Source organism: Chelon labrosus, assembly GCF_963514085.1.
Source record: "Chelon labrosus genome assembly, chromosome: 1".
In the NCBI taxonomy this organism is placed as follows: Eukaryota; Metazoa; Chordata; class Actinopteri; order Mugiliformes; family Mugilidae; genus Chelon; species Chelon labrosus.
In genome coordinates, this window is record NC_140337.1 from 12,092,246 (window position 1) to 12,164,334 (window position 72,089).

General features: G+C 42.0%; 2 protein-coding genes across 2 annotated transcripts; both read right to left on the bottom strand.

The window, feature by feature from the left end:
- Window positions 1-7,071: 7,071 nt before the first annotated feature.
- On the bottom strand, window positions 7,072-44,672 carry LOC311490093 (protein Dok-7-like; the record flags this gene model as incomplete). The annotated part of the gene is made up of 13 exons (XM_084547451.1): window positions 7,072-8,630; window positions 12,294-12,473; window positions 20,415-20,484; window positions 22,819-22,907; window positions 24,637-25,215; window positions 25,399-25,447; window positions 27,462-28,258; window positions 28,600-28,698; window positions 33,043-33,162; window positions 40,795-40,995; window positions 43,079-43,309; window positions 44,476-44,521; window positions 44,619-44,672. 13 exons carry the CDS (start codon window positions 44,670-44,672, stop codon window positions 8,494-8,496), a joined length of 2,652 nt encoding a protein of 883 aa, XP_084403577.1. The 3' UTR covers window positions 7,072-8,493.
- A 585-nt stretch (window positions 44,673-45,257) lies between these two features.
- hgfac (HGF activator) lies at window positions 45,258-58,088 on the bottom strand. The gene is made up of 14 exons (XM_084546864.1): window positions 57,894-58,088; window positions 57,747-57,810; window positions 57,320-57,413; window positions 55,544-55,617; window positions 55,308-55,427; window positions 53,969-54,100; window positions 52,423-52,533; window positions 51,769-51,943; window positions 50,826-50,923; window positions 49,600-49,864; window positions 48,425-48,564; window positions 47,955-48,095; window positions 47,204-47,346; window positions 45,258-46,406 (listed from the first exon to the last, which is right to left on the bottom strand). The coding sequence occupies exons 1-14, from the start codon at window positions 57,957-57,959 to the stop codon at window positions 46,233-46,235; spliced, it is 1,797 nt and encodes a 598-aa protein (XP_084402990.1). The 5' UTR covers window positions 57,960-58,088; the 3' UTR covers window positions 45,258-46,232.
- Between the last annotated feature and the right edge of the window lie 14,001 nt (window positions 58,089-72,089).

Here is a 72,089-nt window from a genome sequence, read left to right on the forward strand (position 1 = left end):
TAAAGAACAGTCCCCTGTTTTGGTGCATTATGTAACCCACACCCAAACACAGCTTTCCTATAGCTGTACAGCTCACTGAATGTGCCACGGCGAGGTCAGAACAGAATAAGCTAGAATAACCCCTAAAATATTCCCTAATATTTTAGGGGCTGGTCAATTTCACACGACTCTTTTCTGATATATCATGAAGATTAATCGGTCAGACATGTTGAGCACACAGTGTTTGGCACAGAGATCTTGTCCTGAAGCTATAAGAGAGTAAATCAGCACCACAAATGAGAAGCCCACAGCAGCTGAAGTGATGATGTGCAATTCAGAAGTGAGAGATCAAATTTGCTGGCTGGAGTGATTACATTCAAATGTGCTTTATGTCGCAGCGTTATCAGGCACAGTGCAGAACATTTAGCCCCCAGAAAATCCTCCCTCACTCTGCTACTTACTTCGTCTATTCAATCTTTACCACATTTGTACATTTTTATATGAGAGCAAAGTTATTTGTCTTTCAGCTAAAGTTGAAATTAGCTTGTTCATTTTAGGCATTCATGTGGGAGAATTTTTTGAACACCCAGTGCTCAGCTAGAAGGAAAAACTCTCACCAGGGCGTGTGGATGAACACAATAACAGAGCTACTGTACCATCACTGATGTAGGCTTTAGTGTGTGTACTTTTAACTTGCCCAGTATTTGGCAGCGCTTTCCTGTGGCAATGTTTGCATTCCTAGCTGTCCTTAAAAAAGCACTGAACGTCTGGAATATTTGAGTTTTATTCATCTATAATGCAAATACTGCAAATACTGCAAATTTGCGCAACTAAAATCACGAAAGCATCAGACAACTGAAGTAGTCCAATGAAGACGCCATAAAGAGAGAGAGAGAGAAAGAGAGAGAAAAACAAAATTAAGGCGTTTCCTCTTGAGATGCCTTGCGGGCAATGACTGCAAGAGGCTCTTTGTGTGTTTGTGTGAGACATTAAGGGTCGTAATTGAGTTGGGCCGAACAAGGCCAAAGACCAGGCCCGGTGACCAGCGCAAAAAGGTCAGTGGCTGGAGTTTATTGGGTTGGCGTTTGGAAATGCTACTAAACCCTGAAGGCTCGGACCATTTGCAACAAATCACTTCCGACAGATAAACCGATCAGCTTCTATTTGTGGATGCATAACATTTACTTATTGTAGGTTCATGCATCAGTGCATTATGAGTTAAGAGGTCGTAGTTCAACACTTAGTGAAGCAAGACTCAACACTGGAGCCATTTTACTTTTAGTAGCATGAGTCCATGTCTGTTCCGCTGGGGCACACAGATCTTAACAAGCTTTAATATACACAGCCTCATCTGACCTTTATTCTAACACCACAGTGTATCTCAAGGGAAACCAAGGCATTTAACCTATACTGTAAATGACTAATTTCAGTGTCCTTTACACTTCTGAAGAAGACGTGCATTGTAATCAAATCTACTGCTGTGCACTACAGAGAATGAGAATTGATTGAAACAAGAAGTAAAAAATTACACGAATAACAATATCATGTAGCGAGAAGGACGATTAACAGGTCGATACTTGGGGGGAAATAATGTTTGTCTGAACAGTAAAACAAATAGTTTCCTGATAACATGCCGGATAAATTAAATTTCGTTCAATATAGCAGTGATGGAACATTATGAAAAAATAGGTGCTGTTGTTGTTTTTTTTTTTGTGGTTGCTGGCATTATGTGCACGTTAGCAAGTTGCTCAAGTTGCGTAAGTATTGGCTCACAAGGTGCTCCTTCGTCTTTGCTGCAGTTTGAGGCAGACTTTAATAACTTGTAAGGGATTTTAAACATGGTGGTTCAAGGAGATTTTAGACAGTAGTTAATAGTCTGTGTGTATTCTTGTTTTTGTTCATTGTGGGGACCAAACTCTTGAGGAACACAAACGTTGTGGGTCCATGTTGTCCTTGTGGGGTCCAGAACTTTTTGAGGGTTAAGACCTGTTAAGACTTGGTTATAGGGTGGTTTGGGTTGTGGTTTTACTGTTGGAGCAATTTTGTTCATGAGTTAAAGCAAAACGTTTGGTGTTCTTAACCTATATACTCAAAATGGTTTGGCCAGATGGGGGCAGCAGCATGTTGTAATTCTCTAAAAAAAATCTTATGGCGTTAATTATTTGGAGTTTATGGCCACCAAATCCTAATGAAATGTTTGTAACTGTCGAAATTGTGTCATGTACCTTTAAGACAATTGTGTTGACTAGATACGAATGAGTATCTAGTCAATGAGTCATTTTTTTTTTTAATAGTAAAACGGTAAAAACGACAAACATTGGTGTAGCTGTGAGTTTTTGGCTAACATCATCTAGCCTTACTGAAGAGCACGACTCCTGAACTGGTACTTATTGTCTCCTTTTAGCTTTGTTGTGGTCTCCATCCAACTGCTTTGCTGCTAAATTCTCCGTCGTGTTCAACACCTAGGTGCTAACATTGTCCGTCACCTTTATCAAAAGTAGAAAAATTGTAAACCATAAAATCAAATCAACAAACTGTAAGATGAAACACTCCAAAAGAAGAGATCCGAGGAAGTGCAGAGTCCACTGAGAACACCACACAGCCATTATTTACACTGATTAGTGCAGCTTTAAGTTACAGCGCTGCTATGAATTGTTTAAGAAGTTTTCAAAGTTACTGTTTTTTTTTGCTTTACAACATGATTACTGATCACAGTTTTCTGTTTCAAGTGACTTTCTTCATTGTGCCTACAGCATAGTATGTGGATCTAGCACAAAATTTTAAATGTTATTTCCATTTACACCATAACAGTAAAGTTTATTTAATGACATGTAATAAAGGTTTACAGTAGGTGTAAAGTAATTTGACATCAGATGCTTCTGAGTGGAATCAAGAATCTATTTTATCTGAAAAAACAATAATGTATTTAATGGTCCCGAAGAATTATTAATGCACTTTGAGTCGGCAATTCCCTGTTTGGCCTTAAAGTGCTATTCCCTGAACATAATTCTCTCTCACAGTTCCTGCATAATTTATGATGTTTAGTCTTTATTTCTTCTCAAAGTAGATGCGACAGCAGGGATGAAGTACCAAAAAGTAGTTTGAGGGGAGAATGACCACGCATAAATAATTAAACAGATTGAGTTGTTTGAATTTGTTTTCTGACAAGTGAGTAGAACACTGACAAAGCAAAGCAGACAGTTTGATTTGCAAGTACCAATTACTTATTCAGTGGATGTAATTTTCTGATAATTGAACCAGTACAAAGAACATAACTGAATGGCCCCCGATTTATTAGACACAGCTTTGTTCTGTGAACTCAGCGCACCCTGTGAATCTGAACACTGGCCTGTAAAAGTATATAGCGATGATGGCACCATATGCCTCTACTTGTGCTTCCTGTACAGCATGTTCCATAATGTGTCAAAAGTGCGCTGTTTTCGTTTTTCATCATCATCTAGTCTGAACATTCACATACACAGTATTTTCATAATATTTTGGGATTATCTAGAATGAATGCACTGCAAACACACTGATGACAGCATGATGCAGGAGAGGCCAGCAGCTCTGTACGATGGTTTGTAGCTGTTAGCCTCCCAGCTAATTGTGGCTCTACCAGTTTCCCCCTTTTAACTAACATGTTAAAATACTGAAACACGACAAGTGGCAAAGCAGTAGTCCATCATGTCATGTCTTTTGTTTTTGTCACTGGTAGCTTTGAAGAAAGCAGTGATCAGTATGACAGCCTCAGTTTCACATCAGAAGGTGAAGCAGTGATCCACTAAATACAGTGTACACTTAAACTGATACAGTATATCGATTTACTTTTACTTTTTTTTTTTTTTTTTTTGGTTGTTTTTGGTGGTTAAAATACATTTTGGGGGAGTTCTGACCACCATCTGCTGTAGGTAATACACCATGGATAAATGCCTCGTACAACCCCACTTCAAAAAACTGAAACATCTCTTTAAAGCTACATTAGCAATGGCTGCATCTTGTCATTTGTTTGGATTTTTGTTTTTCAGGTCAATACTTAAAGGGAAAAAAAGTCTAAACTAATTTAAGACTCGCTGGTCCTCATTTTTGCGACTTAAGTGTGAGTGTCAAGTCTCCCACTCTGCTAGACAGATGGTAGCCCTGAATTAGGCCTGTGGTGTAGTCACTGTTAGTGGGCACAGTGGGAGAGATTAAAACTGCTGTTTCTTCCTTGAAAGCAGGCTCTGCAATTACACACAAGCTGTCTGTGGATTTGCATAGTTCATTAAACTTCTGCCACTAGTTTCTCAAAGGCATTAACGTGAATTTATTTATGTCAATATTTGACAACAGCGAGTGTCAGTGACGACTTACGTCGCTGCTCTCTCCAGCTACATCTAATGAATAAATGAGTTTCCACTGCGCCGTATGGTTTCGTTCCAGGTCAGTGAAGTCCACGGTGTGAGTGGCTGTATGACAAGTCAGCGTGGACAATGTCAGTGTGAGAGCTGGAAGATTATACATCACTACCTTGAAAATATGTGAGACAAGAACATTCATTCATTTTCTATTTCACTTGGTCTCTGGGGAGGACTGGAGCCTATCCCAGCTGTCATTGGGCAAGAGGCGGGGTACACCCTGGACATGTCGGTGGTCCCAGGGCTAACACAGAGAGACAGACAACTATTCACGTCTATGGCCAATTTAGAATAACCAATTAACCTAACTGTCTTTGGACGGAGTGCCTACACAGACACATGGAGAACATGCAAACTCCACACAGAATGACACCCCCAGTCGGAACAGTAACAGTCTCTATTAATAATCCCTCTGTGTGAGAGCTTTTCATTTTCGACTTTTATAGCCTGCTTTGCAGCACACAGTGAAAATTATATGCAGAACCGACTGTGTTTTCATCTTCCAAAGTTCTCACATTGCCAGGCAGGAGCTTCGAGATCATTTCCTGCAAAGATGTTTTGACTTCACATACAAAATAAGTCTGGATCATGCAGGCACTGCAACTCAGGCACGAACACTGTGAACAAGTCTGGCTCTATCAATGCTGTTTTAAGAAAGCAATCAACGGTTATGGTCCTAATTATGTTAATATTTGTGTTTGACTCCGCCAGGTCCAAAAGTTTCCCAGCAGAACATTGAATTGTTACAATATGGTCAGTGTTATTTAATGTTATGCCTGACTGGTCTAAACTGAAAAAGATTACAATTACTATTTTGTCTAAAGGACCGCATCGACTCCAATAAATTTCCACATGAGTGTGCCCTTCCAAACAGCAGAACATGAACTCCTGTTGCCTAATTCTCAACCCAGCAGACAAGTACACGCAGCCTAAACATTACCGTTGCAATAGTCATCGGAAGGCAGCTCGGCTAGAAAATATAGCAGCCAAATGACAGTCGTAAATTAGAAAGCAAGCACAACCATTATAAACATAAAACTCACATCAATCTTGACATTGATTACTCGGCGAGAGCAGATGCAACCTAAGCAACCTCCAAATAAATATTTCTAACCGTGCCTCCACGTTTTCCAAAGCAGTGCCACATCTCCAAACATTAGAAAATCGACAGATATTATCCTCAGTTCTGTTATCGTCCCCAAAATCATCTTGTTTCTTCCATTTGCAACCTGCAACAACAGCCCCCTCTACAGCTCCCTCTACCTCCACCCTCCCTCCATCTTCCTTCTAACCACCTTCTTTCACCCTTCCTCCATCTCAACCATCCTCACCTATCCATCTTCTCACCATGACTCATCCACCTTGATTCTCCTCCCTCCCTCCATGACCCATCCACCTTAACCACATCTTAACCATATCTTCTGTACAACATGGTGGATGCAGTGTGATGGCATGGGCATGGATGGCTTCCAGTGGCAGGTCACTAGTATTTCAGACAGACTTGGTCAAGGTATATAAGACAGAAGCAGCCAGATGAATTCGGAAGTGTACAGGAATATACTTTACGCTCAAATTCAGCCAAATGCAGCAAAGTTTATTGGATGGCGCTTCACAGTACAGATGGACAATGACCCCAACATACTGCAAAAGCAACCTAGGAGCTTTTAAAGGCAAAGAAGTGGAAATATTCTCCAATGTCCGAGTCAACCAGATCGGGCATGCATTTCACTTGCTTAAGACAAAACTTAAGGCAAAAAGTTCCAGACAGTCATTTTCCTGAACAACAATACTTAAAAATTAACATTATATTCTTGGTAATGTTTTTCCAATTACCTTTTGACTTTGTATAATAATGGTTGCTATTCCTAAATGTTTCATAGAATATTTTTTTTTAACCCCTTGAATTAAACCTGAAAGTCTGCTCTTCCACTGCATCTCAGTTTTTCCATTTCAAATCCAATGTGGTGGCATGCAGAGCCCAAATCATGAAGATTGTGTCAAATATTTCTGGGCCTAACTGGACATCTCGTATATTTCAGCCATAAAGTTGACTACATACCTTGGAACTATTAACTTTACTCCTCCGATTCTGGCACCCAACAACACAGCAGGATGGCATGGTGATAACGGTAGTCTCATGACGTAGGCCATAAAAGGGTCTAAAATAAATCGTGAATAAATGTTTTTTTAATAAAAAATTTGGCCAGACCAGTAACACAGTAGCCTATTAACCTACAAATAACGACAACTCCAAATGTTTCCCTTTTAGTGCAAAAAAAGTACAAGTATGTCATGAAAATGTTTACATTTAATAAACTATATTACTATTACAAAACCAGAAATTAGTGTAATTTATGCATAGTTCTAGGTTTCAGTGTTGTGTTATGTCCACAACTCTTACCAAAACTGCGTGAACCCTTGGAAAATCAGTTACTTTTATTGAAAAATTGCAGTTAACGTGTTCAATGTAACTTTTGCACTTCTGACCCGAGGGCCAGATTGGACCCTCTAGCGGGCCGATTTTGGCCCCCGAGCCGCATGTTTGCCACCCCTCCTCTAAGACACAACACTGGTCAGAGCATCCAAACTAGAACCAAGCAGAACAGATGGTGTCCACTATTGAACCTATCTGGAGACTTAAGTCAACATCATCACCATTTCATATGGTCTTTGTATGGAATGAAAACAGACACATCAGTGTTACGGCTGATTTATATAATATGGTACCAAATAAGGCTTACAACTGTTCATGGAGAAGAAGCTTATATCTGCTGTACTTTCTACAAAATACTGAACACATCAAAGCAGAAGTTATAATTATAAATAATTTACAAGAAAAATAGTATTGAATGAAAAAGAAGGCAGGGAGCAGGCACGGTCTTTGAACTCCTTCCATAATATCTTTACTGTACATACACATCTTCACATGTATATTTTATGACAATCCACATCACCTAGATAGAAAGAAAATGTATTTACAGATAACCAAAATAAAGAGTGATCAGAGTAAAATAGAAGATAAAAACAACACTGTATCTACTACGATGAGCAGCTCTATAAGATACACACCTTTTTTTTTTTTAAATAATTGTGGTAAAATTCCAATGTGCACACACGTAATAAGGAATAATAATAAAGGGGACACATTTTAGCATCTTTACTGAGTCTTATTCAGTCCATAATTTTAAAAAAAATGATGGCCAAGAGTGTTTTTTTTTTTTAAAATCCAATGAATCCAGCTTTGCATTATTCATAAATACGTCCTCACAGTAAATCCTATTCCGTACGAGCTGTGAAGCAGAAAAGAATATAGCAGCATTGAGATTCTGTTCATATGATACACACCAATCCATTAGCTACAGCCGGTCTAACAAAAGTCACCATGTGCAGTGTGGAGGTGTTATGCAGAACAATTACTTATCCTGCTTTTAAACATAATTTCCAGCTTTTTTTTAATTTTATTTTTAAACAGATAGCTAGTCTGAATTTTGCATAGTAAGACTGGATGAAAACTTTGTCTTAATTTGAATATACTGAAAAAAAATAAATGCTTTGTGCGCAACTACATGTGGAATTACTGATCATTGAGGAATAAATGAGTGTTAACACCTTATGGGAATAAACCCAATCTCTGCTTCCTCTCCTGCTGCCGCCCTACCACGTTCTCCCAAACAAGACAAAAACAGCAAATTGCATGTTATTAGAGACAGCCCGGGTGAGCTGTGAAATGCCGTTGCTCTGGGGGGTTTATTAGAGCCGGTGACTCAGCTCAGGACTGGCACATCTTCCTCCAAGTAAGCCTGACATAATGCCATTTAATGAGATGCGGGAGTTCACAAAGAGGACCAAGACTGAAATGTTGCTCCTGATCCCGTGCCAAACCTTTCTGAGGGAGCTCCGTCTTCGAGCTGGAAAGAAAGCGGACACTGGACAGATGGCATTGCTAAGATTTCAGCATCTGTATACTGGCTGACGCAGCTTCCAAAGAAATCTGCATTCAAATGATGGAGCAGAACAGAGGAGGAATCCTCAGAGCCACTGCAAACTTTACGGTCTGAAGTAGCAGGCTGGTGGTGGGCAGAAACGTCCTGCAGACATCAACATTTCAGTGAAGGACAAGTCAATGCGGCATCCCCTTTCTTCTCAGCTCGAGAGTGTGCAGGCCCTCCTGGCGACCCAGGGCATGCTGCGTGCCGACTTTGTGGGCAGTCTCTGTGGCAGTGATGTCAATCTGGGCGTACTTGGTGGAACTCTTCCCTGTCGAGACACAACAGCAGACCCTGTATTAACTTGATCAGACCTCAACATCAAGCGTTTCAATATTAATCAGTCGAGCGCTCAACATTTTCTTTAGTGTATCCTTCGGCTAACTGAGCATAAAAGCTGTAAACAGGAAAAAAAGAGCCTGACCTTGACCATGTCAGTTACCAACCCTTATGAAACTCACTGATTAGCATGTTAGAACTTATTTCTTTAATTAATAATTTCCAGTGTCTGTGCTAAGCTCACTGGCTGCTGGTTATAGCTTCATTTTTTCCATTGTAATGTAATGTTGATAGACATATTTCATCTCATTGGACTATTACTGAAAATTTCTTAGATTTTTAGTTGATGTTCGGTGCCTGGGAATCGTCCTTGTGCTATATTTCAGCTAAGAATTTAACAAAGACTCCAGGGAGCATATGCAAATGGGCAGTACAGCGACGCGGCTTTCCAGGGCATTTGCAAGTTGTACGGTTTGTTATCTGCACATCTACACCTACAAAACAAGTAGATTTCTGTTAATGTTATGCTCTAAGTGGGTGTGAGCGACTTTTGCAGATAAATAGCACGGCTGCATTTGCAATTAAAGCGAGCACAAAGCCACAAGTTAAACCATACTTGACACCAACCATGCTAATTAATGGCAGGACACAGTAAACAACACCATTCCTCATTAGTTATATGCGGCATAAATTTAATGATGAATAGTATTATTAGGTAAAAGTCTTAAATGGTACTTCATAGATTTCATGTTAAAATATGTTATTATGAGAAAATTTGTAAATAAAAGTTTAAAAGTTTAATAGAAGATGTTATAGTTATTATTTAGTGGTAAATTAACCAGAGGATTAATCCTCTACTTGACTGATTAATCAACTAATCTACAAAATAATCAATATTATGAAGAAATAATCTTTTGTTAATTTATTATTGTTAGAAAATGCATTAGTTCCAGCAAATTCTGCTTGTTCTTATTGGAGCTGACAACAAAAACTCCCCTGAATCATCTTTTAAAAAAATACACCGAATTTCGACAAGTGATGGAAACATCCAGACAAACATGAAAACAGAGAGTTCAGAGGGAAGTGGATCTCTGCCCCCGCTGCCAATTTGATTGCTTCAAATATGTAGCTGCACATCACAACACAAAAAAAAATATATGCAAATAATTAAGCCGAACCCTTTAAAATTCCTTTCATGCACAGTCTTCCGCATACACATTACTTGCATCGCCCTTCCTTTTGGGAAAACCAAAGATGTCCGGGTTTAATTACAGAATCTCCTCTAATGTGCATTGATATTCCTACACGTATACCACCGTGTCTCCTGACATATGTATTTCAAAGTCTCATGAAGTCAAAACCAGGTCCTGGCAACACATCGATAATCCCGGGGAGGAGGATCCCATTAGAGCCGGTGAATTCACAGCTGTGATCCGAAGGCCCCGTGCCCCCGTTTCAGGGGCGAGATGGGACACCCCTCCTCCCAGGTGACAGATTAATGAGGCCGCATGCCGGGATATAAACGGCACTGCTGACATTAGACATTAACCTCTTTCATGTCACAGCCTGAACGGTCCTCATATTCCTCAAGGTAATGACGCTAATAGCCAACTTGTCCGTCAATTACAGCTGACTGTCTCGTCTCCAATGACAAGGAGTCAGCTGCCTTTCACTGAGACGAAAGAAAATCATCTCAATCGTTTGCGAGCGATTCCTGTAAGGATGACACCAGAATTACAGATAAATCATGTACCTCCAGCAACTTTCATCCTCACTTGATATCGATACGCCAGTTTATGGTGACGTCTCTTTTATATGTCTGCAGCATCTGAGCAGAAAGTGTGTTCTGTGAAAAATTGCCGCACAAATCAAAACAAAAGCCTAAATAAGACAGCCTTGTACACTGTGCGAACAAAACTGAGAACACGAGGGCACTGGGGTCATTTTGCTTTCATTTTAATCAATTCAGTGTGTGGATTTTCACTCGGAATACAAACTTTTGCATTAAAAATCCACTTACACTCTATTAAAGAGCCCCATTAGAAAATCTCATGAATTTCTAATATGAATCTGAATAAGCAGTGAAAGTCATTTTTTTTTTTCTCTTCATTTTCCAGTTTATGGTGACGATGGGCAGTCGCAGCACGTCCATTTGTGCGGCGCCCTGGCATGGAGGTTCACACATTTATGATTAAAATGCATAAACTCTAGGCAGAAAATATTAATCATGTTACCGTTAAAATAACAGATTAAAAATTATTTAGAGGGCACACTTATAATAGGGAGAATGGCACTATGGTTGATTAAGTACCAGTTTGTGGCACTGCGTCACACACCGGCAATATTAGCCACCTATAAGAAGAAGCTAGCTCAGTACAATCAAATGATAGAAGACGCTGACTCTTTGTCGTCACAGAGAGTTTCACAAAATACCGTAGAGGCAAGCTAGATGACAAGCTGGTTTTCTTACTGTTGGACTATGACATAAGATTAGCTAGTTTGTTTTTTTGGTTGCTTGTTTGGCTGTGTTAGCTTAATCTTGCTAGTTTTTCTTCATTAGCCACGACGTGTTCTTTGGCTTCTAGCATCCTCTTCCAAGTCTTTCAGCTTGTCATCGAATCCACGTGTACAGCTGTACAACTGACTTTATAACAGTGGTGGATCCCTAGATGCTCACAGTGTGGTTATTGAGTTACTTTCCTGAGTTTGCAATATTAGCATGGTGACATTTGCTAGCACAGCAAAACATCTAGCATGACAGTGTTTCCCACAGGGTTTTGTGAGACCCAGGGGGGGAAGAATTGTTAATTCTTGGTAAAATATCTACTATGATGTTATCCCTAAACCCAAACTAACCCAAACTATTAAAAACTATTTATACAGTATATGAAATGCCTGTACATAAAATAAGTTCATGCCTTTATGTATCAGTCCATCCGTCTGAATGGAGAGAGATGATTTCAGGAGCAATATGAAAAACACAAGCACAACGTTGTTTGAGACGTGCAAAAATATTTCCGATTCGTTTCAAGCGCACGGCGGAGCAAATAAGACCCTGGCAGGCCCCCGTAGTATTGGGAGACCCAGCATGAGATGTTGACCTGCTGGTTGTGATTGATGCCTAGCAGTAAGACAAGGGATAGTAATTCATCCTGATGGGTCAGAGGTCAGTTGGATTCATCCTCTGTGGACAATGAATGTAAATGGAAATCCATTCAATACTATTTAAATGAACCTGTCTAATGGATCTGCAGCTGAAACCTCAACCACGGCTAAAAATAATTAAGTGAGAATTATTGTCAATCTGAGTGCGATGATAGTTTGATACTTGGTGCAACAGATCTTACTTGTTACTAGCAACAGATTGCCACTTGTTAGAAACAGTATTTGTTTGCCAAGCCTGTTAGCTGCAAAAATGTGTTGTAGCTGTCATTCAGTATATGAATCCATTTGTGTTCCAGTTTAAATCTTATGAAAGATCCTGTTACACTGGACTTCTCTAAAGGTGGAGTTTGCCATCCTGACTGTCAAGCCTTATGAATAAGGTAAAATGTTGCTCGGTTTCTGCACTTGAGAGCAGAACATTGATGTGTTAGAGACTAACCGTCTGGGGATCAGCCCTTTTACTTAGCCCCTATTTAAAATCCATCCTTACTCTGAGCTGGCAGATGTGCGGCCATCCCCCTGGTGCCGTGGCCTGGCTCCTGCAGCTCCAGCTCCATGTAGTTGAGCTGCTTCTTGGATGTGGGACTAACAGGAATATTCACATATGTCACACCTTCACTCCGGGGCCTTTCAGGAAGTGGAGCCTCGGGAGGGAAAACAAACACTGCACCTGAAATTGCAAGAGTAAATGAAGCTCAGGTGGTGTTTTATCATTTCAGTGATGCTTCTTTTTTTAAAGGTGTGAACACATGTTTTTTATCAAAATCCCTTTAGGAAACCAAAGCCAGTGAGTAATCTGCCCCGCTTGCTAGCATCTCCATGCCTCTATTGTCACCCAAACACTATTACAAAACACATGAAAGAGGGTTCATTACAGTGAATGGCCTAGCATTTCACTGTTTCTTTAGATCCGCCTCTGTTTTCTACACTGGGTGTTTTCCTAGTAATGAAAAATGTCACTTGAATGTGACTGTGTTTTGTGTTTTTAATAGATTTCAGATGACAATGGAGATCTTTAACAAAGAGCCGGACCGGGCTGTGACTGCTCCGACACTGTGCAGTATCAATCAGTTCATTCTTGTTGATAGGGATGAAAAGATGAAATAGCAGCTGCCTCCTTTGAAACGGGATTTGTTTTTATCATTACAACCCCGGTAAAAAGATTGTAATGAAGAAATTAAAGAAACGACTGGTGTTATTTTAGACTCCGTCATTATAGTAGCTCTCTTACCTACGTTTTCAGCAGTAAAGCTCGGAGGCAGTGGAAGGATCAGCAGCTGTACTGGAACACAGTGTTTGCAGAAGCTAATTCCCCCAGAGGCTAATTATGCGTAATAAGTTGATAGGCCCCAGAGAAAAATTATGGGATACATTATTCTCATTTTGTGCTTTGAAGAGGTAAGACTGTTAATTGTCTTTTAATTCCATGAAGCTCTTTTGTTAGTTCTAGGATCTACACATACACTGTAGGCAAAGATCCACAACATTTCAGGAATTGATGCAGTTGATTCACTGTGCTTGATAGATGGTTTCCAATGACAAGAAGCCCCTGGCGGCTTTATCCGTCATAAAGCTAAAGGCCAAGCAGGACAAAGTGTGTAGTCGAGTTCATTGCCGGCTGCAGAAACGTCTTTTTAGTCACTGATACAGTTTAAAATATGCGCATATTTCAGCTCTGTGACACGCATCACGGACCACTTTTTTTAATGCTTGTATCTGCAACACCGCAAGGACGGCTACGGCATCCAAAAAAAAGTACAATCAAGGATATCTTCAAATTTGCATAACTTTCATACTTCTGTTCTCCTTTGAACGGGCCCTGCTGAAAGCCCGATATACTCCATTTATCCTGAACAGCGATAAAAAATGTTTGCTGTGATGTTTTTTAGTCTCCCACAACAGCGCTGTTCATCGGAGTCATCCAGCCAGGTTGTCAGATTAAAGATTAAAGCCTTTGTATAATCAGGTGTTCAATGTGAGCTTATTTAAAAATTATCCAAGCATGGCAGTCGCATGCTGCCAAAGATAAGAGTACTGAATCCAAGTAAATAAATGGCTAAATAAAGTGCAGCATAAACTCCAGACATGCTTCTAGTTCTTTTACACACACACACTGACATAAAGTTTGTGCTGGCAACAAGAAACTAGCAAATACTGCGTCTGCGTGAGAGGAAATACACTGCCACACCAGCAGGTGGCAGTAGTCTGTGTTTGTCATTTAGAAGAGAAAGAACAAAGACTGCATCATGACCACCTTCCTAATATTGTCTAGGTCTCCCTTGTGCCTCCAAAACAGTTGTGACTCATTAGAGAATGGACATGGGCCTTCTGAGGGTGTCCTGTGGTGTCTGGCAACAGGATGTTGTTAGTGGGGGCCTTTGGGTCCTATGGGTTGAGGGGAGAGGCTTCTGTGGATCATCCCACAGATACTTGATCAGTTTGGGATCTAGTGAATTTGGAGGCCAGGTCAACACCTTGCGCTGTTTTTCATGTTTTCTGAGTTGTTCCTAAACCGTTTTTGTGTGTGTGTGGAGGAATGTCATTGTTATGGGGTGGGGGTGCCTGGTCTGGTCTAGGTGGATGCTACATGTCTAAGGAACATCCAAACGAATGCCAGGTCCAAAAGCTTCCCAGCAGAACATCGTATTGTCACAAGATGGTTATTTACTTCTTCTGTCCGTGGTCATAATGTTGTGGCTATACATGATACGCTGTACACACACAAACGTTGTGCAGAACTGGACTTAATTGGCTTACACTGCACTGTCCTTGTCAGAATCAACTGTAAACGTATGAAACGCAACATAAAATACATTCTTTCCAATTCTGCAGTCACTGTAAAGGTTGTCATAGATTCACATGTGTTTGTATGGCTGTTATAATTACACTGTGTGTGCTGTGTATTTTAGGTAGAGGCTGTGTAATATTCAACATTTGGGGAATCGAACATTTTACCTGCAATTGAATCTTCCTAAATGGCAGCAGGCAGTGGCTATTACTCGCAGCTCAGAAGCATCAACCGCAGGGGACACTCACGCAATCAGCGAGAAGCCATTAGACGCCAGCAGAGTCTCGGTGGGTGCAGCCTTCGGCAACGTCTAACCTAATTGATCAGACACCAACCAGCCCTTGAAGAGGTGCGGCGTTGTATAATGGCTGCCATTACATCAGCGAGTTCGCCCACAGCTCCGAGGCTCGGGGACTTTTCAATAATACACTTAGCAGATCCTCCGGGGGGGGGGGAGACGTTAGAGGATATACCTGGAGGAGCTCAGTGACCCAGACTACTGACAGCTGTGTCTTCAGGGTGAGCAGATTTCCCACTTGTAAGCATGTTATTGTAGCAGGGAGATACTGTATAGTGCCGTGGTATGTAGATGAAAATGTGTCTAAATAAAGCCAAAGGAAGAACTAAAGTAAACACTAAATACTGAAACCTTTCCCTGCCCTGTTCTCTCCAGTTTAACCTTTCAACAGCACTTCACTGAGACAACACCATCCACCCTCCACTGTGATGGCGCCCAGACCACGCTCCTTCATTGGGTTCCCACGCACCACTGCACTCACCAACATGCACAACCAGCTACTTCCAAAACCTAACATGTTTAACAATAAGTTTAAGGCAAAACACTTTTCTATGACAAATAATATGTATGCAAGACTCATTATTGAGTGCAGTATGGCAAACTCTTTCACAAATGACGTTGAATGTTGTTTAAAATGAAAAAAGTGCTTTAAAAAAACGTCGGATTTAAATTATCTCTTATCTCTTGTGAGACTTCATAGTTTTTCTTTCATAATTTGTCATTAATTATCACCTCGTTCCTACACTGCATCTGACTTAGTTTATCTCAATGGTATGAGCTGCATCTTCACATCCTTCAGTGTTTCTGAACAAGGCTCCTACAGCGTTTACAGTCCGCCTGCTGGGCGCTAGCTTCAGCACAAAGGGTGCGCTTGTTTTAGGTCCCGCGTGGGAGTGGGTGGTGGGTTGGTAGTCGTTTCATATTAATGGGACGCTTTGGTGCTGATATGGAGATCCGGTGTTTCGGTGAAAAACGAAGCGAGTAATAGAAGGATTTGTAGAAGAAGAAGAGTCAGGCTGAGTGTCAGAGTCGAGTTTTAGTAGTAAACATCTACTTTAAAATGAGGCTTTATATTCATATTTCGTTGTATGATTCGTTGTATAATGACAAATAAAGCACTTTACTTTACTTTATATATTTTTTAAGCCTCGAGGGTGGATAAAAAGTGTACAAAGTATTTATTTTAAGCATACTGATGCCTCAAAGGTTCCTACACCATGTTTGTCACATCGTCCACTGATTGCCGACCCTGACTACACTCCCTCCCTGCGGTTTCTGTTGTGACTAATTTCTACAAACCAGCCCATGGCCTTTTAATTATTTAATCAAATCAAAATACACTCTGCCTTGAAGATGAGGACAATGCCGTGTAAAGGTCACAAACTGTGTTTCTTAACGGTCTTGTTACGATTTGCTGTCGTTCCAGGTTCAGCCACCAGGTGGAGCCTTTTACTGTTTTTCGCAAACTGGAAACTACAGGTACGTTGCTGCCGACACGTAGGGCTCACATAAACTTTATAATAATCGCACCTCGCTGTCATTCAAGTGAGAAAGAAGTCAACCGCCGGCCTGCTAAATGTGTGGCAATCGTGTTGTTGAACACCAGGCCATAAATAAATACTGTCTGGCAGCTTTCCAGTTAGACTAGCCAATCGAGGCTCTGGCTGACAACGCTGTTAACAATCTGAGTATAAATACACTTTAAGGTCAAATCAACATCAAAGAACTACTGAGAACAAAGGCCATGTGTCACATCCTTCAGTGGTCACCATAAACACTGCGGGATTTACTGGACTGGAAGAGTTGGCGCAGTGGTATTTGTGGACATTTATTGTCGCTAAGCAGCTCCTTCCAGCAGCTCGACTAGATGCAGTAAACAAATCCATGTATTATGTACATCAGGTACTGGGATCATTTTATAAAAACTCATGTTTATAAGAGATTAATAATGTTACAGGTTATTTATTGTGAAAGGGAAAAAGCGACTGTATTTCATTCACTGAGCTATAATCCAAAGATTGATTATTAACGTGGCTGACTCTCATCCAGATCCACGGCTGAAGCTCGTCATTGTTTTGCTACGTTTTTTCTACAGACACACGTGATTTAATTATTAAATTTATTACATAATGCAATGAGTCACTGTGAAATCTGACTGCCTCTGAACTGATTTATTACGGGCTGACACAGATTGCGAGCAAGGTATTACGTGACCAACGAGTGATTATGTAGTATTTTCTAATATGGCTACATTCTTCATTTTGGTTTGCCCGCATCTTCACATATAAACCCCCGCCATCCTCCACTCCCACATCCGTTACCTGCCTGCTGAAGCAGCATGATGGGAGAGACGACATGGAGGCTGAGTCGATTGCGGAGGTACCTGAATATGACTGATGGGTTCGGTGCCACGCGGTGACAGCTGCTGGGACTTTGTAGAGCAGATGTGCATTAGACTGAGGGCATGTTCCTGGGTGCGGGGTGCTTAAGTGGCCAAACGTCCCCCTGAAAACTGTCCTCCCACCTCACATCAGCGCGGGTAGCCTGTCACACATCACTGCACGCTCCGTTTGGTGACACATCCGCGTGTTTTCTCCGCACTCAGTGGGACTTTTGTGCAAGTCACGTTGCGAAAAATGCAGATGAAGAAATAAATGGTAAATGAGCCTTCCACTGTGCCATGAAAAGGACGTGCCCTCTGAATAATGCCAGATTACATAAATATGAAATCATAGATGAATTTCCAGACTTTTTAAAAAAGTCCGCTGCATAACGAAAACTATTTTTAACCCATAAGTAATATGGATCTAAGCCATAAAGACTGTGATGCAGTTGAACTTTTTTAACCTGAAAGTACTAATTTTGTAAAATGCAATAAAAGTGTCACACTGTGATGTATTTAACATATGAAACTACAACAATGATAGTTACCCTTAAAAGATTAAACTGTGAAATTTAAACGTCCACAAAGGTCATTCTTTCCGCAACAATACATTTTCTTAACTATTGCTTTGGCTTCGGTTGTCACACCTGCCCAGGTAGGACCCTTAAGTTGCATGAGCGATTAATCCAGCAGCATTCATCACTCTCAACCTCAGTATTTTAGAATCTGCTTAAAATCAGCTGTAGCTAAACTACATTTGGGGAATTATCTCTTCATTTACATCGACGGTATTTCTTCCAGACTACTTAACTAATACTAGTTTGCTGGATATTTAAAGGGTTATGTGAGGTCACAAACAGGAAGAAGTGCTCTTCTTCCATCATACCAGATATAGGGTTGCTTTCTGCTTCGCTGCAGCCTTGCTCACGAGATAGGATGCACCACACTCTAGTGTTTCACCTTGAAGAAATCAGTTAGAGCCGGTCTCGGCTACACATAGAAAACTGCTGATGCACGAAAGGCCGCGCTCCCCATGTTGTCTTCAGGAGGAGCCTAGTTAGAACAAAAATGCTGTGTTTGCTTTGTTCGGCGCGTCTCCTTTTCTACCCATAAGGTGGTTAAGCTGAAGTCTCAGCGCTGACTCTGTACCTATTCTTTGCGTGCTAAATAAACTGTCAATTGGAGAGAAGTTGTCAAGTGGTCTATTCATAGTCGGACTAACCTTTCCAATAGGTATGAAGATCCTGGGCTGAAGGAGAGGGAAAAGTTCCTCCTTCGACAGGTTAGAGATTTCGACTTTTACATGGACAACAAATAAAACGATCAGATGTGTTCACATGTCTCACAACATCTGAATAGGGCTCCGGTAGCTGACGTCACCCCGCGCCCTGTTTATAACGTGGATTACAAAGGGGTGTTGCTCATTCAGCATTAAAACTACTCACAATGAGAAAGAAATTCAGGGTTAAACAGTTACTTTTGTAACTTCAATTCTTGCATGCTTTCAGTGACTCTCCAGAGTAGGACGAAGGAAAGTTAATGAGGTAGTTATATATATCCAGATACTGCAGGTCAGGGTGCTCAAAAAAGCACAACTGGGGCATGATAAGGGTCTGTGATGTATAATCTATCGAGTTTTGCCTTGTACTGGTCAATTTCTATCTGTTTAAAGTGCGCAGTAAACTCTGACGGCCTGAAATCAGCGCTTGCACCATTCATTTTTCCTCAGAGTTTTCCTGCCAATATGGCGGTGTCAACAAAAAAAAAGTCACGTGACGCCCGGAGCTCTATAGAACTGTTGCTGAGGCTGTCAATCTGCTGCAAATATAACAGAAGAAGTTGATTCCTCGACTTAATAAAGGGGAACTACTGTTTTCTAGGGAACCTACAGACCCCAGGTGATGAGTAACTCCGGACTCAACGGTGGATAGCACAAGCGTACGATATTTTATGCCAGAAATAAGGTCCAGGTTGTAAAAAACAGTCGTTCCCCTTTAATTCAACAGAATAACATGACAGATATAGATGCACGTTTTAAAAGGACGCTGCCCACACTCATTCAGACTACGTCTTGTTTGAACAACTTGTTGTTCTGCTACCTCCGTGTTTCTGTCCCTCCCGGAAACTCTTTACGTCATCCGATGTTTACCCCACACGTGGTAAACATGCACAAAAAGAACTGATCTATTCCAACCATAGAGTAACAATCAGATCAGGTGCTAGTATTTCCCTGTTGAAATGAAATTATTTCCTTTCAGTTTGTTCTGATTGAGGTGGTTACAAGAGGCGTTTTTGTTTGGACAAGGTTAATATTCTGAACGTGTAGTGAAATACTAGTATTCATGTAAACATAGCCAGTGAGAGCAATACTTTGTTCTGAGATGTAATGATAATACACAAAAGGCAAAAAACGGTGCAGGCCTCTCTCACGTGAACACTAATGCTTTCTATTATGGACATCAGGACACGATCTAAATCCAGGTTCTACTGGCATGTTTCAAATAGTTATTCCTAAATCAAACTGTTCCTTGTAAACTTGTGTTGTAACCTCCAATAAAAATAAAAAAAAACGTAGCAGCACATGGTCGAATGCAACTGCCAAAAATAATACATTTAGTCATGCATAGACGTGCCAATGGTATTTGCACGATGTTTGGAGCTTGATGTAGATGGTATGTAAGTTAGCTACACAACCTTTAGATACGGAAATGCAATAGTTTGTAGGATAGCTGGTTTTCATTTATGTGCATCTTTCCACTTTGTTATGACCCGGCTAACAGCTGGTGCGAGCTGCCATTGTATACGTCTATATGTTGCTCTGTACCTTCACGAAAACAATTTCCCATCAGCGTCACAGTACACTGCAATGAACACATAAAGCCAAGTAAACATCAGACGTGTTTGGTGTACGTGTTCCTGCCATCGCCCTCGTGGCCCAGCCTGCCTCCTCAGACCCTGAATGAGATTTATTTGCTCATTTCAAATCATCCACACCGTGCAACAGGTCATGTTGAATCAGGGGCCTGACTCGTCGATCTCATTCATTTTCTGTAAGTGGGTCCTGATATTGGAAGACCTGGCGAACTGCGTACATTTAAAAAAAAAAACAACCCAGTCACGTTCACTGCTTAAAGTCTCTCACCTTCCATCTCTTGAAGAAACCTCTGCTGTCCATAGCTGCCCATGAGCTCGTACTTGCTTTTTTCATCCGCCTGAAACACAAACACACAGCAGGCGCCGTTGATTAGAATTAGCAGCGCAAGAAGTTTGTTACGTAAGAAGAATGACGATGACTTTCTCCTCGACGGCTCAGCGGACACGTCAGGGGTATTTATAGACGGAGGCTATGTTCAAGATTCGCCGAGGACACGTGTGGAAAGTCTCATCACTGTGGAAGGATGACGACGCCTTTGCGTTTGCAGCCCCTTAATGTGTGATTCCAGACAGCAACTGGACATTAGTAGTACGAGTACGGCCATATTGATTTGACTAAGAAGGATTCCTTGATGGAACCATTATCACATCACCAGAAATGAAAAGCTGAGTACTTAAAAACAAATCTGTGATTATGAGGAAATTCTGGCTGGTTGTTTTTCCTCTGCTCCCAGTATGAGACAACTAAAGCTATATGTGATGCTTTGCCTCCTGCTTCTAGCTTCTAACGTCTCTTTGCGTGTCACTTTGTCTTCTATCTCCATCGTGTTCCTGGGTAAATCATATTTGAGTTGGAGCTGATGAATACTGAACAGCAGTTACTTTTACAGAAGTCAGAAAAGAAGGAAGGGTAGCATGGCTAAAGCTGGATTCATGCTTCAGCATCAGCTTTACACAACAGCTAGGCCATAGGTACAACACAGCTCCACACCCTACGCTGTAGCCGGACGTGCACTTCCCTAAAAATGTCCTCGCTCCTGTCTCTAAAGGGCCAGATGAGAACAGAATATCCCTCCGCCTCCTGCCTCATTCACACAAATCAAATCAGACGTCTTCGCTGTTTTGCAGTGATTGCAGTGATTTCAGTGATTTATTGGCGATTCCATTCATTAGCTCCCTTCCAGGTCGCCATTGTTTGAAGTAAAGAAGTCAACTTAGTGGCAGAAATCAAACTCTGGACTACCGTTTTAGCGGCGTAACTATGGAACAATGCCATCACCAGCTCACAAGTATAAATGCTTCCACCGGTATAGGCTACAACGCAGGTTTTGAGTAGATCCATTGCAGATGTAAAAGCCAGGCTTAAGGCATACTTAGAGATCCGTTGCAAAAGGTATAAATTAAGCTTACGGTTTACATGATTTTACATGATTACATTTCAACTTAATACATATTTTTTTATTGTTGAATTAAAAGTAAATGTGTAAACTTCCACGAACTTCCATTGCTCTCATCAATAACACATCAATGGATGCAAGAGGCAGTTTTGCCTCACGCTGCTTCTCCATCTCCACAATTTTCAAATCGATTGTTTTGGATCAGTAAAGAGGGAACACATCGGGGAGAGGTTAACTGAGGAGGTTCGCCGATACAGACATTTGTATGACTCGTCTATGGCGGAATTTCAGCAAAAGTTTCAGTTAGCATTATTAAAAGTGGAGCAGGAACTGGGAAGTGAAGCAGGAAGTAGAAACCAAATTGAACCCGATTGGCAAAAAAGACAGAGCAGCGACTAGCGTTTTGGTGCCGTCGTTACAGAGCGAGTCATGGCTCGCACCGGTGTTGGCTACGTACCTAGTTTACGGCGTCTATGTCCCGCAGAGGTAAAAATGAGCCTTAAAGGCCAAAAACTGCAGTACCCTGAATGTCCATTTGGGGCTGCCCCTAAAAGTGAGTGGAAAAACTGCCCAACCTTACAGGAGATTCATAGTCTGGTACAGAATAAACTTGACTTGCCCGCCTCAGCTCTACTATTAAATTAGTCAGGGAGTTTGGTCGAGTCAATCAACTGAGATCGCGATGGCCGGAGCCGTGCTAATTTAACAGCCCCGCAATAAAATCCCTATTTTAGAAGTTTCTAGCCTTGAGAACAGCAAACAGCAACATCCAAGTTGAACCAGAACATCTTCCAACGCACACCAGCAACTGAATGTATTTTTGAGGTCATATTGTCCCAGCCCACTATGCTTGACTACTATTTCTTTTACGGCTGAAAGCTTGCATGCCTTCCTCTGAGAACGCACACTGATCCATGAGGTCATGCTTAAAAGGCTGCACATAGTGTACATAAAGTACAGTTCTCTAATGCTATCATTTCAGCTCATTGCACAGACAATCCCGTCCCCTCAAGTCCTATTCTAATCCACATGCTGTATGTGGTAACTTGCCAAGACGCCGCTCGGAAATATTTTCTCATGTCCAATTTCAGATAAACACCTGACCTCCGTGAGCTGCCGTTTATTCTTTCTAACCCCGATCAGCTGATATTCCTGTGACATTAGACATTTTTCCTGACAATGTTCAGCTGAACTCCGAGCACAATGAGTTACACAGTCAAAATGTGTCAGCAGTAGATAGCATTAAGCCGATTAGAGAGTTTCAGATTGGCCTACCTCCGAGTTCCTCTCCGGCGCCCGACTCTCCATGAACTCGTAAGCAGGATCAGCTCTGCGTCTTTCCTCTTTACCAGTAATCCTTTTGTCTGGTAGGAGGAAAAAGAAAAAAAAAGAACATAAAGTATTTTATATATACACAAAACAAAGCTGCAATAGGGCAGAAGATAATCCCACATTGTGCTTTTTAATCAGTTTTCTGAACCAAAGCAGACAAAGTGTTCTTTTGATGTAAATGCCTGAATTCTTGCAGAGCTGGAAGTGAGAAGAAATGGACTGAGTCATCATCTCACAATGGTACAAATTATTATAAATGGGCAAATAGCATCGTTTCGCTGCTTGTTGCTTGTTGCCGCGGGAAAGAAAATCTGTGTTAATCGTGGATAATGTGCAAGTCACACACATCACAGGCAGCATGCCGGTAAAGAGCATCAAGATGTAGCAGGAAACTTAACACTTATCACTGACGCTTCTTGGCAGTCTTGGCATTAGAGGCAGACTGATACACAAATGAGTATCACTATTAGTTTAAGCTGATAGCAAATATTGTATTTTTGAAGTACGGTGACAGCATTACATCATAGAGTACAGTTAGGGTTTAGGGATTTGAATTACAGATTTCTCTCTCTGTTTTTAATTTAACCAACATATTATTATTGGATGAATGAAAGCACTATTTCTAAATGCTTACAAGTTGTAACTAACAGCTTTAATGAGAGTATTTATAGATGCTAGATGTGTAAACAACTGTGGGAGTGAAAACATTTTTTAATACTGGTGTAACAGAGCTAAATCTCTTCATAAATGCTTGGCTATATGCTAATAACTAGCTTTGGTCCTTTGCTGCTTTTTGTTTTTTTAGATTCTTTATCATACGGTTGAATGATTTATTACACATAGTTCCTACCTGTATGGAGTTGTTCCTTGCTACCTTAGCAATAGAAGAGTCAACGACTATATTTGTCTAAGGGCCTGTGGGGGACATACTTATAAATATTAAATATATTTATTTATTCAAACCCTATATTTTCACTTTCTTACTTAAAGGGGAACTACCGTTTTTTACAACCTGGACCTTATTTCTGGCATAAAATACGATCATTTACTCACCCATATAACTTTTGTGTAATTTGGAGTTGTTCGGACGATATTTAGATCTGCGTATATCCACATAGTGGGAGTGACTGGGGCACCGAAACGCAGCCTCTAAATAACGCATTATCTGCCGTGAAACTCGTTAATTTCACCAATATTTTGTTATGATACGCTAGGGCTATTCCCCGTTTAGTCGGATCTAAATATCGTCCGAACGACTCCAAATGACACCAAAGTTATATGGGTGAGTAAATGATCGTATTTTCTGCCTATAGCAGCCTGGCTGTGGACCCTGGACCGCTAGTTTACAATCACAGCCTCTGGTTCTGTAAAGAATCTTTAGACAATTTTCATCATCATTGGTGCTGTATAAAAAAAATGTAATTAAATCATATAAAGCGCTCAATAAATGGTTCATTAAACACTATTAAAGTCATTAGATACAGCTTATTAGAAAGTGGTACCAGTCTTATAAATACAGCCTACAGCGGAGCAGAGTCTACTTATTATTTTGCAGTAATTCCCCCTGAGCTCAGTTGTACAAAGCAACACAACAAAAGGAAACATCACAAGAGTGCAGAGGGGAAACAAGTGGTTGATAAAACCAAAAAAAAAAGCCAGAAGGAGCAAGGCAGAAACAAAGAGGAGATCTGTTTCAAAGGACCGGAAGGAAAAAGAGGCACCAGATGGTGACTTGAATTTTCAGGTGAAGAGGCCTCTTACCTTCGCTGGTCACTGTCCGACCACTCATCTCTTCATACCGACACTGCCCGTCCCCTCTATGTGATCCATGCGGCTCCTCACCTGCAGCACCTTCATGTTCTTGGATTCTTTCCAGGTGCGGCCCAGTCGGGAGCGCTTGTAAAGAGGACATGTTGGCGCTGCGGTACGTTCTAGTGGGTACGACCCTCGGTGGAGGGTGGCAGTGCTCTCCTAGACACTTCAAACAGTTTTCATAATTGACAGCTTTTTTGTCTCGCTGCGTGTCTTGTAATGATACAGCTGGTGCCAAACTGAGCTCCTTCCCAAAAGCCGGGCTCATGGACTCATACAGGTTCAATCTGTGTGTCTTTGCCTCAGGCTGCCTATCGGCGCTTGGAAAGCCAAGCAGATCAGCTAAGAGACTGGTTAATTTCTCCCTTCCTTTTTTTGGCAGTGCCGATTCCTCCCGCGTCTTCGCCGTCTCCGCCGTCTCCGCCTTCGTGCCAGGAGCGGCCGGGCAGGAGTTCTCCAAAATGTTCTTCCCTGCTGTAACGTATTCACCGGCGGTGGGTCTGCATGGTGATTTGTCAACACTTTGATCTGCCGGATTGAAAATATGATGTTCTGGAGGCAAAAAAAAACTTTGATTTCTGTCCCAAATCGAATCAGGAAGCTGTGGCTGCTACATCAATGGCTTTTCCCCCAACATGCGTCAAATCTGTTTGTGCATGCAGGAGAAGACACATGCAGGGTGCATACAAGATTTAAGATGACTACTCTTACCTGGTATGGCAGGTATCAGGGAAGAACTTGAAGAGGTGTGTGGTGTTCGCTGTGAAATAGCAAAATATAAATCAGAAAGCAAAAATCTGCTACTGCAATATGATGTAACTGAAAGGAAAAGCCTGGAAGTGATCTTTATTTCTTTAAATGCAGTTAAATCCTGTGTCTTTAATATTACCAGACATCAACAGTGCTGTGTTTTTCTTGCACATTTATCACACCCCCCTCTGAGAAGACCAGTCCTGTTTAGGTGACATGCCATCTGTGTGACCACAATTATAGTTGTTAGATTTTGACGTTTTCTTTTGAAGTGGCCCCTTAGCTGTGAACCAATAAACACTACAGAGGTGGCTTTTGTTGCTCTGTGCTCAAGGCCGAGGGTGATAAATGCCCTCCCACAGCCTGATCCATCGGCCTCTGACCGATAAAGTTTAATTTAGCTCAGTGTGGACGGACTGAAGGGAAGTCTAGAGACGTGCTATTTTATCCACAGCTAATCAAATGCAGTTTGCCATCCTTAAATAAATGCCCTCCCAGCAGGTGGAGCTCTGGGTTTGGAGTGAAGACATGCGAGTTGTATCTCGAGCCTTAGCAATTCTTCCACTACAAACGCAAAAACACATCTGAAAATGTTTCTATTTCTATGGAAAAACATCATGAATCACTATTACAGCCAAACTAAAAGGCAGCAACTGATTTATCCTTACAATTCCCGTAGTTGCCACAACAGAAGGACGGATTCTGAAAACAGATTTTAGTAGCTTTTTTTGAGCAAAAATGCTCTCAGCTTCCAGCTTTGGAGCAATTTATGATGAACATTTTAACCGATTCCTGCCACAGTATGGATGCAATGATAAGGGGAATAATTGCGAGCGTCAATCAATCAAACTCTGAAAAGAAATCCACAACTGCTCTGCATCAAGAGAACGCTCACTCACTTGAACAGCTATCAGCCAAGGAGGTGAAAGGGGAACTACTGTTTTTTACAACCTGGACCTTATTTCTGGCATAAAATACGATCGTTTACTCACCCATATAACTTTTGTGTAATTTGTAGTCAATCGGGAGATAATAAGATCTGCGTATCCACATAGTGGGAGTGACTGGGGCACTGAAACGCAGCCTCTAAATAACGCATTATCTGCCGCAAAACTCGTTCATTTCACTAATATTTTGTTATCGTACGCTAGTGCTATTCCCCGTTGAGTCCAGAGTTACCTGTTATCATCATCTGGGGTCTGTAGCTTGACCTACAAACCCCGGATGTCTTCTGACCTGGATGATGTCATCTCTGAGCGCCGCGTGCACCTGCTACAGCCGGCTTGTTTACCTGTAATTTGCAACTGCTATGGTTCGTCCACAACCTCAGAATTGGAAAAATATTCAGCCATGTTGCAAAAAAACTAGCAGTAGCAAATTACAGGTAAACAAGACGATAACAAAATATTGTTTCGCGGCAGATAATGCGTTATTTAAAGGCTACGTTTCGGTACCCCAGTCACTCCCACTATATGGATATACGCTGATCTAAATATCTCCCGAATGACTGCAAATTACACAGAAGTTATATTGGTGAGTAAACGATCGTATTTTATGCCAGAAATAAGGTCCAGGTTGTAAAAAACAGTAGTTCCCCTTTCACAAAGCCTTTTTGTCCTAACCGTCTTCAGTAATCTGAGGTAGATGTGTAAAAAGGTGAGAGGACTGCAGGTCAGTCACAGCTCACAAGGTCTAAATCTGCTTTACTCAATGACAACTTGTTGCGACAGATGGGCCGTGGGACTGCTCGTTGTTCTGACACTAAAACACCACCGTCAGCCAGCACGACACCACAAAGGTCTTATTGACAGCCAGCTACGGAGCAGATGATACGGTGATGATAAGGCCTGCGCACACAAGCTGCTATGGCATGACGGTGAGTTACACAACGGAGCGTGTTCACGGGACCGTTTGAGCGGGAATGATGACAGGGAGTTAGACGGACGACGAGAATAGAATTACGCTTGTTTAACCCAGAAGGCCAACATTAAAAAATAAAAACAGACTGGTGTGCTCCCACTTACCTTAAATCCACCACACACTGAGCAGATAATCACAAGGGTTTTGGAGACGGCTGTGAGTGAGCTGCAGATGTGAAGGGAGTCACTAGAGGGCGCCACCTTGGTTTTCTTACTCTCCACTGACGGGCCTTGAGAGTGTTCACCAACTGACTGTCTTTCAGTAGCGTCTGAGTGACCCTCAGAGGTGGCGACACTGTTCCTATGCCCTTCTGCTGGCTCTATTGTGAGGCTGGAAGTTTTGGGAGTGTCTTTAGCTGAGGTGGAGGGTTCACTGTCCCTGGCACCGCCACCTGTTTCTTGTAGCACACTCTTGGGAGTGTCATAGAGATACCTAAGCGACGTTGGCACCTGGTACTCGTGTCCAGAAACAGTGGGGCAAGTGCAAGGGCTCAGGTCTTGAGCCAAGTGGGGAGGCAAGCTGAAAACGGACCCAAAGTCCTCTCCGGGGGCGATATCCAGGCTGCCTGTGTAGGAGGAAAAACTACCGGAGTATGAGGAATGGCTGCCGGTGGCTATGCCGCTGTCAGACGAACTCTGACGGCCGATTTCCTGAAGCTGCCGCGGGAGCTTAGCCGCGGGGCGGTTTCCCGCGCCCTGGCCGGGGGAAAGCTTCTCGACGATGTGCAGAGCCACTTTTGCACCCACGTGGCTAACGTTCTCAGGCGGGTTGGAGGCAGGTTCAGTCCAGATGGCCAGCCGGCTGCCGATGCTGCAGTCCGACTGGCTGGTGTCCGACGCGTCAGAAGACCCGGATATGCTGCGGTCGTCTCCCCCAGCGGACGGGCAGTACGTGGATGAGACTGCCAAGAAGAGCAGGACATTTTTTATTTATTTTTTTTAATCTTCCATGAATCTAATCAACAAAAACCTAGCTTTTGGCAATAAAGAATATTAAAGTATCATCAGATCATTACACTTTTCTCCCTGGTATTCACCACATAATAAGAACAATAAGACACCTCAGTGACTAATGTCACATTTGCAAGTTAAATCCATAGCACAGGGTTATTAACAACCAAAATGTTTCTTATCGTTTCCGGAGGGGACGTAGCCTGGGTGTTTTGGGATAATGAAACCTTCAGATCAGAATGATTTGTAGCTCCCATTTTGAATGAGAGCACATTAGAGTGATATTTTGTACCTAAGCTGCTCCCATGAGAGAGCATGCTGAGTCGCTTCTCCAGCTCCTGGGTCTCATGGTTCAGCTTCTCCTCTGAACTCGTCTGGCTGGTACTGGGGTCTGCAAGAGAACATCTGACACATTACTTCACGTACAAGGGCTTGTAATAAATAGTAACCCAAAAAAAATCATTATCATCATCATAATGCAAATTAAGTGGCAGGTGTAATGAGTCTTTCTATTGCCGCTGAGCATTCGGTGCCACTTCCACACATGCACAGCTGCGAAAACGTGTCCAGCTACTCCAGAGGACCGAGAAGGGACACTTTAAACCACACAGGCCTCCTTCATCTTCCCCATGTCATCGAGCACGAAAACCATCAGCCACAAAGTGTAAGTGAAACAGCGAACGCCTTGACGGACGTGAAGTGTGCTAGCATTTGATCCGAGAGCGCAACAGGCCGCTGGACGGGCGGAGAAAAGGGTCACACGGGGGAACACCTTGAAGCATTTGTGCAGCACTACAGGGTTTATTAATAGCGTTGCCACGTGGCTCTGTTGGTACGCGCTCCGCTGCTGGTGGCTAAAGATTCTTGGTGCTCCGCAAGGATCTAATGTACCTTGGACCACCAAGGTCAGCCCTCAACGGCGGGTTTTATTTATTTATTTCATCTAACCAATCCTGCGGCGGTAATGTAGTTAATGTAGCAGAACTGGTTCAGGTTGCTCCCTACATGTGGAGCGTTGACCTCCAATATGCCGCAGACACACTGGGGCACACCATAGCTGCAGGGCATCTTATTTTCCTTAGTGTCATTGACTTGGTTTGTTACATCATCGCCTAACACAGGTATATTCGTAGGCATTTGCATTTTATTTATGTAATATTTTAATCCAGTTTCTCTAGAGTATGTACAACATCTATAAATTCCTCCACTGTTTTTCTTTTTTTTTTTTAATCATGGTGTAGAGTCTAAAGCCCTTTGAGACGAATGGAACATTTGAGTCTAGCTCCAGCTGTTGTGTAATGCTCTACACATCATATAAACTTCACGAGGATCCCATTCCTTGCAGAGAAACAAAACAATCCATCTTAAGAGCATCAAGGTTCACTTTCACATTGCAGGGCACTAAGTTGCTTATCAGCCACTTAAAGCACAGCCTCTCTCCAAAAGGTTTCATCCCCGTTCACATCTCCAGTCTGGAGAGTTTCCAGCTGTTACTGGATCATTAGGCACCCGGTAATCCTCAAAAAAAGAAGATGCCCACTCAGGTGAGTATTGAGTTGGTAACAAACCCTCGTCATGTTAGGTTCAGGTGGGCGTACCTGTAAAACCTAAACTCCCCACCAGTCACTTCTCAGATGAGTGACGTAACGTCTTCAAGAATATTCCAGATGCATTTATTTTAGCTTTGTTCTTATATATACACCTTGGTGACTGAGGATCTTCAAAGGTTTAAGAACATTTATTTCACTGCACATTGCTTCCTGCTTCAATCTAATGTCGACATATTACATTATTCTACTTTGAAGTTACTCCAGAAGTTTCAATACCTGATTTAAATGTATTGTAAAATATGTTTATCTGCTGCTTTAATATCCTTATCGCCAAATAGTCAAAATATTGTGGTACGCTCCCGTACCTTTTAGATTCACCACTAATAAGGCGACCGTGCCATTTTTTATCTTGCTGCAAAAGGTTGCAAGTCAGTTGAAATCACAACTCCTGATTTCGGTTTCGGAGCACATCCAGGCAGAAGTATGTCTCGAGCCATGTTTGCGTGACTGACAGGCATGCCAGCCTATCCGAGTCAGCGATGTATTTTTGGCTTTCACATCCCGGCCGAGTTCCACTCAGGCTTCCCCACCTTCGGCCACGTCGGGATTTTATGGCTCCAGGAGCTGGCAAAGATGGAGGCGAGCCGTAAACAGGCTGCAGAAATGTCCTCACTACATTTTTCTCGCGTCTGAGGTTATGACATAAGGAATCAGAATTAAAATGATGAATATGGATAGTGAAAGTCAATTATTGAACTCAGAAGTTTGCATAACATATAAAAAATAACCTTTGTTTTAACTTTATGAATCCTGACAGCTGGTAACTAACAGGTTAAGGTTACTAATTGTCAGCTCCACTGTCTTTATGCACGTTATTCACCGTGTTGACGGATTAAAATCGTAGGGAATAAAGTCTATATGCTGGAGGCTATACAGAAAGCAGGGAAATTAAATGCGGAGAGAACGGCAATTAATCAAAACAGCAGCAAACAGAGAGGAGGAATGATTTAGTCAGGAGCTGGGCAGGGCAAGGACTGTGTGGTGAAACACAACTAAGAACGAGAGACATAATTAAGAGGTGTATGGAGGAATAAGACGGAGTGAAAAATTAGAAAAAGGGGGGAGGGGAGTGTTGGTCGGTGGGTGACCGAGTGTGACGAGGAGAGAGGCAGCATCGGAATCCTGTGGATGATGTTACATACATGCCCGGAGTGATTAGGAGGCTTTGGCTGCTCTGCTTGTGTGAACTATGACTTTGACCCCTCGCTCTCCCTCTAACATCCTCCCTGCTATTTATTCTACTACGCGCCACAATAATAGGAATGTGAGCTCAACCTGTGATTGGGCGGCAAGATGTGTGAAAACCAGAATATCCCAGAGCCCCTACAGCTGCCCACTCTACATTTCCTGTTAAGTTGCATACTGGGTGAGAAATTTTTTTTTTAATGCCAGTGTGGAACTTCAGAGGTGTTGAAGCGTACGGGAGGAGAGCAGATAATGTTTATCGCTTTAGTAATGTCAGAATTTAGCATCCAAATGTGTTTAACAGAAATAGGAGAAATCAAGTTATTTTAACTTTCAGAGAGAGCAGATAAAAGACAGACAAAACCATTATTTATTCTAAATATTCTATGTCTACATTATATCTTTATAATACACGTGTTAGCATATCAACTCGCCAGTGCAACATTTTTATAGGAATGTGTTTTCTTCCATGTTAAAGTTCGTAAATCTGCATTTCAGTCATTTTTTTGGCCACTTGGGGGCAGCAGAAACAAGATGTAAACACAAAACTGACATATTATCACCTTATATAAGTTGCTATGGCTAACATGTTCGCAAACTGCTAGCGATCATTAAAAGTTGTGTGACTATACTTGCGGCTCTGTCTTTTGTCTTCACCAACTCCTTTCTGTGTTTTTAGCTGCTAAAGGCTCATCTTTGTCCAACAGCTGTGGCTTCGATAGCGGCTTTATATGTAACGGTTGGCAAGCTAGGCCAATTAACCAAAACTAAAAAACAAAACAACAAGCTCAAAGGTGCTAAAAGGTGCTGATTCGGTACCTGTTACATTACACAGGCATTTGACAGTAGCAGCTTTATACTTGAACCTTGGACATTTTGAAAGTTGAGGTACGGTTTTCTTTTAATTCAAAAAGAACTGAATGTAATATTTTATAATCTGGTTTTCTAAACTATCCCAAAAGCGTTCAAAGTGTCCAGAACCCAAAGTTGCTCCAAGCATCTTACACGGCAGCTTTATTATATAAATTCAGACTACGTAGCTTTCTATTTTTTCTCCACACTGCCATCTAAAAAAAAATCCCGCTCTGTCTGACCAGCAGTCCAGACCCTAGAGATGATCTGTTTCCCGTCACGAAAGACAAAGCTAAGCAGCAAACCTTCACATGGGGAGAAGCTAGAACTAGAAATGTTTGGCATTTTGCTCGTAAAATCAGTAGTTATTAAGCAATTATCATATAATTGTTGGGGATGAATTCTCTTTTAAATCAGTTTCACCACTTGAATTACAATATACTATAGTGATATTACTTTACAAGATATGCACTGGAAAGGATATTTAGCATAGAAGCAGAATGACAGGAGAACAGTAGCTCAACAGCCTTATTGACTTCAAAGCCCATTACACTGATCTGCATCGCTGACAAATGTAAATCTTGCCATACAACCACGCTGTAATAATTGTATAAAAATAAAAAATCCCTAATGGCTATTTGGAACTGGGCCCACCCTCCAGTTCCACCCTCAACTATACGTAGACTACTATTGAATTTGTTGCCATAATCAGAGTCAGTACAATAGTTAACCTCTTACTGATGTTTAAGGTGACCTGATGCTTTATCTTTCATCACAGTACACTTATGTCAAGGGTTTGACTTAAATTATAAATTGCTCCAGAAGATTATTCAATTACATAAAAGAAAAACATCTGTCAGTCATAATTTAGTGAGATCAAAGCATATCGTTCTACAAAGGAATCCTGTGGCTCAGATAAATCCCTGCAATCAAGTGTTTCATACGGTTATAATGGTAAATGTTGCCTCCAGTGTTCACACAACACAGCATATTCTCACTATCCAAATTGGCACAGTTTCTTTAATAAAATCAAAGATGACTTTCAAGTCTTTTCCAGTTAAGCAACACACAACAGTTCCAGTACCGACCTGGCAAAACGGGCCGCAGTCCAAAAGGGCCTCTGGTGGGGGAGATGCCTCTGACGATGCAGTCGAACAGAAAGCTGATCTGCTCGCTCTCCACAGATGTGAGCAGAAAAACACCGGCCCCTGTAGAAAATAGACTTCATTAGTGTGACACTATTTTGTTTTAGCACTAAAATACCAGGCCAAGTATTCCGCATACTATCAACTACTCGACTTTTATTTTACAGTTACATGGTAGAGCTTAAAATGAACAGTTACTTCCATTATTGATACCTAATTATTTGTTTAGTTTGTTGTTTATTTTATATAAATGTCTATAAGTAGTAAAAATTGCGAGAATTTTTTAGCGCTTTGAGCTAAATGCTAACAGGCCAACGTCTCAACATGTAGATGCTTAGCAGGTACACTGTCCACCATCTTAGTTTAGCATGTTATCAAAACTAAGTCATAAATTCCATGGTCCCGGGAGGAGACTTTAACTGGAACATATATATATATATCCTGATCCCAAAATCCAACATGGCTGCCGTGCATATCAACAGTAGCAAAAGACAGTAATATAGTGTTAACTTCTGCCTATTTATGACTTACTGAATCAGTTGTAGACACAGTGGTGTCCAACTTTTACCTCTAGACATGTTTCTAGTCTGTAGAAGTCCTAACTTGTCTTCAACTGGTAATGCTAACAATGGCTAACCTTGGCTAACAAGGGCTAGCAACAACACCCCGTTTTTTTCAACCTGCTGTCCTGAAACGCAGTCAAACAAGCATGTTTTCTTCTCTTTTAACTAAATAAGCCAATCACAACATTTTACACAACATCTACACACGCTACCGAGGTTCAAAGCTTTGTATGAATCATGGCTGCTTTTATATTTCACATCTAGTCATTAAAATCCTCTTCATGGCTCCCAGTTTGTTTGTCATGAACTTATACTGTCATTAAGGAGGATATAATGATGTAGAGGTCAGAGGTCCTACTCTTTAAAGGTCTCTTGACCTTTCTCTGACAATACGTTACAAGGTGTCAACAATGAAGGGTCGTGGTGTCACACTGTCCCAAAGACCACCCATATTCAAGGCTGGCCTCAATCACATTCCCAACACTCTGTGACCCCACTCATTCACTGAGTGTGGTCAAAGGTCAGCAGCAAAGTCTGCTCAAGTGTCTGCACCAGCTGAAACTGAAGATGTATTGCTTCATTCAGTAACTGCTAAGGATCTGATTAAGGAGTGTCTCACCCTGAAAGCCCCGTAACTACTTACCCTCGTCCTCTCAGGCTGAATTTAATCACCTCAAACGTTCGGAATCACACATGCACATCCACACGTGTCGTGCTTTTGATAGCAACAGGTGCACCGCCAAAAGCCAGAGTGCAGAAGAACACACAAAGCATAACAAAGAACAGGTGGCGGAGCTGGTTTATTTTGTGCCATTCCGTGTAGGAACAAAAACAAGTCAAGTGGACCCTTCTGGTCCGTGCTCCAAGAAGTGATAAAACACAGCATCCATACAAAGTAACAGGATTTATTAAAATCTGGTTTGGTAAGTGGGAAGTGTAAATTAGCTCTCCTTCACAGGCACAGAGAGCCAAGGCTGACATTTTTATTTTTACTGCAGCAGACTCATCCAAGAAGACAAACATTAAAAGGGTTTGTTTTTTAGGCAAACTGCATAATTCTTTCTGGATTATCACCTTCACTCATCACAGTCATTGAAAGAAGGGAAGGTCTCCAGCATTCAGATTTTTCTTTAATTGCAAAATTACTAATCTTTGAAGAGTTTAGCTATCACCAGGAATAAAAACTGAAGCATCCTTTGACCGTCTATGGAGGAACATTAGTTCGTTTATGACCACTTGGCACATGGAAAGAAGTCGTAGCCAACATATAGGACTGACGAGTTGTTATCAAAGTTGTTGTCTTGGTCAACATCCAGCAGATGCAGAGCAACATTATAGATCGCTTAGGACACCGACACTTTCTCAGAAAAATGTCTATCTCTTCAGCTAAATACGCTACTATGTTAGCGAGTTGCTAATTGCGTCTTTCTGCTGTTTGGTGTGCCGAGGGATTCCTCAAACAAATCAGCTAGCGTCTGCAGCAACACAGATGAGAGCCAAGAGACTCAACCATGATAGCACAGTAGAGCTTAAAGACAATACTCTGCAAAAATATAACATATGTATGATTCGTTCAGGAAAAAAAATGTATATACAGTTTACATAGTATATATAAAAATATTTTAAATCAAATTGTTGACATTATTTGTGAAATTATAGTGGTAATAATAGTAACACATCAACTACTGATCATTTTCATTTGACATTGACATGTTGACTATTATAACTATAAAACTAACCAGTTCTTGAGGTTGTAAAATGTGAGCATTAATAGTGAAACATTTTTACTTTGTATATTACTCAAATTTATCTTATCTAATTTTACTGTCTTACTACTCATGCATTCATTCATGCGCTACTACTGTATAACATGTTAATCTCCCTCCCCTCCCTTCCTCCCCCATATTCTTGTGAGTGTCTCTGGCCTGGCGCTGTGTCTTTCTGATCTGCAGAGCTCCATACTACTCATCCGTGGTTGTGGTCTCATCAACCCGCCCAGCATCTTTCATGTCCTGCAGTTATCCACTTCTACCTGAATGCATCATTCTCCAACCCGCCTATAACAGTTTAATGCCCCTAAGGTTAGATTCATTATCAATCTCTCATGTAACATCATCAGCTAGTATGTCTTGTACTTGTATCATGATTAGATTCTACATGCAAGCTTTAGTCATATGTATGATTATCTTGATCCTCCTGCTCCTCTCTTCTCTCTCTTGTACTGTATTGTAATTGGCACTATATAAATAAAATACAGTTGAATTGAATTGAAATGTTTAATTGCTTTTATGTTACTTTGGTTGGTAGGCATGATTTTAGTTCTTACTTCTGTCCTTGTGTTGAACTTGTCTGTTAATAAAGTATCTACTCATTTTGTTTTTCAGCTTTGTGTTGATTAGTATAATTTTCCATCATTTCATGTACGTATAGACACACATGACCTAAAATTCTCAACAGAGCCCTCAGACATTTTGGCCACATAGCTCACATTTGCTACTGAAAAACGACAGAGGAACACCTATCAACCGGGACATGAACAAAAGGCAAATGCTGATGACAGTTTGACAGCTACTCAAACCAATGGTGAGAAATCCAACACATTTACTTCTCCCTTTGCTGTGTAGAAACTGTTCAGAGAGATAATAGGACTGTAGGACACTGCACACAAACACTGAGATGTGTACTGCATCAGTACTTCTTGCGCAGTCAAGTGATATATGACCTCCTTCATATTATGTCAGATGTTCTGTGAAGGTTTAATCAGCCAAAAACAATTATTTAAAAAAATCACTCCCGTGTTTTTATTTCTCAGATGTTTACTCCTTCCAGTTGGTTTCATTCCATTCTATTCCAAAACTGTGGTTTACCTTAATCACTTGGACACACTAAAACTGACCTTTAGAATAACTCATGTTTCTTAAGAACTACTTGAGATGCGTGACGCATTGTGCTGTTTTTATTGGACACACCAGAAGGGATTCTACAAAGACTGATTCATTTCCTCCGGCTGCTTTCTTGTTGTCGCGAACCAGATGTTTTTTTTTCTGCTGCTTTATTCTCCAAGTCAAAAAAGACAAAACACGACAAGCAAACAGGAATGATTGAAAACCAGTGTTCTGTCGTTAACAGCATATGGTTCACATTAAGCAAATCAAATCATCTGCAACAGCCAGCTATTTCAAGTAATATTTGGACTCATTTGTTCTTGCATGGACTTCATTAATGGAGCAATATTTTCGAAAATGAAACACAGAACATGTTTCCTAAGATCTACTTCATTGACTAAAAATAAGTGGTGTAGTGTTTCTGTAGTCGTAGAAGTTGAGGCTTTTTCAATAGGAGTCAGTGAACCATGTCCCTCTGATTTTCGCGTTGGGATGCCTTGAACGCAGTCAAGTAATAATAATCGGGGCGAGAATATAGAGATGGTCTAAATACATGATATGTTCAAGTCACTTTTTCTTTTTCTTAGGGAAATTCGAGATAGGTGTGTCTTACCAGCATCTTTGTGCCACACTACTCATACTCATTACCACAGTGTTAGGAACACACGTTTGTGTAGGGTGTAATCTACATGAACATTACACAGAAATACTTAGAATTACTTCCAGACTTAACTCCAAGATGTGCACTGACATCATAGATTAATACACACCGATCAGCCACAACATTATGACCGGTGACAGGTGAAGTAAATAACATTGACCATCTTGTGACGATTCAGTGTTCTGCTGGGAAACGCTTGGACCCGTTACATGTACCACCTAGACCAGATCAGACACCCCCACCCTACAGCAATGACACTCCTTGATGGCAGCAGCCATCCCCAGCAGGATGCAGTCTGACATCGACGCACACACAAAAACGTTTTAGGAACAACTCAAAAAAACATGAAAAACAGCACAAGGTGTTGACCTGGCCTCCAAATTCACTAGATCCCGAACTGAACAAGTATCTGTGGGATGATCCACAGAGGCCCCTCCCCTCAACCCATAGGACCCAAAGGCCCCTACTAACAATATTCTGTTGCCAGACACCACAGGACACCCTCAGAAGGTCCATGTCCATTCTCTGATGAGTAAGAACTATTTTGGAGGCGCAACAATATTGGAACAGTGGTCATAATGTTACGCCTGATTGGTGCAGCAAAACACTCTGAATATGACTAAAACGGCTGCCATGTGACTATGGTCTACTAGATTATTTTTGGGAAAGTATCTGCGGGTACTGGTGTCTCAGACCTTGGCTGCAGCCTTAAGCTTTACAGATGTGTGAACTATGAGCCACTGAGGTAAGAAGTCATTTTAACTTCACATTTTTTAAAGAGTTAATGCAATCAGGCAGAGGGAAACAAAATCTTCAAAATAAACATGCAGTTATCTTCTGTCTTGGTTGTGATCGTTGCATGCTGCAGCATTAAAATATTACAAAAAAGTGCAGGCTGAGAAATGAATCAGAACTCAAGCAAACACCAATCTGCTGACATGGTGTCCGCATACTTTTGATCATACAGTGTTCCAAGTCCTACTATAGTTAACTGGGGAAATTAGAGCAGGAAATTCAAAACTGATCCCATATAAGCAAACAAAACACTTCCTAGACTATGAATTGAAGACCAGTATTCCAGCACAATAGAACCCAAAAAAAAAACAGCTGCAGAAGAAGAACTGAGTCACAGGCTATTAGCTGCCCAATAAAGGTTACGATCGCAAGCTTTTCAGAGGACAGGCAGAGAAACAAGGCTCTATTGAGAATCCTACAGTCTCTCGTGACGACATCTGCATCCCTGGCAACGTTAAAACAAATTCATAGGCTCTTTTTTTTTTTTTCATTTGTTTTATTAAATTCCATTCAGCGTCTTTCTTTATGTGTCCGCCTCGGGGAGGCCAGATGTACGAGCAGAGAGAGACAAACACATCCAGCGACTGCGCTCAACCCCCTGATCCGAGCGCTGACGCAGGCGTCCTCAATGCCGAGAGATGCCACACATGAATCAGCAACGAATCAAACGCACGGAGGAACGCTCTGAATCAAAAGGAGCTGTGTTTAATGTGCTTAGCATCAAATAACTGATTGGTGCTTTAACAAGCACCAATCATAAAAGGTGCTCCCAGATGTTTAATCCAGAACACAGTTGAGGCTACTGAATCATTTTGTATTGTTAGTTGCTCCATCAATGAGTCACATTCATTTGCTATATCATTCATCAACCTAATAACCAAAATGAATCATCCTTGAGTTATTATTTCACTGCAGTTGATGATCCTTAACTTAAAAACCCTGACAGAACACGGGCAAAATGACCCGTTTTCTCAGGACTGCTGGTCCCAGACATTATATACTGTTCCTGTCATAAGAGAAAAACAGGGTTTAGGTCCTGTCATTTTGCACTAGCCACTTATGCAAAGGTTCCACAGAAAACCTCAATCTTTCAGCTTCTCTTCACTGGCTCCCTTTAAAATCTAGAATCTAACTTAAAATCCTCCTCCTTACATACAAGGCCCTTAAAGGCCTAGCTCCATCGTATCGGAAAGACCTCACTGTACCATATCATCCCAACAGATCACTTCGATCTCAAAGTGCAGGCCTACTTGTGGTTCCTAGAATTTCAAAAAGTAGAATGGGAGGTTTTAAGGTCAGGCTTAAGACTTTCCTTTATGATCAAGCTCATAATTAGGGCTGGACTGAACCATCCCCTTGCTGCAATAGGCCTAGGCTGCTGGGGGACGATGCACTGAGCACATGTCCTCTATTCTTTTCTCATTTGCACTGAGCTCCTATCCTCTAATTTCTTTTCTCTGGCACTGAGCTCCTGTCCTCTAATTTCTTTTCTCTGGCACCGAGCTCCTGTCCTCTAATTTCTTTTCTCTGGCACCGAGCTCCTGTCCTCTAATTTCTTTTCTCTGGCACCGAGCTCCTGTCCTCTAATTTCTTTTCTCTGGCACCGAGCTCCTGCCCTCTAATTTCTTTTCTCTGGCACTGAGCCCCTGTCCTCTAATTTCTTTTCTCTGGCACAGAGCTCCTGTCCTCTAATTTCTTATCTAATTTCTTTTACTTTTATATTTTAATTTCTTCTTTAATTACTAGTCATGCAATTCTGTGCTACTGTATAGCATGTTAACCGCTGTGTGTCCCAGTTATCCACTCCTACCTGAATGAACAATTCTCCAACCAGCCTATGATTCCTGTAATATTCTCAAACTGTAACATCATCAGCTATATGATCAGATTCTACATGTACGCTTTAGTCAGATGTATGCATCTATGACAGATGTATGTTTATCTCATTCCTCCTGCTGTTCTCTCCTCTCTCTTTTCTGCCTCTACCTGGCCAGCCTTAGGAAGATGGGTCCCTCCATATGAGCTAGGTTCTGCTTAAGGTTTCTTCCTGTTAAAAGAGAGTTTTTCCTTGCCACCGTCGCCTTCAGGCTTGCTCTGGGGGTTTCAGGCCAGGTTTCAGACCGGATGTTGTAAAGCGTCTTGAGACAATTTGTCTTGTTCATTATTGCTATACAAATAAAATTGAATTGAACTAAATTGAATAATAAAGACTCCAAATTCCTTTCTAAGTGACTGTGGTGCAGGTTTCCGAGTTCGAAGGAGGGTCTCTTTCACAGACAGCGTAGAATGGAAGCTAAAAGTGAATCACCTCAAATCACAGCCAGCGATTATTTGGTCTGTCTCAGACAGACATGCATAAAAAAAAAAAAACATGGCTCATATCGTGACTTAATGAGCTATCAGCTGCTAATGATGCAGGCCGGTTTTACACGAGAGATTTTACTGCTGTGAGATGATGAATATGTTTAATGTGGCTGCACTGAGACTCTGTTAGTCTCAAAATCAAATTTCAACAGTTTAATTTTCACTGTCAGGCTTAATTTCCATGCTCTCGTATTTCATTGTTTTAACACAGCTATTATTAAGAGGACTTTTTACACAAAGTTTACTAAATGGAGGACATTTAATATGCTTTCTAATCACAAGTGGGCATCGAAACGAGCAATTATCCACAACGCTGAAAAGAACAACCTGAGAAGCTGTAAATATTACTCTAATGGGCAATTAACCTCTAAATGAGCCAGAAAATAAATGACTGTATATATATAACCGGAGCGGCGGTTAAACTTACAGTAACCGCATCTTGTTCCTCCTTCAAACACGAATCCATTTGGTACAGGTCCATATCTGCGCAGGTCCGGAAGGTTCCAGTGGCCGATTATAACGGGAGGGACGTCCCGGGCCAGAGCCAACAAGTTGTTGCACAGATGAAGAGTTGCAGGTCCGCACTCCAACTTGGTCCCTGGTAAAACTCCAACGCTGAATCTGTGAACTGAGGAAACAAGAGGAAGTAGAGGAACAGTGAAGGAAGGGAAACAACAGAAAACCTGGAAACCTTCACACAAAACCCAAGTTAACTAGAAGGACTTTCATGATCTTTCATAGTAATGTTGCACAATACAGGAACAATACGGTCTGCAAGAGAAGAACTCATAACATGTTTTAGCATTCACTATAATGAGATGCAGAGAAAAATATCCTTTAAGTTGTATAAAAGCACTGGTCGATGCAGTATTCTAGCCTGATAATAGAGTGACAGAACCCATTTTTCTTCCACAACGATTACTTCAGCATGGATTCAATTTCATTCACAAATTAAAAAGGAGAAACAGCTGCACCCAGAATGAAATCAGCGAGCCGAGCTCTGAACGCCACAGGCTCAGATCTGGAGCCCAGAGCGATCAATCAGGGCATGTCACAAACATCTGCGCGAACGAAAAGAAACCGACGACTGCGAAGAGGAGAACTGGATGTAAAATTAGAACCATGAGCGCCGAGTCGCCGTCTGTGGAAAAAACGGCGCGCTTAACAAAACCAGGCCAGGTGAGATTGATGTGACGGAGGCGGCGAGGGAGGGGGGGAAACGTCGGCCAGCGGCGTCACATCATCACTCGGGCTGAGGGAGATTCATACGGTGTCGCCGCGAGGCAACAAAAAGCCGAGTGCTCGGTGGCTCTCGGCCCGGAGGCTGGCAGGTGACATTTCTGCCGGCTTGGCTGCGCTCCACTCAGTGGCATTAAGCGTTAGGCCGCGCGCTTTTATCAGCGGATTCAAGCCCGAACAGGCGCACTTACGTCCACGCAGTAAAAGCATACATTTATATTTTCGCACAAACAAATGCCGAACTATCTTTGGCTGCTTTCACACAATCAGGTCCCTCAACACTGTCATCAGTTTCTTTAAAATTCAGCGGCCACCTGCTGAACAGTCCAACGCTATTATTAGCTCCTATTTGTTTTCTAACTCATACAACTTATATAATAGATCCACACAGCTGACTGTACACATGTCAGCGGGTCTCTGTGGGTTGCCGTGCACTTTCTTCTGTGGTGTCAGAATTTCGTAAAGCACAGGGGAATAAACACAAATATCCCACCAATTCTCACTGTACTGCAGACAAACGTAGATGACGACCTTTTTGTTGGATGACCTCTGACCTCTCATATGTAATGTGTCTTTTAAGTGAGTGAACAGTTCTATCAAATCCTGCAGAAGTAGAAAGTAGTAGAAAGTTGGTTTAAATATCATAGAATTTTATTTTAAAACTACTGCAGACCTGGCCAGAGTCAATTCTTATCAAAATTTGAGCTTCGTAACATATCATTTGGATTTCATCACTGGGCCTCTTTCAAGCGCTGCAGAGAAAGAACATCTCTGTGTGCGACTGGACGGTCCCGCAACAAATCAGACCTATTCCGTCGTAAACAAATTCAACTGAACTGCACCCAGATGTCCATCTTCTGTCCATCGCCGCTCAAAATTATAAGACTGACTGTGCAGACGTTTGCCGGAGCGTAATCAACATCCAACAGAGCGACTCCAGACCAACTTCCCCGACACGAAAACGTCTGGGGAAAGCTTTCAGGCTACAGCGGACCCGTTTGTGTGCATCTTCTAAAACCGCTTTTAAAACTGTTGGGTGACAGCATCGTGTTGTCCCCTTGGGTTTAACGCGATGTGAAAGACGTGAAACACTGAAGCTAATTTTTCTGATCATGGATTAGATTCTTCCTACAGAGTTTGGCCGCTGTGCCTCACAGGCTGCTTAATATGCACCGAGTAGACATTAGGTAATTCAAGAATTTGGGCAGCTTTCAAATGCATTTAAAAACCTTTTTATAGGCGATATCTCTGCCGTTCAGGGCAGTTTGTTAAATGTCAGCCTTGGCTTTTCCCTCAGCTTGGCACTGAAAACACTGAAGCCTGCATGCACGGCGCGTAAGCTAATCCGGTTGATGCCTTACATGAAGGGTGGCGAGGTCAAATGTTGTATAATTTTGCAAAATTTAAAGTCACTGGCCTTTCACCAAGAAGAACAACACAAAGAAACCAAAGCCGTCCGTGGATGTGCTCACCCTCTCCGAGGCTGTATCGTAGGCGGGCGTCCCACGCCTGCAGGGCGTCCCTGCTGTCAAAGCCCAGCAGAGCGGCCTGATTCAGGCAGAGGATGGCCAGAGTAAAAGCCACACCCTCATACCACTGTCCAGCTTCCAGGCCGCAGATCTCCTCCAAGGTGACACTCGCCCTCTCCTTGTTGCCCTGGGCTCGGTCTGTTTTGTCTTTGAAAACCAGCAGCACGAGGCAATCTGGAGGAGTCGGACAGAAAAACACTTAAAAACTGCTGGAAACATTATTGATTTTCTGTTTTTTTAGACACAACAGTTCCCTGAAATTCACTGGAAACGGTTAGAATCCATAATGATCTCCCCGCGTTACTGGCAGTTAGTAATACGGTGCATTTTGACCCACAGTAGCTGCTGCTGCGTCCTCTAGTCTGTTGGCACCTTTCAAACAATCAGTGTCAACTGACACAACAACACTGTGTTTGTGCGCGCGCACCTCTCCCCTTCACACGCTCGTCTTAACGCACATAACTGAGGCATGAGCGCAGGCAGCTGTGACAACACCGACATCAAAGATGTGAGGAGGAGCGGCGCTCAACCTTAGCCCAACCTGTGGAGCATGTTAGGAACCAAACAAAGATACTTTCTGTGGTCAAATGTCGGACACGCGATCCCTCTGAATCCAAAGCCTAGGTTTTAAGACAAGGCTCATTAATAACACGACGATTCACATTCACGGTGCATCTAAAATTACAGACACTGGCTGTAGGTTCACTTTGACGGGGATCAGCTGAGGGCCAGTTTGTGAAAGGTTAGGGAATAATTTAAACATGAGCCTTTCTGAACATGGGAAATTCAAAATTGTGTAGGAAACTTCTTTGAAACTAGTGCAGAGATGATATCAACAATTGGGCTCCACAAAGAGATACTCAAATTCAAGACAGAAAACTGGTGCTGCTCCACAATTTTCCAAACTGCAGCAACAAAATTTGCACCTGAATGCAGCTTCACTGAAAGGTATTTTTAATTTCTGCTTTCAGTCTGTACTCAGGTGTCAGCCACGGCGTAAACACGTCGTTTGCACACATTTAATCTGGACCTTCTCTTCTTTTTCTTTCACTTTTTAAATACAGCCCAGCCTTATGTGTATCACTGTTACCTCACTGGAGCCAAGGGACCCGCGGGCCCGAGTTGGGAATATACGACAAAACACAACCTGGCCCTGTCAAGCCGAAGCTCGGTGCAACTGAAAAACACACGCAGCGTCAACACCTGATACATTCACCTTACTATCTTCCTCCGCTGTGGCGCAGCTACCGTGCGCAACGATTTGTTTACGCACTGCAAAGCGTCACATTTGGATAACAGTCTTGGAAACGAGTACAAGCAGACAGCGAGCGTTTCTTTACCTGCTACGGGCGACGGTTTGCGAAGGACGAGCCACCTAGTTTTCCACTGTGAAACAAAAGCAAACTTTTTTTAAGCACAGATTAAAGTGTGTTGAGGTACTTTGTGCCGCGTCCTTCGGCGAATTTAAGCGCAAAGTAAACACCTTTTTCCCATCTCTGAGTCTGGCGTATCCCTCCACGACAACAGAATCCGTCATCTTCAGTCATGGTTCCTGACAGCTGCAGAGTCGCTGCCTGAATGAGGGGTCACTTTCAAAATAGCTGCGCTCTCCGCTTGTGGGGCGCAAACTCGCCCCCAGCGAGGAAGGCACATGGAAAATGGCATGACTAGTGTCCGTCTGTCTGTCTGTCTGTCTCTCTGTCGGTCTGTGCACCAGCCGGCCATGCTGCTGCCACCTGGGCTGGCCTGCACCACCTGCTACTGCTGTAAGGAAAACTACTGGAAGAAGAAACTGTCGCGTGATTAACATACCACAAGCACATTTTATTGAAACTTACTAAGAAACAATCAAGAAACAAAAAAAAACAAAAAAAACAAAAAAAAAAAAGATCAGATATGGATTTAGAGAAGTAAATATATTAGCTGGCTGAATCATCCTATAAGGAATCAAGATGTTTGGGAATTTTAGGATGTTTTTTTTTTAAAGATGGCGATATGTTAAAAAAATAAATTTATGATAAAAAATTAAAGGGGCAATGCCCAAAAAATTTTATTTCTATAAATCTTGGTAAAAATCATTTTTAACTGCCAACTGAGGTAACATTACGGTGACTGAGCCTTGATCTGCTGGTGAAATGACACGAAAGTCCCTGGATTCATTCGTAACGCTGTGTCTGTGGAGACACCCCCGCTTAAAAATCACAAACCATGCACGGTTCGCAAAGTGCTGATCCAGCATCAGGTAGCTGTCTCCATTAGGAAGAGTGACTAATTTTCAAGTTCAACAGAGGACTTTACACAAGCAAGGTAGTTTAGATCTGAGAAGTGGGGCTCAAAAACACGTATGCAATTACCACTTTTTGCCATAGGTGGCGCCAAAGTCCTGCTTCGGTCATTTTGACTTTATATTCAATCTACAACACTTTTTTTAAGCACTTTCATTCCAAGTGTCAAACACAATACACTCTCCTCGTTATTACGTTTTATTTTGGAGGTGTTGCTTTTTGGGGGGTTAATTGGTGCAGCTCATTTCAAATTAAACTGTGAGCCGGTTCAAGAAGAGTACTACACAGTGCTAGAATATAATTCAACTTTTAATAAAACGTTAAACTACGCTGTATATTTGTAAATAATGGAAGTGTCACAACAAATCTGTACAATGTTGAAATGTATCGGCATATAATTACGATTAGGTGAGAATAGTGGCTCTTGAGGTGAGATTTTCCAGATGTTCTACTATTTCCAAGGTTGAAAATGAGCTGTGATGCTTTACTTAAAAAGAAATAAAGAAGCCCAAATACACATAACGACTGCGCAAACTCCATCTGCGGATAAAGACCATGACATTTAGCTGAATGCACCTGGAAAACCTTGTGAGTGGATCATGAATGGAGACGGTTTTGTTCCCAAGCAGCACTCAAAGACACTCAGCGTTTTATCAAGTCAGTGAAGGTTTATTCAGTCACAACATGTTTCACAGTAAAATAAGACACAGTATAAACTTCCACAAGCTTTGCAATAATAAAATAATAATAATAAAAAATATAATATTGTACAATATCTCACATAGTAAAGCTAAAGTTGAGGTGATGCCCATTCATGAAGCCTTGGGTTTGCGTCTGATCACTGAATTGATCCAGTCGATATAATTCACTACTCTTGTGTAAACTCCGGGTTTGTTAGTGCGGCCGCAGCCTTCTCCCCAGCTGATGATCCCATACAGGAAGCTGACATCATTCTTTGCACAAGCCAGCGGGCCTCCAGAGTCGCCCTGAGGAAACACATAAGTAGATGCAGCCCACACATATAAACATACGCGCACAGATCAAAGTGGAGGCACGCTAACAGCACACGCTTGAAACCTAATCTATTACTAAAAACTTCTGCTATACCCGAGAGCCAGCAAACAGTCAGCTGTGACATTTAATTCAAGAGGAAAGAGCTTAAATATTTTACAACTGCAGGCTGAGTGGGAAGTCTGGTGTTGCAGACATCTGTGTTTCTCGCAGATTGTGACCCTTTGCTAACTTCCCCCAGAACTTTTCTCAGGGGAATCCCTGCTGCCATCTTAAGTGCTGTTCCATTACTCAGACGCCTCAAGTCAACTTTCTTATATCAACGCCTCCGGAGCCGAGGCAGGAGGTCAGCACAACTACATGTCGGCTCTTGGGTGTTTATTTGCACAGTGACGTAGCTGACAGAAGCAACTAACACACCTAATGTTAAAACGTCTGGCCAAACACTTGAGTAAAATGCTGGTGAATGAGAAAGTAAGAAAAAATGTAAACTGGAAATGTTTCATTATTAGTTACCATAAAAACAACTAAATACGCCTTAAATCAAAAAACAGTAAGCCAGCATTGTCAGAATAAGCTAATAATAATAATTCTTCAGTGTTTAGGAGGGACTTAGTAAATGAAACCAAAATAATATGACAAGCGAGAGTATTATTTCTACCATCTGGTTGAGCCACATGTCTTAATGAAGAAAGATGTTTCTGTTTGGATTCTGGTAAAGGGCACTAGCTCCTCCTTTGCCAGAGCTAGATTTAATAAAACGCTTTCCTACCTGGCATGCGTCGGCACATTGCCCGAGCCCCGCGCAAATCATGTCGTTGGTGACGTGGTTGCCGTAGACTTCCGGCTTCTTGCACTGCTCATTAGAAATCAGCCCGACAACAGCCTCCTGCAGGCTAGAGTACTTGTTTGCCTCTGTGGAATGAAACACAAACAAGTAACAAAGGTGGAATCTCAGGAACTTGGTGAAGAGTTCTGCGTGTGAGCTTTAAACTACACTGTTAGCCTGCTTTTGTTGCTGTGGTTTCTCTTCTAGCGCGTTAGTTTGCTGCGCTGAACGGCCAATCAGAGCGCTTTCCCTCACTGACTGGCTTCGGTGCTGATTCAACGCGCTCAAAGGGCCGAAAACAAGCGCAAGTGGCGCAACTAGTGAAACAAACTAGGACCGAGGATGCTCACCAACGGCCCGACACAGGCGACTGACTGTCAGCTTGATGTGTGCTGATGTTACTTTCGCAAAGCCAGACCTTCCGTTTCCTGTCTTTATGCTAAGCAAAGCCACTCGGATGTTGGCTAAGACAGATATGATGAAGATATTGATCATCAAGAAGCAAATGCTTAATCCTCAATTTTCATGCATCAAATATAAATCCTTAGAAAGAAAACTTATAGAGCAAACAAACGGGGCATGTTTGGTAGGAAGGAAGGAAATCACTTTCAGTGTCTGATTGTAAATGGCTGCTATCACTGATAACTGATGAGCTGATATGAAACAGCATCGCCATGATGTGTTCATCACTTACTCTCACTTATATGTCCCCAGCCACTAATACTACAGCAGTAGCCAACGGGGAACATCATGTTTTTCTCTGGGAGACAGATGGGTCTGATGAATGGGGTCCTCCTCACACACCGCCCGTCCTGCTTCTTCAGTTTGACCAGAACTGGCAAACAGAAACGCAGCGTTACAACATAGGCAGAGAAACAGTGATAAGTTTTGAAAAGAGTGGCAGACTCGGAGACTCCGCCGCCTCGTGAAACCGCCGCCACACCCCAACAGCCAGTGTGTGTGTGTGTGTGTGTGTTCGCGAGGGGGAGCACGGGGGCACAGCTGTTCGGTGACGCACAGCTGTGCACACAGAGTGGGGTCTTAAGTGAGTTTGTGTGTTTCTTAAAGGAGACTGGAGGTCTTCGAGTTTATGTGAGTCACCAGCGTGCACGCGTGTGTGTGTGTGTGTGTGTGTGTGTGTGTGTGTGTGCATTTAATGATTACCGATGTCATGTAGCGTTGGATTAAACACTGAGAACTGTTTGGGAAAGATGTACTCCTGCACTCCGAACAACCTGGTCTCGGGACTGGTGACGTTGAATCTGTGCTGGCCGAGCACCACGCGAATTTGAGACTTCAGGGGGCTGTGGGAAGACAGTTTAATTTTATCAACGGTAAACGCCAAGCTATGCACTCGCAACACTTAGGATGAGCAAAAACTGTCTGTCTCATATTTTTCTCCAGAGCCAGAATGTGTCAAGCTCTGCAGTCTGAATTTATGTGCGCATAATACACCAGAGGATGGATCCCAGAGTGCCTCATTCCAACAGTTCCTAAGCAGTCACATTTAGACTTAGGATAGTTGCAGTAGATAGACAGGAAACATGAAGAACAAGAGAAGGGATTATTGAGAAAAGGCAGACCAGATCAGCTCTACATAAGTCGAAACTTTTGATGGTTGCACAAGAAATATAATGAGCAGACTGCCATAAAATGTTTCGTGTACACTTTGGACTTAATTCTCAACCTCCCATGGGCTTTTCCTCAAGTATGATCCCCCAGATAATCTTTACACAAATGCACGGGATCTAATAATATCCAGTTCCCCAGTATGCTGTTTATTATGTTCAACACTTTTGCATTGTGGGGCGTAATGTCTACTTCCTGCTTCAAATGGCGAACTAAAACCTAGTTTATTTAAAATACAGCTTCTACACACAGAGCAGGTTTAATGCATTCAGCGACTCAAGTCCAGTTCGATGCGTTAATGCTTTAGCTGGAGATCTCTGAACCCGAACAAAGGCAGCAGATGCCCGTCAGGTGACATCAGAGGGAAGCGCATGTAGTTGCACGTAAACATCATGAGACGTTTTTAGGTTTTCCTAGAACTGGATGCTTGTCTAAATATAGCGTGTGTTCATAAAGCTTTGATGCAGAGGGGTCAGCGCCTCTAAATCACTCGCCTTTTGAGTTGTGACCTCTGAGTCGGCCACAATGGCGGCCGCGCAGCCTGAAACAGTCGCTTCTGAATTATGAAAGAGGAATGATTTCTTTAATATAGCTGAGTCAAACTGCCTTTTATAAACTCTCTGAAATGGGTGGCAAGGACAACAAACGTCCATGGCACTTTCTTCTAATTTTTAAGAAAGAACACAGAATTTCTATTATCCAACACGTACTTGCGGAAGAAGCAGTGTGCCGCAGAGACCACCCAGCAAGAGGAGATGAGGCTGCCGGCGCAGAAGTCCGACTGTCCGATGTAAATGGCTGCCATCCACGGATGAGTACCCGGCAGGGCCGAGGTGCCGCCCAAAATCCGGCCCCTGGCTACCGATAACCTCTTCTTGTGTTTCTTCCCACACACAGGACCTTTGGTCGGCTTGGAGGGGCTCGGTTTTTTAACGCGGGGCGGCACGTTTAAAAGGGAAATCCTTCGAGAAGAAGCTGAAACGAGGTAAAACAGGCGATATTTCAGACTTAGCAACGCTGTTCTACCACAAAACTAGAACTTTCCGAAAAGAAACTAAACCGCTAAAACCAGTCTAACAGCTAGGAATGTTTTTTTAACTTGCTTCCTAAATACCTCTTCTGAATATTTTTGGTTCTGCAGCTTGCTGATTTCCACCTCCAAGAAGCAAAACAAGTGGTTCTATGGGGTGATAATGTTAGGCTGACGGAGCACCCCGCTCGCTGCAAAGCATATGTCACAGTAGATGGGAGAAGCTTGTGAATTCTGTGCATACCCCTGGCATCACGACAAGACAAGCCGACTGTGCCAGATCCCACTCAGCACATAAACATTTGGCTCCACCTGACATGACATGTTGATTCCACTGTGAGTCATGCCTCGCCCCCCCCCCCCCCCCCCCCCCCGGTACCTCATCTAGACGCTGGCGAATGGGACTTTTGAGAGATTAGACGCATTCTCTGAGCTTTTTATCACAAACCATGGATTTTTAATTAAATCTGGAGGCATTTAATGAAGCACTGAGCGGTTTTGAATGCTTCTCAAAAGGCAACTGACACCGACTGTGACGCGCCATCAGGGCTGAGAGAGCAAAGATATTGATGCACTGAAAGATCTTCATGAAAAGATGGTTACTTTTAATATTTCGCGAGGATGAGCGCGGCCTAAAAATAAAACCCCATCCTTGAAAAGGTACAAACTTGCGGCTTGGACTCACATAAAGATAACCTCTATAATTAACAGCAATGCGGGACAATTAGCAGTCGAAGGAACTGATGGCAGCAGAATCAAGATGTCTGGTCAAACGCGTGTGGTTGATGAAGCCAAGCCAGCAGATGTGATCATTTGCGTTCTTGCACACGCCACGATTTCCAACGTGACGAAAGGTTTCGACGGCCCAAAAACGGCCGACGCCGCGTTCGACGGCGTGTTACTCACACAAAGCCATGACACAGGAGGGGACGTCGCAGTACTCCCAGGAGATGGCGCTGTCATTTAGCGTGTAGCACCACGGCCTCTTGTCCCCGTCTGGATTTCTGCACACAGTGGACATTGCGACAGAGTGTGTGTAGGTGTGGCGTGATCTCTTTTCATCTGCACTTCAGACAACACAGCAGCTCAGGGGTTCAGTATGTTTTTAGACTGCATAGCTAGGAGCTGTTTCTTCAATTTCTGGCAAAAGTCGGTCAGAATTCCTTCCTGTTTTTAGTTACGTCAAAGCTGCAAGATGAAACTTTTCTGTTGTCAAAGGCTGAGCCTTTCAGATTCTCTAACTGCAGAGCCTAAATCCAAAAGTTCAGCATTTCTTTGATGTTTGAAGACATTGTGGGACACATACCATTTGCTGTAGGTATGCCGTATGCCTGATTGGTAGCTATAGCAACGACAACAGCTGAGGAAAGCAGAAAGGGATGGACGAAGAGCGAAGGTAGCAGAGATAGGGCTGGTTTTTTCACCACGTGCTAATTTAATGCTCACGGTGGTTTTATGGTTGCTTCTGAGTAGATGTTGTTTGAGGGCTCATCTGCATGAGTGACAAGCGCTGGCATATGAGGCTGGCAGATAACGGGGCAGACAGCTTTTGCTAGCTCAGGGAAAAAAAAAGTTGGGACACCGCAGCTTTAAAATAGAATTCATAGGAAAAGAGTGAGGAAATCTGGGCTTCTAGATAAGAGCTGCTACTGTAGAAACCACCAGTGTCTTTTAATATTTCATTCTGCCCGTCGGTTCAGTTTAATCTGATAGCAACGACAGGTGTCAGCGCAAACTACTACTGGAAGTGGTGTTGAATATTTGCTTTGCGCGGTTGTTGATGCTACTGGAAATCCAGCAGTCGCAGCGGCATGTTTCAGCACACACACACACGCGCGCGCGCACACACCTGCAGAAGGCGTGCTCCCCGAGGCCTCTGAGGGGCGACGCAGCCACCGTGCCCACGTGGAGCTCGTCGAACAGCAGGTCTGAGTTCCACGGCAGACACCTGGCGCCGGACATCGCGGTGCCCACCACCCCTCTGTAACCTGTGCCCCTGCTGCTGTAGCACTCCGCCTCTGGCTCTGCACAGACACACACACACACACACACAGAAACCACAGGCGGCCACAATCTCAGCTCTTGTTTCGACAGTGAAACGCAGGTATGTAAACAACACGAGCGCAATCAGGCGGCTTCCGAACGCTGATGAATATCTGCGTGACGACAGATCTCGTTTCTTCTCACTGGAATCGGTTGGGACAAGTCTCACAAAAAAAATAGAAACCTTTCTGTGCGAATTAATGGCGACAGTTGCAACAGCTGAGTACGAGTTCAGCAGCTTGCTCGTGTCTTCACCTGCTAACGTTAATCAAACCATTATCACACGCATGCACGGACACGCATGCACAGTACACTTTATACTTGATAGGCCTGATAAATGCACGGAAGAACGGCACCAGATGTGTGCGCAGGCTGCAGTGAATCCCATTTTCCACTTTGCTATTATATAACTGCGCTAATCGAATGACAGAAATAGAATGATAATCTCTCTATTACTTACCTAAGCTACAGTCAGGTCCACTGTAGCCATATCTGCAGTGGCACACTTCCTTGCCCGTGGACGTGATCAGCCGACACGTTCCGTCATTCTGACAAGGGTTTTTACGGCACGCTGGACACATCGGGACACACAGATATTGACACAATTTAACATAAACTGTTCGTTTTTTCTGCTTCAGTTTGTTTAAAGACTACACTCCTCATTAAATAACTGTTATTATCCATAATTAGCCTAAGTTGTTGCCCAAGGGCTGAGCTTGCTTATTTCAAAGCCGCAGCCTTGAATTCAAAAACTGCATGTGACGTCAAAGGCGTGAGTCAGAGAATTATAACCCGAGTCCACATTTCTGCCCACCTCTACGGGGTCCTCGTAACACATCCCGCTCACTGTTTGGGTTTTCTGGCCTGCAACTTTACTCGTCTGGCTATCGCTCACCGCTTTTATCAGCTCGGTTTCCAATTGCGGCAGGGAGCTGTTTTTGCCAAAAGTTGCTCTGTTTCGCGTCTATAAACCGAACGGCGGGGACACGCAATTTGAGACGCTCTGGTGGCCGCGGTGAAAAGAATTTGCATTTAGCCGGTAAAGGCAGACACCTCCCTCCAGATTTGTTAATGTCAATAAAAGAATGAAAAGAAAGAAAAGTGAATACTGTGTGCAGAAAAAACAACAACAACACGAGCAATTTAATTACGAATTTTAGTGCAAACTGGTTCTGTTTGCGTCGGGCCTAGAGTATTCCCTGAAGACATATTGCAATATCTGGAGAAACGTTCCAGAGAACAGTGACGGCACCTCTGCATCTGAAGAAACACAGCCCTCGGTGTCCAAACACTTGAGTCTCGGCAGGTGAATTCATCCCTTTGAGAGGATTTTAATTCAGGTGGATCAAGGGATAAAACCGATCTCTGTGCCAAACAGAATCCTCCGTCCAGTTTTAACTGAAAACATCACCGCGAACAATGAACATTCAGGTCCGCGTAGCTAAAAGGAGGGGTTGTCTTCCACTGTAAGATAAGCTGCTACCATCATGACAAAAAGCGGTTTCAGTTCAGGGAGCATGAAACCCCCTGACTGACGCTCTCTCCTTTATGCCAGAGAATCTGCTAAATACCCATGAACATCTCCCATTGAGATGAAAGCACCTTATGGACCCACGGGGAGTGCCCTAAAACACCATTCCTGAGTCACCATGAGTCATATAATCTGTCTTTTCTTCCGTGGCAAAGTTCCTCTTACAACTATGGAGGTGTGATCAAAGAAAGGGTAGGGCGTGTCTTTCATATTTTCTACTAGGTGGTGATTTTGGAGAGAGTGAAACTTTTTTTTCCTTCACGCTGGGAGGAGAACTGATACTTTCCACCGATAAGTTTTTGAGAAAAGCTGTTGGGTATGTTGGGTGGACGCGATGTTGATGAGTCAAAGCGCTCAATTCATTACAACCTGCCGTACTGGGTTTCGCTCTCATCAGTCCCAACAGAAGCGAACCAGCAGAGCAAATACAAGACGCCGTTGGCGCACGGCAACAAAAGCAGAAAGCATGTCTTACTTGTGTAGTGGACTCTTTCACACTTGATTTCCCCCGCCACACATGTGCACTGTTCCACGTTACGGAGATGAATTCGGCCCCAGGTCTCTCCGATGTCATAATAGCGCAGGTGTATGGTTTCATGGCACTTCTCTGAAAAAGCCGAGACGACACATAAAAGGCGCTGGGTTGAAATGTGAGAGGGGATTGAAGAGCTCAATGGGGCGTGCAGAGCGAATCTGTGTTGGCTGAGCTGCGCGAGATGCATTTAGAGTAGATACACTTTTTTTTTCTGTTCCTTTGTTTTTTGATGTTTGATTGTTTCGGTTGCAATTTAAATTACTGCAAAAACCTCTTTATAAATGACTCAGAACTGATTTTCTAGTCCTCTGAAATGCGTATCCCATTTAAAGGACGGGAGAGCAGATGTGTGTGATATTTCAATTGCAGTATGAAAAAAAGACTTTAATATTTTAAAATGGTGAACTTTTTTTTGTAATTTTATTTTTTACTATAGAAACTTTGCCTTGATGGAGATTGTTCAGTTGTCATTTGATGGTTCAGCAGTCACAATGATAGTGTGCGCTAGACTCAGATATGATTGAATGGGAAAAAAAACGAATAAATAGACAAAACTACTGTTACAGCAAGATGTCTCTTGTCATGATAGAGCTTCTTAAGCTGACATGTTTTTATGGGAGTTCTGTTCCCATGTATGGCTGTCAGGTGATTGACAGTAAGCAGCCTAACGTGGACAATGATATGAAAACAATACTCAAAAACACTAAAGCTGTGTGCACTAACTAAGATTCTGAGTGGTAATATTGCAAAAAGACAGAAAAAGGACATAAGAAGCAATAGTCTTATACCTTTAATTAGGAACTACTGTTTTTTACAACCCGGACCTTATTTCTGGCATAAAATACGATCATTTACTCACCCATATAACTTTTGTGTAATTTGCAGTCAGTCGGGAGATATTTAGATCTGCGTATATCCATATAGTGGGAGTGACTGGGGCACCGAAAAGCAGCCATCATGTATCATCATGTAGATTGACCTACAGACCCCGTATGATGACAACAGGTAACTCCGGACTTAACGGGGAATAGCGCTAGCGTGCGATAACAAAATATTGGTGCAATGAACGAGTTTCGCGTCAGATAATGCGTTATTTAGAGGCTGCGTTTCGGTGCTCCAGTCACTCCCACTATATGGATATACGCTGATCTAAACATCTCCCGACTGACTGCAAATTACACGGGTGAGTAAACGATCGTATTTTATGCAGAAATAAGGTCCAGGTTGTAAAAAACAGCAGTTCCCCTTTAAGGGGTAAAAAACAACCAAGGCTACTTACTTTGCTCGCACAATTCTCCAGTGAAGTAGTCTGGACATAAGCACTCAAATGTGGGTTTTGATGCGTGCGGGATGCGAGTGCACACGCCTCCGTTCTGACACGGATTCACCTGACACGGATCTGTAATTTTGTTATGACACATCATAAAGAACCATTAAAGGAAGAAGGAAAGCAAAGCTATTGTACAAACAATGAGTTCACAGTAGCTTCTCATTAATCTACACAAGCTGACTAACCACCAGCCCGGGTTTTCTCCGGTGCACAAAAGCCCCACTTCCTGTCGCGATCAAAGTTGTGCGTGAGAGAACACCTGTGGCAAGGGAAAGAAAACACAGTCACTGTCGAGTCACTTGGATTACAAACTGGACGAACATTTGCAATAAATTAGGATTGTGCAACGCGACACATGAGACGATATGAACGCCCATGCATGCAGGAGGCCGTCGTGAGCAGTCTAGAAAAGTTGGCGGCTTTATAGCTAGCAACGTCAGTTTGCATTTCCTCTATGTTGTTTCAGACTGAACTGGAATAAAGTTGGTCTGACAAACAAAAGCCATGCAGGGGACCATTACCATAGAAAAAACATTGGAAACCTTTAGAGTCAGTTAACATGACAGTTGTGTTATGATTCTTCAAAAACGGGAAAAATGTTGAGAAGACGCGTGTGGGTACATTGTACAACATAACCTTGCATAAAAAATGGAAAACTGAGTAATTTTTCCAGCGGCTGCCAACATTAGTTAATGTTACCTCTCAACCCTGTTTTACAGGTTTGTCAACATCTTTTTTGTAGGGAAGTGGACCCTGCATGGCTATTGTTTGGCTAACACGGCAACGGGAACATAGGACATTAGGAGTCGACAAAGGAGCCCTATGGTTGGTGGTCAACAGACCAGTCTGAAGAAAGTGAAGGGTCATTTGGCACATTTTAGCATGATGAAGCGCTAAACTAAGATAGGGAACACAGTATGCACCATATGCTAAATAATGTGCTTTTTACTAGCATTTAGCTCAAACCATCACTCTGCCCTTTGGCAGAATCCTCATGCATGACATAATATTGCTTTAAAAACAAAAATTAAATCTAGAAGTACTCACAACCTGCTCCAACAAGCTTTCCTAGATTGCAATTTTGCGTTTTACACCCGCCGACGTTCAACTAACTCTGTCAATCATCATCTGCAATACATAATGACTTATCTCGACACTGATCTCATGAGTGCATTGCAAAAAACGCATGAGGTCATGTTGCAGGGACTTTTACGTGTAGGTGGACCAGAGATGTTGGCCCATATATAATTGCATACATGTTGCTCCAACATGCTTGGCATCCACCCATCCTGACTCAGTTCCGAAGAAATTAAAAGCCTGTGAGCGAGTCTCATTTTTTCCAAAATAATGAAAAGATTCTGTTGCCGTGTGACAATCCGAAGCATTAAAAGAGATGATGGTGATTTCACCGTGGCAGCTGCTTATCTTAGGATAAACAGTGTGAAGTAGTAAATGCGGCATAAACTTTAGCTCTAGTCGCCACTTTAAACAATTTATCTTGTGTAACTTTTATATACAGACAGTTACGAAAACGCTGTTTCATGATAAATTAATTACAATTTAATAACTTATTCCCTCTCTAATGTTTTCAGATGACACTGTGGCATGAATCCCCCATTACTAGCGCAGCTGTAATTACACTCAAACACTCATCCAAGTGCAGACCACATCAGTCTAGCTGCATTGTATGGAAGAAAAATCCCATTTCGGTTCTTTTAATGTTTTGTCAAAAGCATGTGACGTGACACCTGTGATCTGTGATGTAGAGAAACCTCCGCGGTTTGTGTGTGTCTGAGCGGAAAAACAAATACGATGGAGGAGCAATGCAACCTGTTAATTATTGAGCCGCATTATTGTCTGATGAAAGTGTGTTTTGACCTTGCGTGATTACCCGCACATTAGTGACTGTTTGTGTTACCAAAACAGTATATCCAGACAGTGCCTGGCCGATGAGGACTCACCATGGCTTTGAGGAGAGGACGGTGATGCACTGATGATGAATCATTCCACCCTGACGAAATGGGAATTTACATTCTTTGCCTGTCGTGGTAAGAACTGGCAACAAAGCATAAAAAAAAAAAAAAAAAAAAAAAAAAAACTGTGACTACACAAAACAGAAACTGTCCTCAAAACATTTGCATTGTCCCTTTACTCCACACAAAAAAGACTCCTGTCACTCTTTCATCAATCGATGAGTGACATCTCCTCCAAGAAAGCATTGATGTAATAGGACACCAATACAAACACTAGCTCCAACATGCTATAAATATATTCAGCTCCAACAAGTTTTTCATTTGCTTGCAGCTGAAAGTACATTTGGTCCACTGGGCATCCCCCTCCCTCCCTGTTTTCCCTCTAAATTAAACACAGCGGTGAAGTAAAACTTACCTTTCCGGCTCTCCTTGTATGGCTCTCTGGAGATCACCGCTTCATTACTTGACGCTGATATGCACTGAAATCAGTGAGGATAAGTTAAGCCACTGCTTTCGTGCGTTTTTACGCACGCAGAACAGACGCACGTAGGATCAAACTTACCGCTCCTGCGCCGAAAACACATGACAGAAAAAGCAGCCTCAACAATGCCATGATGAAAGTTTGCATCTGTTGCTCCCTGCTGTCCGGAGAAGTTTAGCTCCTTAAATTGGATGAGGATCCGCGCGCCTGTCACGTTATATCTGTCAGTTTCAGAGTCCTCAGTCCGCTTTTGGTCATAGGAAACGTGGGAAACCCTGCATGTATTATCCTGTCCCTCACAAACTGAAGCTCTGTTGAGTAAACCCGTTGCGTCATTAGGCTTGTCTAACTCTGAGGCATCTTATATCCAGGCTGGTGATTCCCTCAGCACCTTCTCTGCGGACGCCCACGGTTTATCATTGCAACTTGTCGACGGAGAGGGCAAACCAAAACTTTCCAGAGGCAGAGGTGCAGAGAGGGGCAGGACCATAATGCTGCAGAACACCTTCTTGTCCCATTTGAATTAACTTTATTTAAAATAAAATAAAATAAAATAATAATATATTTATATATATTGTTTCTTTTTAAGTTGTAATGTGTTGTTTTGTGTTTACATTGAATAAATAAGCATTGTTGCTGGTATTTATTTCGAGCAATTTGTAGGTAACTATCTAATACGCATTGACTGTATGCTAATAAGTCCAGTAGCTATCAAACATAGAGAGCCGAAGTCCCGCCCCCTCTACTTCCGGGTTATGGGACCTATCTTTCGAAAAAATATGAACGGCAGTCTATGGCGAAAGATAAATTATTTTCTGGTCCCGATCGACTTGTGCCTTGGATTATACATATGTTGTTTTTCAGAATAAAAAATGATTTTACATGTCAAGAATGTCACAGTTTGTCGCAAGATAGTTCAGTAAAACACTATGGAAAATACGTAATTAAACGAACTACAAGTCCCGCATGCTGGCGGGTACAGAACCGACCAAAACTCCCTTCCTGTAACTACAGCTCTCGACATGACCCGATTTATAATGATTTTCACCTCGTTTGATGCTTCTGCCTTCGTCCTAGAAAAAGACGGTAAAGCTCAACGAGACAGCCATAGTTCTCTAGTTACGTACATTGTTCGAGACGAGAGATGTAGTTCACTAAGCGATCTCATACAAAACCTAATGTTGTTCAGCTTATTTACGTCAAATAATTTATCTCTTGACGTGAAAAATTATCTTTTAAATTCACACACATAGGCCTATGTGAAATTCATGCCACAATTCGAACGGGACCAAAAAATAATTATGATCTCTTCATAGACTGCCGTTCATATTTTTTCGAAAGATAGGTCCCATGACCCGGAAATAGAGGGGCGGGACTTCGGCTCTCTATTAACAGCAAAAGGCAGCTAGCGAAACGTCCAAGTTCAATGCTAACAGTACACAACAGTTAATCACTAATGGCAGCTAGCTAGCGATCCAAGTTAATAGGCGTGTTCGACTTCATGCAGATCTGTGCAGATCTGACTTGACGTGATGAATGCTGGGTTGTTCATGCTCATAGACCTCGAATATGATTGGTTAAAATGAACTTGTTCAACCCAGCATGCATCACGTCAAGTCAGATCTGCACAGATCTGCATGAAGTCGAATATGGCAAATCCGCCGCGAACTCTATGGGCGCCGCCATCTTGCCTGCTGCCATTACTGCGTGCCTGCGAAGTGTGACGGTGTACAGTACAGAGTACAGTACAGTACAGTACAGTACAGTTGCCGGTACACTCTAATGACATTTCAATGAAAGCGGATCCTGCTCATGAAAGAAAATGTCTGGTGAAAGGGAACATTGGGTAGATGATGTCAGGCAGTGGCCAAAACTTACCGATAAAGGTAATTTACTGACAACATAATGTATTAATGTAAAAATGCGTCAGCCAAATGTAATGTAATGTAATTGAGACGTGTAGCTATAAGGCTATGCTTAATTCGCCAGCCCCGCCCCCCTTAGTTACTGTTGCTACGTCCGACATTCTCTTCTGGGCTGTGGTTTTCTGGTTATCTGTAAGGCTCTGGTATCAACATGGCTTATGCTGTGACAGCTCTTCCTGCTGAACTTTTGTCAAACTTTTATAAAGCAGCAAATAAAGTGTCCGATGGAAGTAGGCAAAAGGGGCTGCAATATGTGTTCGAAGGCTATATTCAGGACATACAAGTGAAACGCAACGAACAACAAGGCATCCAAATAGAGGCAAAAGCATACCGGTCACAGTCAAAAAATGAACCACTGCATATCCTATTAATCGAGACGGAGGCTGGGACTGACAATATCAAGGAGCAACACTGTTCATGCAAAGCTGGGTACGTCTCTATTCACTTCTATAATCGTTATTACGAAGCAAACGGACTAACGTTACACACGTATAACGTTGTATTTCTTCAGCGTGTGCTAGCGTATCAACAACTATGCAACTTAAGCTGTAACGGTGATGTTTTGGTTAGCTCCACAGGGTTTTTTTCATTCTACACTAGCTGTGTTGCTAATATGTTCACAATTTACTGACAACATAATGTATTAATGTAAAAATGCGTCAGGCAAATGTAATGTAATGTAATTAAGACGTGTATTAATTGATGACAACAATAAAACCGAACGTCATTCTACACTAGCTGCGTTGCTAATATGTTCACAAGTTGCAAATAACTATTAGCCACGACCAGTTGTAGCAATAAAATATCCTACATCTAGGAATAAATATAATAATAATAGAATAAATATTCTACATCTACATCTACATCTAGTTATATAGAATAACCAGGAACTCTGTGTAATCCGTATGGCCGTAAACATGGACAGTCGATGTGCAATAAAGGTTCGTGAATTTCACAAACAGTTTTATTCCAGGCCTGTAGTTTTGTGCTGTTGTTAAAACAGCCAACCACACAACACGATCTTCCCGGCATCACTGGACAGCATATGTACTAAAAAAACTAAATAAAAATAACATTTCCTACAGCTAACATCTGCTACAGCCGCCTATGGGACCAACACGCTACTTCCGCTATTTCCTTAGCAGCAAGGCACGCAGTAATGGCGGCGCTGCTTTACTTCCGTGTTTCGCCGGATTTGTCTATACACGCCAGTTAACCACCAATGGTAGCTAGCAAAACATTCAAGTTAACTGATAAATGTGGCTAGCTAAACACACCAGTTGAACGCCAAAGGCAGCTAGCAAAACATCCAAGTTAAAAGCTAACAGTAGCTAGCCAAACACAGCAGTTAACCGCTAATGGCAGATAGCTAGGGTTGCCACCTTCCAGAAATTAAAATAGGGGACGCCCACCAAGGCCCCTCGGGGCCATGACCACCACAGACCCGACTCTTGTGGGGCAGGGCGCCCGCAGCAGTGGTATGTTTTATTTTGGGCTGGTGTTTTTAGTAAAGGGATGATCAAGAAAGCAATTGGTCATACTTAAAGCTTGAAATGCTTTATTAACAATGAACACATTCTCTTATGAAGTACAGTTAATTAAATCTTAAATGAAATCTGTACCAATGAACTTTTAAAATATAAACAAAATGTATTTATTTGTTTATTTATTAACTGTTAATCTCTTAGTATGATTTGTGTTTTTAAATGGTCATATATAATATTTATAATGGCTAATACTATTGCATATTAAATAAATGATCATTCATTCGACTCAACATCCTAAACCACACATGTCAAACTCAAGGCCCATAATTGTATCCGGCTCGCAAGATAATATCTATCAGAACTGGCTCGCAGGTATTTTGTGTGCATCAGGCAGGTACGTCAATCAGCTACTTCTCCCAACTTTATTGACAAACTCGTCGAACTCGAGTCTCATGGTTGCCTTGGCAACCGTTCAGCGTATCGGTACGGCAGTGCAGCGCTCTGAAGTTCATATACGGTTGACCAATAAAAGCTCGAGCCACAAGCTTTAGAGCTCTAAATACTAGAATAATATACTATAATATAATATAATATAATATAATATAATATAATACCCACATAGCAAAACTGGTGTGGCCCACCTCTGGGCCACACCTCCCACTTGCACTCGGCCCACATGCCTGAAAGAATTCCGGCCCTTATGTGGCCCACATCCGGCATCCAACATGTGTGCCAGATAAGGCCCACATCTCAGCCACACTGCAACCAGAGCTGGCCCTAATGTGGCCCTAAGGTGGGGCAAACCATTTTCAGAAGTGGTTCCTGATGTCAGCCTTAACTCAGCCACTATATTTATGTGCCATATCAATATTTATAAACAAGTACAGTATTATAAGCAAATGTTTATTTTTTTTTAGTCATGTCAACACAGTACACACACCTGCACATTTAACAAACATTTAACAAATTTAAAAACTGCACATTTATGATTCTAGACATGTCCATTAAGGTTTAAGATTGTATTTGTCACATACACAGTTATATACAGTCATGGACGAAAGTATTGGCACCCCTTGGACCACTCTTCTTTTGCAAACTGTTCCAGGTCTCTCAGATTTGAAGGGTGCCTTCTCGCAACAGCAAATTTTAGATCTTTCCATAGGTGTTCTATGGGATTTAGATCCGGACTCATTGCTGGCCACTTCAGAATTCTCCAGCACTTTGTCTCCAACCATTTCTGGGTGCTTTGTGAGGTGTGTTTTGGATCATTGTCCTGCTGGAACACCCATGACCTCTGATGCAGACCCAGCTTTCTGACACTAGGCCCTACATTACGGGCCAGAATGTTTTGATAGTCTCCAGATTTCATGATTCCTTGCACACAATCAATGCACCCAGTCCCAGAGGCAGCAAAACAACCCCAAAACATCTTTGAACCCCCACCGTATTTGACTGTAGGTACCGTGTTCTTTTCTTTGTAGGCCTCATTCGGTTTTCTGTAAACAGTAGAATGGCGTGCTTTGCTAAAAAGCTCTACCTTAGTCTCATCTGTCCACAAAACATTGTCCCAGAAGGATTGAGGCTTACTCAGGTATGTTCTTGCAAACTGCAGTCTTGCTTTTTTATGCCTCTGTGTCAGAAGTGGGGTTCTCCTCGGTCTCCTGCCATAGCGCTTCATCTCATTCAGACGACGACGTATTGTTCGAGCTGACACCGTTGCACCCTGAGTCTGCAAGACAGCCTGAATTCGTGTGGAAGTTGACTGAGGTTGTTTATCCACCATTCGAACAATCCTGCGTTGCATTCTTGCATCAATTTTTCTCTTTCGTCCACGTCCAGGGAGATTTGCCACAGTTCCATGGGTTAAAAACTTCTTGATTATATTGCGCACAGTTGACAAAGGAACTTTAAGATCTCTGGAGATTGACTTGTAACCTTGAGATTGTTGATATTTTTCCACAATTTTGCTTCTTAAGTCCTCAGACAATTCTCGGCTCTTCTTTCTCTTCTCCATGCTTGGTGTGGCATACACAGGCAAACAACACAAAGGTTGAGTCAACTTTTATACATTCCAACTGGCTTCAGTTTTGATTTCTATATTGCCAGCACCTGTTACTTGCCACAGGTGAGTTTAAATCACATGCTTGAAATGAAATTATTTACCCACAGTTTTAATAGGGTGCCAATGATTTTGTCCAGTCAATTTTTGAGTTTTGTGTAAAATTATGTAAAATTTGGCTTTATTCTTCTGCTTTTTTGTGTTGTCCCAATGCACTTAAAGGAAATAAACGTGTATACCAAAACATTTGTAATTTCAACACTTTTCTGGGAGAAATGGTGCATTTTCTGGAAAAGTTCCAGGGGTGCCAATACTTTCGTCCATGACTGTATAGTACAATGCACAGTGAAATGTATTCTTGTACCTGCAGCCAGTAGTAAAAAAAAAATGAGTACTACAGTAAAACAGTAGTAATTGCAAATTCCTTAACACACAAGGTAAACAATACAAGTGTAAATGTAGACCGATAAAAATAGAATAAAATATAGACTGTAATACAGAATAAAATATAGATGGTAAAACTCAAGTGTAAACTTAAGGGGGGTAGTTTGTATATATACACACACATTTACGATATTGAGCAGCTATGTGAGTAAAGTGCAGTGGTATAAATCTGGTTAAGATTCAGAGTTGAGCAGGCGGATGGCATGTGGATAGAAACTCTTCTTCAGCCTTTCAGTCTTTGTCCTCAGGCATCGGAAACGCCGGCCTGATGGCAGTAGGGAGAAAACTGGATTCTCCCCACTCTCAGCACGAGTTTAAGATATGGTGCTGTCCATTTCCTGCTTTCTCATCCTCTTCAGTCTGCCACCATCTCTACCTGGAGAGAGATGTAACCATATTTTGATGGTCCAGTCTATTTCCTGGTCTGTGGCCCCAGATGTTAGTCAGTTACGCCAACAGCAGCTGAAACATACACACAAAACACAAATGATTGGAAATTAACATTTTTGTATCATTAGGTAATATGGCTACAGTAATTCTATTAAAACTGATCCTGATGACAATATTCTGGTGACAGATAAGTGTTTTCCCTACATCTGCTTGGTTTAATTTATGTACAAAACAAGGACTTACAGTGTTACACAAACTGTGAGTAGTCAGTATCAGTATGTAATCAATAAAAATAACTCTAAGATTCTTGAAAATAGAGTCTATAGGTTTGTAAACACAACATTCAAACCGACCCGTTTTATGGTTGTTTACAAACAATAGTTTCAGTATAAGTCCCTAAACCTCAAACTTCACACCAGTCCCCTGGAATTGAAGAAGCTACTCGGATGAGTTGTGAAGCGTCTTCTCAAAAAAATAAAATAAAAACACATAACACATACATAAATAAAACTCTACAAGTCCACAGTTGCCTTTTTAAACGCTATTTTTGGATTGAAGCACGATATATCTGCAATTGCCAGGCCAGCGGGAAAAAAAACGCCAACGGTCAGCTAGCAGAAGCTATGGCAGTAGCCCTAATGTTTAACTAGCCGGAAAAAAACGTGAAAAAAAAAGAAAACGACCCCTTCGGCAAAACATCTGCTGTGTTAAGTTCGTCTATATAATTTATTCAAAACGAATAGGGAAGTTTAACAGCAAAAAAGTGCAGTCCATCCTTTCCTAAGCCGCATTTTAGGCTAACGGTAATCGTTAGCTAACGCTAACCACGCGTTAGCCACATAGCTAAACGTTAGCCCCACGATATACCAGTTAACCGATAATGGCAGCTAGCGAAATATTCAAGTTAACTCATACATTGTGTAACGATCACATAATTAGCTAATTTCACTGAAGCTTGCTATTGTGACTTCTAGCTTAGCTGATTAATATGGATGTCAGTGGATGTAAATGTCCTGCAATTTAGATTATGTTTAAATTTGCTATAGTTGACTTTGTAAGTAATTCTACCCACTTTTACAAATTAAAACTTTGCATTACAACTACTCACGACTGCGAGTGGTTGTAAAAAGCACTTCAACACGGTCTTCCCAGCAGTTCAAACTTTCGGTTAATCCAGTTATTTTATCTTTACTATTCACTTAAATGAAGACACAAATAAATATTGAAGACTTGAGCTTCTAACCTAAGACCGACCAAAAGATTAATGAAGTTGTATTTTAGGAACGTAGGACGACATAAAGTCTAAAGTTTTATATTTGTTTATCTCCCAAAATTTACAAGTATAACAAATATAATGCTAAGTCACCGGAGTGTCACAAAGTCATGCAAGGTATTTACATGAGGTATTATTGTATGTAGATGTTGGATTAATAGGAGGAGGTACAAATATTTTCATGTTATTTGATTAACATTTCTGTCTTCACAATGAGTTTTGCAACTTTGCATTTGTTGCAAAAATGTGACTGAAATAGTACAGGTGTGTCTGGCTTTCAAAATAAGAAACCTGTCATGCATTGTGTCATAATATTGCAGCTACCATAAGACAACCAGCGAGACAGTGAGTGAAAGTAGTCTAGACAGCAAAACACTCACAGGTGGGACACTGAGTTGCTGCATATCTCCAGCTTCTACTCCGATCTGAGGGTGAAATTAGGATCTGGAAGCAATTACTGTTCTAATGATGAACTCATTAATGACAGCACCTTTGAAATAAGGGACGCATGCACGCAAAAAAGCCCAACTAAGCTTCATGTGTTGTCAGCATTCCAGCAGTGACATGCTGCGTCAAGACGAACTCCCCGTTCCCATAATCCAACCTCTAATTTTCACCAGCTGTAATAATCGCTGTCCAGATGCTGAGCTAAAAATACAAAGAGGAGGCCGGACAGCTAAACAGCACGTCCACATAAAGTAGTCCCTCTCCAGAGAGGAAATTGTTCAACTAAGACACCTGTACCATTAATCATTAACACTGCTGACTAACTTAGCAAACACATTTAGCTGGCCAAATATGCCAAGTAGGAGGATTCAGGTATGTCAGTCTTGTGTCTTAAACGCTACAGCAGAGAAGTATTTCAAGTATTCTTTTTACAAGGTAGCCGGAGATTAGAGTGGGATGGTGAGGGCTTCCCTCTGATTACGCTAATCATTCAAAAAAACAAAAGTCAACACTGTCAGTTTGTCGGAATTACAGCCATCAAAGGTGTTTAATCATTCAACAAATTGGACAACCTCAAAAACCACAGAAGCAGGAAGTACAGGCAATAAAGGTACCGTAATGCATGATCTGTAAAACATAGGAAGACAATATAAGCATGAAATAGTCAAATATCAGAGAAGAGTGTGGTTTGCCTCCCGTTTGATCATAAAAACAAAGTCCGAACTTGAAGTTCACTTAGTAGTGTTTTTTTAAAGCTTTCAACTGTATCCCACATCCTTCCTCAGCAGAAGTCTGCAAGAAAAGCAAGCAACCCTTTATATTTTGTTAATAAGAACATTTACAAGTTTTTTTTTCTAAGCTTTGATCTGCAGCTAATGGTTGTCTTCAGCAGATGAGTGGTAGAAAAAGCAAGTACATGAATACCGAGTCAAGAGTAGTGTTTAAAAGTTGTAATTAATAGCAATTAATTATCTTTTGGAGCTTTCAGTCACATTTCAGTCATCCATCCTCCGCGAAAGAGTAGTGGAAAGGGTTTGTAAGTGGACTTTGGATTAAGACCTTCAAGAAAGTCTATAATTTGTAATAAATAGCTTAATACATGGCTAATCATTCATTCAGTAGCTTAGAGGGCAGAATAACTACTTGCTAACTTCAGTTCGATGCTAATTATACACACCAGTTAATCGCTAATAGCAGCTAGCGATCCAAGTTAATGGCTACTGTATCTAGCTAAACATACCAGTTAACCACCAATGGTAGCAAGCAAAACATTCAAGTTAACTGATTAATGTAGCGAGCTAAACACACCAATTAAACACCAAAGGCAGCTAGCGAGACATCCAAGTTAAATGCTATAAAGTTGTAATTAATAGCAATTAATTATCTTTTGGAGCTTTCAGTCACCATTGACTCATATTGGTTCACGGGACAGGGCGACATTGACGCATCGCAACAACGAGACAACCCGCTCAATGAGGCGTCTACTGTATATATGTGTCTATGGCCTGGCGTATCTGCTCCGCCTTCCGCCATTGTCAATTTGTCAATATTCCACACGTGTTGGACTGCGAGCGTGTCACGCACATATTTCCGTCATCAATGGGAATTTATCATTTTTTATTGCAGGATGGCATATTTTTACCGTGGGGAATGTTTTTGACGATATATCGTAAAACGATGAAATATCGCACATCCCTAGTCACTACTACACTCTATGAACGTTCCCTAATTTGCACTAATGTTTATGTTTCAGCGCATACATCAACTATTTTCTTTTGCTCTTGGTATCATGGTTTAGTAGTGTTAGAGAATATTTGTACTGAATGCAACAGTGTCAAACCAAATCTCTCTTGACTCAGTCATTATTTGCTGCGAAGACTCATCTCATCTCTCCCGAAGAGCCGAGACAACCAAACCAGTGACAGGGTTTCTGAATGAAGCAGTGAAATGGTTCATATGTCACAAAACACGTGATTTGTCCTAACCACACTCACTTCTGACTATATATCTATATCGTATCTGTATCTCTCTCTATCTTATCTATATATAACGCTATTTAGGACTATCTATGTAACTATGTCTATCTATCACTCTAGTGTTATCTAACTATGTAACTAATTTATCAATTTCTCTCTGAATCTTACGATCTATCTCCACAAAATATGCAACTAACTCCAACTACAGCAACGAACCAAACTACTCTGCAAAGAAACATTCAAATGAGCACCACTAAATAGGGATAGGATATCCGGGATATCCCTGAACACACCCGGTCCCGCCAAGTGAGTCGCATGACAAACCGAACCCCTCAGGTGATTTGTCTGTCGCTGAAGCACTTGAGTGACGTTCGAAGCACTTGAACTGCTTCAAATGTCACTAGTCACGTGACCGAACCATGCCTCGACACAGTGGTTCGATATAGTTGCTTCATGAGCTACCGCGCATGTGTCGGAGCCTCGGGTGTCAGAGGGCCATCACTAGTTGCAGGTCTGATCTCACAGGACATATACAACTCTGTGTTTGTTGCTGCTATGTTGCTTTGGTTAAATAAATGTAACGAAAACTGGGAAACCGGAGTCTGCTACTTTTCTTCGGCATCATCCAGCCGCTCAAGGGTCACCCATTTCACAAACGGCGTTAACGATAAGACCAACTCAATCAGTAGCATTCATAACAGAAAAAAAAAAAAAAAAAAAAAACAACGACCACAAAGCAAACACCAACAGAGACAGTTGATTCAACTGCAAATGGACAGGGCAAAGAAACTTGAAAAATCTGTGTCAGAATCAACTACAGCACCATTACAAATGACTTCAACTCAAACTCCACTACCCAACACTATGTATAGTTGATCAAACAACAGTGGCAGCAACAGAAATACCAAATTCAACAGTGCAATCATTGACTGAAACTGCATCATCGGCAACCAGATCAGTGGCAAATTTTACAACAGACCAGCCAACAAATGCTGCACAATGTTGTAACTCAACAACAATTCATGGGACAATGCCAACACACAGTGAGTCAGTCTCTATGGCAACAGGAGTCACAACACAAACTACTGACTCTGTGGAGACAATCTCTTACTTCCATGACATCTACAACAGTAAAACAAACAACAATAACAAAACAGCCCACACCAACAGACAATGTTCTATCGACTACAAGCAAACAAGAGGAAGCAACATCTATGACAGTCAACCACAGCACCACTAGAAATAAGTTCAACTCAAATTCCACTACCTGTAACAACACTATCTATACTTGATCAAACAACAGTGACAGGAAGAACACAAATTACCACTGCAACAACACAGTCAGAAAATGAAACAGCATCATCTGCAACAACAAAATCTGTAGCTTTATCAGCATCAACATCAGCATCATTCACAACAGAAAAACCCATAGCTGTAAAACGAAGTAATGGCTTCACAACAAATCACGAGACAACACACATTGGATTGGACTCTATTGCAACAAAAACAACACAAGAAATGGCAAAAGGAATTACACAAACTACAGGATTCATGGAAATAGTATCCACAGATACACTGACACAAAGCGTCCAAATACAACTAACCCTGGGACCCACCCACAGAGTTCACCATTAAATAGCACATTAGGAATTTTGACCTCATTGTTGAACACGGAAAGTGGTAAACGTTCATCAGGTTTAACAACAGAAACAACAGCTCTTTCTGTATATTAAGCAGGCAACCATAAATAACAGGGACACAACTTAAGCCCTATAATTTTATTGCCACTTAACAAGGTAACATCTATTCCTGGGTTATGGCTGGGGTAGATTTTTAGGGCACATAATGTATTTAATCGTGTTAATCTTTTCTCTTTGGCATGTATCATGTATCCATGATCTGGAAATAATAGTCAGTCTCTGTCACTTTATTTCATGATAATGGACACATATTCATACACATACATAATCAGACTTTAATATAGGAAGCTACATTGAGCAGGCAGTTACCTAAAACGTTAAGACCGGGAAATGAAGAAAAGAGCAGTGGAAAGAAAGTGAACTTCCCAAAATGACAAACAATATGCCTTTCTTATAGTTCAGTCAGGAATCCCACATTGGAAATGTTTTATTACAGCTGCAAAATATGGCATCTGGCCTCCAAGCTCACCAGCCTTGGCAGATACATTGTTACATTTAAGAGCAACGAGTAAATATCTTCCCCTCTGGTGCCTCTGGTGGATGCTGGGGTGGTGGAGGGGCTGACAGAGCAGGCAGCACTGCAGAGTGGAAACAGAGCTGACATGTCGGAGTGAGAGCAAACACCAGCAAACTAGGTGGTTGTGTTTAGTAGTTTGACGTAAGAAAAGTGAAGGATCTCACAGGCGTCATTCCATTTAACTGCATATATGGGTTTATATATATATTTATATAAATATATACACCTACTATATCAAATATATCCACAGTTAAAGGCCATTACAAAATCCAAAACTGACATATTTTTGAGAGACATCTGACTGATTAGCTCTTCTTCAGCGAGCAGCTACATAGACTAATATATTATATGCTACAGAGGAAAATATGTCATGAACTAGGGTTTGTCCTGAAATTCTTTCGACTGCTAAAAACAAATCGAACATGCTCTGCGCTCTGCTTGTCTGCATCTCATTTTAAGTCCGTGACATGTTTGTTTGGGTTAGGCAAGTTTTACACTTCACCAGTAGTACCCCCTATATACCGTATTGCACAAAAAACTTGATTGGCTTGTAAGCAGTTTAAAGCCCATTGTGTATTTTTGTCTTTATGTGTCCAAGCACATTAAAAACAAAACCAGATGATCGCAAGCGATCATAAAGGGGTGCATGCCGTGGTGAAGTTACCAGGTTTGACGCCTTTAGCACTTGCAATTTGTCCTGGGCAGACACTTTTTGCTAAGCAAAAAATTAAGGCGTAGAAAGATCAAAAATCGGAAGAAAAACAATAGGGATCCTTCAACGTTGTTGCATGGACCCCTAACTAGATGATCGCAAGCGATCACAAAGGGGTCCATGCCGTGGCGAATTCATCCCCAAGCAGGACACAGAGGCATAAGTGGGTGGGACACAGCCTGAAAGGAGGCAGAGTGTCTGTGCAGGAATCCTGAGTGAATGAGAGTCAGGCTGGTCGGATGCAGCGAAATGTGGTGGGCTTGTACACACTCTTCCACAGATGCCATTGCCACAGTTGGGTACTAGAGGGAGTCATAGGCTAAAGTAGGTGGGAAAAGACAGGAGGTCAGATATAACAAGAGATGAGAATGGGATGAACGGGCTGGCAGGCCCATCAGAACCAGAGCTATATAAGGAATCAGAGGGAGAAAGAATTTTGTTTCTAGGACACACAGTTCTCGAGATATGTGCCAAAACGTATAGCGTATAGCGCCACCTAGCTGTAGGCATGTGTATTGATACTTTGGAAAAGTCAGATGGCAGGACTTCTACCAAGTTACCAGGTTTGATCATACAGTCAATGGGTTTGATGCGTGGTGCCCTTGCAGTTTGTCGTGGGCAAACATTTTTAGATACGCAGAACTACAGAGCCCCTAAAGGGACATGGGGAAAAAAATAAAAATGAAACGTTTCTAGTGAGCACGAGATACTTTCTTCTCTAGAACGTGGGCAGCTTCAACGTGGGCAGCTTCATCAAAACAGGCAGGTACAACACCGGGTCCACAACATGGCCAACGCCCCCTTCTTGCCCAGGACCTGTATCTTGTCCTAGCATTTTTGGCAGTGGTGTGGGTGTCCCAGACTCCACCACTGGCACCGGCTCTGGAACCAAAACTGACAGCTCTGTCTGCTTGAACAGCTGATCCACGTGTCGTCTGACCAGCTTTCCATCTCCTAGCAACACTGTGTAGGAAACTGGTCCTGTAGTCTCATGTATCAGTCCTGGTACCCATTTTGGTCCATATCCATAGTTCTTTGTGTAGATGGAATCTCCTGCCACAAAGTTGCGTTCTCTAGCATGTTTGTCATGATGTGCTTTCTGACTTGTTTGTTTTGCTTCCACCTTCTTTTTAAGATCTGGGTGTATGAGATCAAGTGTACATCTCAGTTTTCTACCAACTCAAACTCCACAACCAGTAACAACACTATCTATAGTTGATCAAACAACAGTGACAGGAACAACACAAATAACAACTGCAACAACACAGATTGTTATGGAGATTGTTACCACTATCTCATAGTTTGGATGCTCAGTTTAGCTGCATAGTGTTTATTAAGGCCTAATAA

Excerpts from the sequence above, each read along its gene's own strand:
- hgfac (XM_084546864.1), bottom strand. The coding sequence starts at position 57,959 with ATGCAAACTTTCATCATGGCATTGTTGAGGCTGCTTTTTCTGTCATGT. Across the intron at positions 55,618-57,319 it reads GTCCTCTCCTCAAAGCCATG|GTGTTCTCTCACGCACAACT; the intron begins GTGAGTCCTCAT and ends CCCTTGCCACAG. Across the intron at positions 50,924-51,768 it reads GGGGAGCACGCCTTCTGCAG|AAATCCAGACGGGGACAAGA; the intron begins GTGTGTGCGCGC and ends CACTGTGTGCAG.